This window comes from Stegostoma tigrinum, chromosome 34, assembly GCF_030684315.1.
Source record: "Stegostoma tigrinum isolate sSteTig4 chromosome 34, sSteTig4.hap1, whole genome shotgun sequence".
NCBI lineage: Eukaryota > Metazoa > Chordata > Chondrichthyes > Orectolobiformes > Stegostomatidae > Stegostoma > Stegostoma tigrinum.
Genome location: NC_081387.1, coordinates 29,833,317 through 29,898,232, shown reverse-complemented (window position 1 = coordinate 29,898,232; position 64,916 = coordinate 29,833,317).

Below are 64,916 nucleotides of genomic sequence, written 5' to 3'. Positions count from 1 at the left end.
CTCGCCCTCTGTTTCTCGCCCTCTGTTTCAGCCCCTCTGTTACAGCCCCTCTGTTTCTCGGCCACTGTTTCAGCCCCTCTGTATCTCGCCCACTGTTTCAGCCCCTCTGTTACAGCCCCTCTGTTTCTCGGCCTCTGTTTCAGCCCCTCTGTTTCAGCCCCTCTGTTTCTCGCCCTCTGTTTCAGCCCCTCTGTTTCAGCCCCTCTGTTTCACCCCCTCTGTTTCAGCCCCTCTGTTTCAGCTCCACTCTTTCTCGCCCTCTGTTTCAGCCCCTCTGTTTCACCCCCTCTGTTTCAGCCCCTCCGTTTCAGCCCCTCTGTTTCAGCCCATCTGTTTCAGCCCCTGTGTTTCTCGCCCTCTGTTTCAGCCCCTCTCTTTCAGCCCCTCTGTTTCAGCCCCTCTGTTTCAGCCCCTCTGTTTCAGCCCCTCTGTTTCTCGCCCTCTGTTTCAGCCCCTCTGTTACATCCCCTCTGTTTCAGCCCCTCTGTTTCAGCACCTCTTTTTAAGCCCCTCTGTTTCACCCCCTCTGTTTCAGCCCCTCTGTTTCTCGCCCACTGTTTTAGCCCCTCTGATTCTCGCCCTCTGTTTCAGCCCCTCTGTTTCAGGCCCTCTGTTTCAGCCCCTCTGTTTCTCGTCCTCTGTTTCAGCCCCTCTGTTTCAGCCTCTCTGTTTCTCGCCCTCTGTTTCAGCCCCTCTGTTTCTTCCCCTCTGTTTCAGCCCCTCTGTTTCAGCCCCTCTGTTTCTAGTCCTCTGTTTCAGCCCCTCTGTTTCAGCCTCTCTGTTTGTCTCCCTCAGTTTCAGCCCCACTGTTTCAGCCCCTCTGTTTCTCGCCCTCTGTTTCAGCCCCTCTTTTTCATCCCCTCTGTTTCAGCCCCTCTGTTTCAGCCCCTCTGTTTCTCGCCCACTGTTTCAGCCACTCTGTTTCTCGCCACCTGTTTCAGCCCCTCTGTTTCAGCCCCTCTGTTTCAGCCCCTCTATTTCTCGTCCTCTGTTTCAGCCCCTCTGTTTCAGCCTCTCTGTTTCTCGCCCTCTGTTTCAGCCCCTCTGTTTCAGCCCCTCTGTTTCTCGGCCTCTGTTGCAGCCCCTCTGTTTCAGCCCCTCTGTTTCAGCCTCTCTGTTTCAGCCCCTCTGTTTCAGCCCCTCTGTTTCAGCCCCTATGTTTCAGCCCCTCTGTTTCAGCCCCTCTGCTTCATCGCCTCTGTTTCTCGCCCTCTGTTTCTCGCATTCTGTTTCTCGCCGTCTGTTTCTCGCCCTCTGTTTCTCGTCCTCTGTTTCACGCCCTCTGTTTCAGCCCCTCTGTTTCTCGCCCTCTGTTTCAGCCCCTCTGTTTCAGCCCCTCTGTTTCAGCCCCTCTGTTTCTCGCCGACTGTTTCTCGCCCTCTGTTTCTCGCCCTCTGTTCCAGCCCGTCTGTTTCAGCCCCTCTGTTTCAGCCCCTATGTTTCAGCTCCTTTGTTTCTCGCCCTCTGTTTCAGCCCCTCTGTTTCAGCCCCTCTGTTTCAGCCCCTCTGTTTCAGCCCCTCTTTTTCAGCCCCTCTGTTTCAGCCCCTCTGTTTCTCGCCCACTGTTTCTCGCAATCTGTTTCAGCCCCTCTGTTTCTCGCCCTCTGTTTCAGCCCGTCTGTTTCAGCCCCTCTGTTTCAGCCCCTCTGTTTCATCGCCTCTGTTTTAGCCCCTCTGTTTCTCTCCCTCTGTTTCTCGCACTCTGTTTCTCGCCCTCTGTTTCTCGCCCTCTGTTTCTCACCCTCTGTTTCTCGCATTCTGTTTCAGCCCCTCTGTTTCAGCCCCTCTGTTTCAGCCTCTCTGTTTCTCGCCCTCTGTTTCAGCCCCTCTGATTCAGCCCCTCTGTTTCTCGCGCTCTGTTTCAGCCCCTCTGTTTCAGCCCCTCTGTTTCTCGCCCTCTGTTTCTCGCCCTCTGTTTCAACCCCTCTGTTTCAGCCCCTCTCTTTCAGCGCCTCTGTTTCAGCCCCTCTGTTTCAGCCCCTCTGTTTCAGCCCCTCTGTTTCTAGCCCTCTGTTTCTCGCCCTCTGTTTCTCGCTATCTGTTTCTCGCCCTCTGTTTCTCGCCCTCTGTTTCTCGCCCTCTGTTTCAGCCCCTCTGTTTCACCCCCTCTGTTTCAGCCCCTCTGTTTCTCGCCCTCTGTTTCTCGCCCTCTTTTTCAGCCCCTCTGTTTCAGCCCCTCTGTTTCTCGCCCACTGTTTCTCGCAATCTGTTTCAGCCCCTCTGTTTCGCGCCCTCTGTTTCAGCCCCTCTGTTTCAGCCCCTCTGTGTCAGCACCTCTGTTTCATCCCCTCTGTTTCAGCCCCTCTGTTTCTCTCCCTCTGTTTCTCGCCCTCTGTTTCTCGCCCTCTGTTTCTCGCCCTCTGTTTCTCACCCTCTGTTTCTCGCCTTCTGTTTCAGCCCCTCTGTTTCAGCCCCTCTGTTTCAGCCTCTCTGTTTCTCGCCCTCTGTTTCAGCCCCTCTGATTCAGCCTCTCTGTTTCTCGCGCTCTGTTTCAGCCCCTCTGTTTCAGCCCCTCTGTTTCTCGCCCTCTGTTTCTCGCCCTCTGTTTCAGCCCCTCTTTTTCAGCCCCTCTCTTTCAGCGCCTCTGTTTCAGCCCCTCCGTTTCCGCTCCTTTGTTTCAGCCGCCCCGGTGTTTCTCGCCCTCTGTTTCTCGCCCTTTGTTTCTCGCCCTCTGTTTCTCGCTCTCTGTTTCTCGCCCTCTGTTTCTCGCCCTCTGTTTCTCGCCCTCTGTTTCAGCCCCTCTGTTTCACCCCCTCTGTTACAGCCCCTCTGTTTCTCGCCCTCTGTTTCTCGCCCTCTTTTTCAGCCCCTCTGTTTCAGCCCCTCTGTTTCAGCCCCTCTGTTTCAGCCCCTCTGTTTCAGCCCCTCTGTTTCTCGCCCTCTGTTTCAGCCCCTCTCTTTCAGCCCCTCTGTTTCAGCCCCTCTGTTTCAGCCCCTCTGTTTCTCGCCCTCTGTTTCAGCCCCTCTGATTCAGCCCCTCTGTTTCAGCCCCTCTGTTTCAGCCCCTCTGTTTCTCTCCCACTGTTTCAGCCCCTCTGTTTCTCGCCACCTGTTTCGTCCCCTCTGTTTCAGCCCCTCTGTTTCAGCCCCTCTGTTTCAGCCCCTCTGTTTCTCGTCCTCTGTTTCAGCCCCTCTGTTTCAGCCTCTCTGTTTCTCGCCCTCTGTTTCAGCCCCTCTGTTTCAGCCCCTCTGTTTCAGCCCCTCTGTTTCAGCCCCTCTGTTTCTCGCCCTCTGTTCCAGCCCCTCTGTTTCAGCCCCACTGCTTCAGCCCCTCTTTTTCAGCCCCTCTGTTTCAGCCCCTCTGTTTCAGCCCCTCTGTTTCAGCCCTTCTGTTTCTCGCCCTCTGTTTCTCGCCCTCTGTTTCTCACCCTCTGTTTCTCGCTCTCTGTTTCTCGCCCTCTGTTTCTCGCCCTCTGTTTCTCGCCCTCTGTTTCAGCCCCTCTGTTTCTCGCCCACTGTTTCTCGCCCTCTGTTTCAGCCCCTCTGTTTCAGCCCCTCTGTTTCAGCCGCTCTGTTTCTCGCCCTCTGTTTCAGCCCCTCTGTTTCAGCCGCTCTGTTTCATCCCCTCTCTTTGTCGTACTCTGTTTCAGCCCCTCTGTTTCAGCCCCTCTGTTTCAGCCCCTCTGTTTCTCGCCCTCTGTTTCTCGCCCTCTGTTTCTCGCTCTCTGTTTCTCGCCCTCTGTTACTCGCCCTCTGTTTCTCGCCCTCTGTTTCAGCCCCTCTGTTTCACCCCCTCTGTTTCAGCCCCTCTGTTTCTCGCCCTCTGTTTCTCGCACTCTGTTTCTCGTCCTCTGTTTCAGCCCCTCTGTTTCAGCCCCACTGTTTCAGACCCTCTGTTTCAGCGTCTCTGTTTCTCGCCCTCTGTTTCAGCCCCTCTGTTTCAGCCCCACTGTTTCAGCCCTTCTGTTTCACCCCCTCTGTTTCTCGCCCCCTGTTTAACGCCCTCTGTTTCAGCCCCTCTGTTTCTCGCCCTCTGTTTCAGCCCCTCTGTTTCAGCCCCTCTGTTTCAGCTCCTCTGTTTCAGCCACTCTGTTTCTCGCCCTCTTTTCTTCGCCCTCTGTTTCTCGCCCTCTGTTTCTCGCCCTCTGTTTCAGCCCCTCTGTTTCAGCCCCTCTGTTTCAGCCCCTCTGTTTCAGCCCCTCTGTTTAAGCCGCTCTGTTTCTCGCCCTCTGTTTCAGCCCCTCTGTTTCAGCCGCTCTGTTTCAGCCCCTCTGTTTCTCGTCCTCTGTTTCAGCCCCTCTGTTTCAGCCCCTCTGTTTCAGCCCCTCTGTTTCTCGCCCTCTGTTTCTCGCCCTCTGTTTCTCGCTCTCTGTTTCTCGCCCTCTGTTTCTCGCCCTCTGTTTCTCGCCCTCTGTTTCAGCCCCTCTGTTTCACCCCCTCTGTTTCAGCCCCACTGTTTCTCGCCCTCTGTTTCTCGCACTCTGTTTCTCGTCCTCTGTTTCAGCCCCTCTGTTTCAGCCCCACTGTTTCAGCCCCTCTGTTTCAGCGTCTCTGTTTCTCGCCCTCTGTTTCAGTCCCTCTGTTTCAGCCCCACTGTTTCAGCCCTTCTATTTCAGCCCCTCTGTTTCTCGCCCTCTGTTTAACGCCCTCTGTTTCAGCCCCTCTGTTTCAGCCCCTCTGTTTCTCGCCCTCTGATTCTCTCCCTCTGTTTCAGCCCCACTGCTTCAGCCCCTCTTTTTCAGCCCCTCTGTTTCAGCCCCTTTGTTTCAGCCCCTCTGTTTCAGCCCCTCTGTTTCTCGCCCTCTGTTTCTCGCCCTCTGTTTCTCGCCCTCTGTTTCTCGCCCTCTGTTTCTCGCCCTCTGTTTCTCGCCCTCTGTTTCAGCCCCTCTGTTTCTCGCCCTCTGTTTCACGCCCTCTGTTTCAGCCCCTCTGTTTCAGCCCCTCTGTTTCAGCCGCTCTGTTTCTCGCCCTCTGTTTCAGCCCCTCTGTTTCAGCCGCTCTGTTTCAGCCCCTCTGTTTCTCGAACTCTGTTTCCGCCCCTCTGTTTCAGCCCCTCTGTTTCTCGCCCTCTGTTTCACGCCCTCTGTTTCTCGCTCTCTGTTTCTCGCCCTCTGTTTCTCGCCCTCTGTTTCTCGCCCTCTGTTTCAGCCCCTCTGTTTCACCCCCTCTGTTTCAGCCCCTCTGTTTCTCGCCCTCTCTTTCTCGCACTCTGTTTCTCGTCCTCTGTTTCAGCCCCTCTGTTTCAGCCCCACTGTTTCAGCCCCTCTGTTTCAGCCTCTCTGTTTCTCGCCCTCTGTTTCAGCCCCTCTGTTTCAGCCCCACTGTTTCAGCCCTTTTGTTTCAGCCCCTCTGTTTCTCGCCCTCTGTTTAACGCCCTCTGTTTCAGCCCCTGTGTTTCTCGCCCTCTGTTTCAGCCCCTCTGTTTCAGCCCCTCTGTTTCAGCCCCTCTGTTTCAGCCACTCTGTTTCTCGCCCTCTTTTTCTCGCCCTCTGTTTCTCGCCCTCTGTTTCTCGCCCTCTGTTTCAGCCCCTCTGTTTCAGCCCCTCTGTTACAGCCCCTCTGTTTCTCGCCCTCTGTTTCAGCCCCTCTGTTTCAGACCCTCTGTTTCAGCCCTTCTGTTTCAGCCCCTCTGTTTCTCGCCCTCTGTTTCTCGCCCTCTGTTTCAGCCCCTCTGTTACAGCCCCTCTGTTTCTCGGCCTATGTTTCAGCCCCTCTGTTTCTCGCCCTCTGTTTCAGCCCCTCTGTTTCAGCCCCTCTGTTTCAGCCCCTCTGTTTCAGCCCCTCTGTTTCAGCCACTCTGTTTCTCGCCCTCTGTTTCTCGCCCCCTTTTTCTCGCCCTCTGTTTCTCGCCCTCTGTTTCAGCCCCTCTGTTTCAGCACGTCTGTTTAAGCCCCTCTGTTTCAGCCCCTCTGTTTCTCGCCCTCTGTTTCAGCCCCTCTGTTTCAGCCCCTCTGTTTCACCCCCTCTGTTTCAGCCCCTCTCTTTCAGCGCCTCTGATTCAGCCCCTCTGTTTCAGCCCCTCTGTTTCAGCCCCTCTGTTTCTAGCCCTCTGTTTCTTGCCCTCTGTTTCTCGCTCTCTGTTTCTCGCCCTCTGTTTCTCGCCCTCTGTTTCTCGCCCTCTGTTTCAGCCCCTCTGTTTCACCCCCTCTGTTTCAGCCCCTCTGTTTCTCGCCCTCTGTTTCTCGCCCTCTTTTTCAGCCCCTCTGTTTCAGCCCCTCTGTTTCTCGCCCACTGTTTCTCGCAATCTGTTTCAGCCCCTCTGTTTCTCGCCCTCTGTTTCAGCCCCTCTGTTTCAGCCCCTCTGTTTCAGCCCCTGTGTTTCATCCCCTCTGTTTCAGCCCCTCTGTTTCTCGCCCTCTGTTTCTCGCCCTCTGTTTCTCGCCCTCTGTTTCTCGCCCTCTGTTTCTCACCCTCTGTTTCTCGCCTTCTGTTTCAGCCCCTCTGTTTCAGCCCCTCTGTTTCAGCCTCTCTGTTTCTCGCCCTCTGTTTCAGCCCCTCTGATTCAGCCTCTCTGTTTTTCGCGCTCTGTTTCAGCCCCTCTGTTTCAGCCCCTCTGTTTCTCGCCCTCTGATTCTCGCCCTCTGTTTCAGCCCCTCTTTTTCAGCCCCTCTGTATCAGCCCCTCTGTTTCAGCCCCTCTGTTTCAGCCCCTCTGTTTCAGCCCCTCTGTTTCTCGCCCTCTGTTTCAGCCCCTCTCTTTCAGCCCCTCTGTTTCAGCCCCTCTGTTTCAGCCCCTCTGTTTCTCGCCCTCTGTTTCAGCCCCTCTGATTCAGCCCCTCTGTTTCAGCCCCTCTGTTTCAGCCCCTCTGTTTCTCGCCCACTGTTTCAGCCCCTCTGTTTCTCGCCACCTGTTTCGTCCCCTCTGTTTCAGCCCCTCTGTTTCAGCCCCTCTGTTTCAGCCCCTCTGTTTCTCGTCCTCTGTTTCAGCCCCTCTGTTTCAGCCTCTCTGTTTCTCGCCCTCTGTTTCAGCCCCTCTGTTTCAGCCCCTCTGTTTCAGCCCCTCTGTTTCAGCCCCTCTGTTTCTCGCCCTCTGATTCTCGCCCTCTGTTTCAGCCCCACTGCTTCAGCCCCTCTTTTTCAGCCCCTCTGTTTCAGCCCCTCTGTTTCAGCCCCTCTGTTTCAGCCCTTCTGTTTCTCGCCCTCTGTTTCTCGCCCTCTGTTTCTCACCCTCTGTTTCTCGCTCTCTGTTTCTCGCCCTCTGTTTCTCGCCCTCTGTTTCTCGCCCTCTGTTTCAGCCCCTCTGTTTCTCGCCCACTGTTTCTCGCCCTCTGTTTCAGCCCCTCTGTTTCAGCCCCTCTGTTTCAGAAGCTCTGTTTCTCGCCCTCTGTTTCAGCCCCTCTGTTTCAGCCGCTCTGTTTCATCCCCTCTCTTTGTCGTACTCTGTTTCAGCCCCTCTGTTTCAGCCCCTCTGTTTCAGCCCCTCTGTTTCTCGCCCTCTGTTTCTCGCCCTCTGTTTCTCGCTCTCTGTTTCTCGCCCTCTGTTACTCGCCCTCTGTTTCTCGCCCTCTGTTTCAGCCCCTCTGTTTCACCCCCTCTGTTTCAGCCCCTCTGTTTCTCGCCCTCTGTTTCTCGCACTCTGTTTCTCGTCCTCTGTTTCAGCCCCTCTGTTTCAGCCCCACTGTTTCAGACCCTCTGTTTCAGCGTCTCTGTTTCTCGCCCTCTGTTTCAGCCCCTCTGTTTCAGCCCCACTGTTTCAGCCCTTCTGTTTCACCCCCTCTGTTTCTCGCCCCCTGTTTAACGCCCTCTGTTTCAGCCCCTCTGTTTCTCGCCCTCTGTTTCAGCCCCTCTGTTTCAGCCCCTCTGTTTCAGCTCCTCTGTTTCAGCCACTCTGTTTCTCGCCCTCTTTTCTTCGCCCTCTGTTTCTCGCCCTCTGTTTCTCGCCCTCTGTTTCAGCCCCTCTGTTTCAGCCCCTCTGTTTCAGCCCCTCTGTTTCAGCCCCTCTGTTTAAGCCGCTCTGTTTCTCGCCCTCTGTTTCAGCCCCTCTGTTTCAGCCGCTCTGTTTCAGCCCCTCTGTTTCTCGTCCTCTGTTTCAGCCCCTCTGTTTCAGCCCTTCTGTTTCAGCCCCTCTGTTTCTCGCCCTCTGTTTCTCGCCCTCTGTTTCTCGCTCTCTGTTTCTCGCCCTCTGTTTCTCGCCCTCTGTTTCTCGCCCTCTGTTTCAGCCCCTCTGTTTCACCCCCTCTGTTTCAGCCCCTCTGTTTCTCGCCCTCTGTTTCTCGCACTCTGTTTCTCGTCCTCTGTTTCAGCCCCTCTGTTTCAGCCCCACTGTTTCAGCCCCTCTGTTTCAGCGTCTCTGTTTCTCGCCCTCTGTTTCAGTCCCTCTGTTTCAGCCCCACTGTTTCAGCCCTTCTGTTTCAGCCCCTCTGTTTCTCGCCCTCTGTTTAACGCCCTCTGTTTCAGCCCCTCTGTTTCAGCCCCTCTGTTTCTCGCCCTCTGATTCTCGCCCTCTGTTTCAGCCCCACTGCTTCAGCCCCTCTTTTTCAGCCCCTCTGTTTCAGCCCCTTTGTTTCAGCCCCTCTGTTTCAGCCCCTCTGTTTCTCGCCCTCTGTTTCTCGCCCTCTGTTTCTCGCCCTCTGTTTCTCGCCCTCTGTTTCAGCCCCTCTGTTTCTCGCCCTCTGTTTCACGCCCTCTGTTTCAGCCCCTCTGTTTCAGCCCCTCTGTTTCAGCCGCTCTGTTTCTCGCCCTCTGTTTCAGCCCCTCTGTTTCAGCCGCTCTGTTTCAGCCCCTCTGTTTCTCGAACTCTGTTTCCGCCCCTCTGTTTCAGCCCCTCTGTTTCTCGCCATCTGTTTCTCGCCCTCTGTTTCTCGCTCTCTGTTTCTCGCCCTCTGTTTCTCGCCCTCTGTTTCTCGCCCTCTGTTTCAGCCCCTCTGTTTCACTCCCTCTGTTTCAGCCCCTCTGTTTCTCGCCCTCTCTTTCTCGCACTCTGTTTCTCGTCCTCTGTTTCAGCCCCTCTGTTTCAGCCCCACTGTTTCAGCCCCTCTGTTTCAGCCTCTCTGTTTCTCGCCCTCTGTTTCAGCCCCTCTGTTTCAGCCCCACTGTTTCAGCCCTTCTGTTTCAGCCCCTCTGTTTCTCGCCCTCTGTTTAACGCCCTCTGTTTCAGCCCCTGTGTTTCTCGCCCTCTGTTTCAGCCCCTCTGTTTCAGCCCCTCTGTTTCAGCCCCTCTGTTTCAGCCACTCTGTTTCTCGCCCTCTTTTTCTCGCCCTCTGTTTCTCGCCCTCTGTTTCTCGCCCTCTGTTTCAGCCCCTCTGTTTCAGCCCCTCTGTTACAGCCCCTCTGTTTCTCGCCCTCTGTTTCAGCCCCTCTGTTTCAGACCCTCTGTTTCAGCCCTTCTGTTTCAGCCCCTCTGTTTCTCGCCCTCTGTTTCTCGCCCTCTGTTTCAGCCCCTCTGTTACAGCCCCTCTGTTTCTCGGCCTATGTTTCAGCCCCTCTGTTTCTCGCCCTCTGTTTCAGCCCCTCTGTTTCAGCCCCTCTGTTTCAGCCCCTCTGTTTCAGCCCCTCTGTTTCAGCCACTCTGTTTCTCGCCCTCTGTTTCTCGCCCCCTTTTTCTCGCCCTCTGTTTCTCGCCCTCTGTTTCAGCCCCTCTGTTTCAGCCCGTCTGTTTAAGCCCCTCTGTTTCAGCCCCTCTGTTTCTCGCCCTCTGTTTCAGCCCCTCTGTTTCAGCCCCTCTGTTTCACCCCCTCTGTTTCAGCCCTCTCTTTCAGCGCCTCTGTTTCAGCCCCTCTGTTTCAGCCCCTCTGTTTCAGCCCCTCTGTTTCTAGCCCTCTGTTTCTCGCCCTCTGTTTCTCGCTCTCTGTTTCTCGCCCTCTGTTTCTCGCCCTCTGTTTCTCGCCCTCTGTTTCTCGCCCTCTGTTTCAGCCCCTCTGATTCAGCCCCTCTGTTTCAGCCCCTCTGTTTCAGCCCCTCTGTTTCTCGCCCACTGTTTCAGCCCCTCTGTTTCTCGCCACCTGTTTCGTCCCCTCTGTTTCAGCCCCTCTGTTTCAGCCCCTCTGTTTCAGCCCCTCTGTTTCTCGTCCTCTGTTTCAGCCCCTCTGTTTCAGCCTCTCTGTTTCTCGCCCTCTGTTTCAGCCCCTCTGTTTCAGCCCCTCTGTTTCAGCCCCTCTGTTTCAGCCCCTCTGTTTCTCGCCCTCTGATTCTCGCCCTCTGTTTCAGCCCCACTGCTTCAGCCCCTCTTTTTCAGCCCCTCTGTTTCAGCCCCTCTGTTTCAGCCCCTCTGTTTCAGCCCTTCTGTTTCTCGCCCTCTGTTTCTCGCCCTCTGTTTCTCACCCTCTGTTTCTCGCTCTCTGTTTCTCGCCCTCTGTTTCTCGCCCTCTGTTTCTCGCCCTCTGTTTCAGCCCCTCTGTTTCTCGCCCACTGTTTCTCGCCCTCTGTTTCAGCCCCTCTGTTTCAGCCCCTCTGTTTCAGCCGCTCTGTTTCTCGCCCTCTGTTTCAGCCCCTCTGTTTCAGCCGCTCTGTTTCATCCCCTCTCTTTGTCGTACTCTGTTTCAGCCCCTCTGTTTCAGCCCCTCTGTTTCAGCCCCTCTGTTTCTCGCCCTCTGTTTCTCGCCCTCTGTTTCTCGCTCTCTGTTTCTCGCCCTCTGTTACTCGCCCTCTGTTTCTCGCCCTCTGTTTCAGCCCCTCTGTTTCACCCCCTCTGTTTCAGCCCCTCTGTTTCTCGCCCTCTGTTTCTCGCACTCTGTTTCTCGTCCTCTGTTTCAGCCCCTCTGTTTCAGCCCCACTGTTTCAGACCCTCTGTTTCAGCGTCTCTGTTTCTCGCCCTCTGTTTCAGCCCCTCTGTTTCAGCCCCACTGTTTCAGCCCTTCTGTTTCACCCCCTCTGTTTCTCGCCCCCTGTTTAACGCCCTCTGTTTCAGCCCCTCTGTTTCTCGCCCTCTGTTTCAGCCCCTCTGTTTCAGCCCCTCTGTTTCAGCTCCTCTGTTTCAGCCACTCTGTTTCTCGCCCTCTTTTCTTCGCCCTCTGTTTCTCGCCCTCTGTTTCTCGCCCTCTGTTTCAGCCCCTCTGTTTCAGCCCCTCTGTTTCAGCCCCTCTGTTTCAGCCCCTCTGTTTAAGCCGCTCTGTTTCTCGCCCTCTGTTTCAGCCCCTCTGTTTCAGCCGCTCTGTTTCAGCCCCTCTGTTTCTCGTCCTCTGTTTCAGCCCCTCTGTTTCATCCCCTCTGTTTCAGCCCCTCTGTTTCTCGCCCTCTGTTTCTCGCCCTCTGTTTCTCGCTCTCTGTTTCTCGCCCTCTGTTTCTCGCCCTCTGTTTCTCGCCCTCTGTTTCAGCCCCTCTGTTTCACCCCCTCTGTTTCAGCCCCTCTGTTTCTCGCCCTCTGTTTCTCGCACTCTGTTTCTCGTCCTCTGTTTCAGCCCCTCTGTTTCAGCCCCACTGTTTCAGCCCCTCTGTTTCAGCGTCTCTGTTTCTCGCCCTCTGTTTCAGTCCCTCTGTTTCAGCCCCACTGTTTCAGCCCTTCTGTTTCAGCCCCTCTGTTTCTCGCCCTCTGTTTAACGCCCTCTGTTTCAGCCCCTCTGTTTCAGCCCCTCTGTTTCTCGCCCTCTGATTCTCGCCCTCTGTTTCAGCCCCACTGCTTCAGCCCCTCTTTTTCAGCCCCTCTGTTTCAGCCCCTTTGTTTCAGCCCCTCTGTTTCAGCCCCTCTGTTTCTCGCCCTCTGTTTCTCGCCCTCTGTTTCTCGCCCTCTGTTTCTCGCCCTCTGTTTCAGCCCCTCTGTTTCTCGCCCTCTGTTTCACGCCCTCTGTTTCAGCCCCTCTGTTTCAGCCCCTCTGTTTCAGCCGCTCTGTTTCTCGCCCTCTGTTTCAGCCCCTCTGTTTCAGCCGCTCTGTTTCAGCCCCTCTGTTTCTCGAACTCTGTTTCCGCCCCTCTGTTTCAGCCCCTCTGTTTCTCGCCCTCTGTTTCTCGCCCTCTGTTTCTCGCTCTCTGTTTCTCGCCCTCTGTTTCTCGCCCTCTGTTTCTCGCCCTCTGTTTCAGCCCCTCTGTTTCACCCCCTCTGTTTCAGCCCCTCTGTTTCTCGCCCTCTCTTTCTCGCACTCTCTTTCTCGTCCTCTGTTTCAGCCCCTCTGTTTCAGCCCCACTGTTTCAGCCCCTCTGTTTCAGCCTCTCTGTTTCTCGCCCTCTGTTTCAGCCCCTCTGTTTCAGCCCCACTGTTTCAGCCCTTCTGTTTCAGCCCCTCTGTTTCTCGCCCTCTGTTTAACGCCCTCTGTTTCAGCCCCTGTGTTTCTCGCCCTCTGTTTCAGCCCCTCTGTTTCAGCCCCTCTGTTTCAGCCCCTCTGTTTCAGCCACTCTGTTTCTCGCCCTCTTTTTCTCGCCCTCTGTTTCTCGCCCTCTGTTTCTCGCCCTCTGTTTCAGCCCCTCTGTTTCAGCCCCTCTGTTACAGCCCCTCTGTTTCTCGCCCTCTGTTTCAGCCCCTCTGTTTCAGACCCTCTGTTTCAGCCCTTCTGTTTCAGCCCCTCTGTTTCTCGCCCTCTGTTTCTCGCCCTCTGTTTCAGCCCCTCTGTTACAGCCCCTCTGTTTCTCGGCCTATGTTTCAGCCCCTCTGTTTCTCGCCCTCTGTTTCAGCCCCTCTGTTTCAGCCCCTCTGTTTCAGCCCCTCTGTTTCAGCCCCTCTGTTTCAGCCACTCTGTTTCTCGCCCTCTGTTTCTCGCCCCCTTTTTCTCGCCCTCTGTTTCTCGCCCTCTGTTTCAGCCCCTCTGTTTCAGCCCGTCTGTTTAAGCCCCTCTGTTTCAGCCCCTCTGTTTCTCGCCCTCTGTTTCAGCCCCTCTGTTTCAGCCCCTCTGTTTCACCCCCTCTGTTTCAGCCCTCTCTTTCAGCGCCTCTGTTTCAGCCCCTCTGTTTCAGCCCCTCTGTTTCAGCCCCTCTGTTTCTAGCCCTCTGTTTCTCGCCCTCTGTTTCTCGCTCTCTGTTTCTCGCCCTCTGTTTCTCGCCCTCTGTTTCTCGCCCTCTGTTTCAGCCCCTCTGTTTCACCCCCTCTGTTTCAGCCCCTCTGTTTCTCGCCCTCTGTTTCTCGCCCTCTTTTTCAGCCCCTCTGTTTCAGCCCCTCTGTTTCTCGCCCACTGTTTCTCGCAATCTGTTTCAGCCCCTCTGTTTCTCGCCCTCTGTTTCAGCCCCTCTGTTTCAGCCCCTCTGTTTCAGCCCCTCTGTTTCATCCCCTCTGTTTCAGCCCCTCTGTTTCTCGCCCTCTGTTTCTCGCCCTCTGTTTCTCGCCCTCTGTTTCTCGCCCTCTGTTTCTCACCCTCTGTTTCTCGCCTTCTGTTTCAGCCCCTCTGTTTCAGCCCCTCTGTTTCAGCCTCTCTGTTTCTCGCCCTCTGTTTCAGCCCCTCTGATTCAGCCTCTCTGTTTTTCGCGCTCTGTTTCAGCCCCTCTGTTTCAGCCCCTCTGTTTCTCGCCCTCTGATTCTCGCCCTCTGTTTCAGCCCCTCTTTTTCAGCCCCTCTCTTTCAGCGCATCTGTTTCAGCCCCTCCGTTTCCGCTCCTCTGTTTCAGCCCCTCTGTTTCTCGCCCTCTGTTTCTCGCCCTTTGTTTCTCGCCCTCTGTTTCTCGCTCTCTGTTTCTCGCCCTCTGTTTCTCGCCCTCTGTTTCTCGCCCTCTGTTTCAGCCCCTCTGTTTCAGCCCCTCTGTTTCAGCCCCTCTGTTTCTCGCCCTCTGTTTCTCGCCCTCTTTTTCAGCCCCTCTGTTTCAGCCCCTCTGTTTCAGCCCCTCTGTTTCAGCCCCTCTGTTTCTCGCCCTCTGTTTCAGCCCCTCTCTTTCAGCCCCTCTGTTTCAGCCCCTCTGTTTCAGCCCCTCTGTTTCTCGCCCTCTGTTTCAGCCCCTCTTTTTCAGCCCCTCTGTTTCAGCCCCTCTGTTTCAGCCCCTCTGTTTCTCGCCCACTGTTTCAGCCCCTCTGTTTCTGGCCACCAGTTTCGTCCCCTCTGTTTCAGCCCCTCTGTTTCAGCCCCTCTGTTTCAGCCCCTCTGTTTCTCGTCCTCTGTTTCAGCCCCTCTGTTTCAGCCTCTCTGTTTCTCGCCCTCTGTTTCAGCCCCTCTGTTTCAGCCCCTCTGTTTCAGCCCCTCTGTTTCAGCCCCTCTGTTTCTCGCCCTCTGATTCTCGCCCTCTGTTTCAGCCCCTTTGCTTCAGCCCCTCTTTTTCAGCCCCTCTGTTTCAGCCCCTCTGTTTCAGCCCCTCTGTTTCAGCCCTTCTGTTTCTCGCCCTCTGTTTCTCGCCCTCTGTTTCTCACCCTCTGTTTCTCGCTCTCTGTTTCTCGCCCTCTGTTTCTCGCCCTCTGTTTCTCGCCCTCTGTTTCAGCCCCTCTGTTTCTCGCCCTCTGTTTCTCGCCCTCTGTTTCAGCCCCTCTGTTTCAGCCCCTCTGTTTCAGCCGCTCTGTTTCTCGCCCTCTGTTTCAGCCCCTCTGTTTCAGCCGCTCTGTTTCATCCCCTCTCTTTCTCGTCCTCTGTTTCAGCCCCTCTGTTTCAGCCACTCTGTTTCAGCTCCTCTGTTTCTCGCCCTCTGTTTCTCGCCCTCTGTTTCTCGCTCTCTGTTTCTCGCCCTCTGTTACTCGCCCTCTGTTTCTCGCCCTCTGTTTCAGCCCCTCTGTTTCACCCTCTCTGTTTCAGCCCCTCTGTTTCTCGCCCTCTGTTTCTCGCACTCTGTTTCTCGTCCTCTGTTTCAGCCCCTCTGTTTCAGCCCCACTGTTTCAGACCCTCTGTTTCAGCGTCTCTGTTTCTCGCCCTCTGTTTCAGCCCCTCTGTTTCAGCCCCACTGTTTCAGCCCTTCTGTTTCAGCCCCTCTGTTTCTCGCCCTCTGTTTAACGCCCTCTGTTTCAGCCCCTCTGTTTCTCGCCCTCTGTTTCAGCCCCTCTGTTTCAGCCCCTCTGTTTCAGCCCCTCTGTTTCAGCCACTCTGTTTCTCGCCCTCTTTTCTTCGCCCTCTGTTTCTCGCCCTCTGTTTCTCGCCCTCTGTTTCAGCCCCTCTGTTTCAGCCCCTCTGTTTCAGCCCCTCTGTTTCAGCCCCTCTGTTTCAGCCGCTCTGTTTCTCGCCCTCTGTTTCAGCCCCTCTGTTTCAGCCGCTCTGTTTCAGCCCCTCTGTTTCTCGTCCTCTGTTTCAGCCCCTCTGTTTCAGCCCCTCTGTTTCAGCCCCTCTGTTTCTCGCCCTCTGTTTCTCGCCCTCTGTTTCTCGCTCTGTTTCTCGCCCTCTGTTTCTCGCCCTCTGTTTCTCGCCCTCTGTTTCAGCCCTTCTGTTTCACCCCCTCTGTTTCAGCCCCTCTGTTTCTCGCCCTCTGTTTCTCGCACTCTGTTTCTCGTCCTCTGTTTCAGCCCCTCTGTTTCAGCCCCACTGTTTCAGCCCCTCTGTTTCATCGTCTCTGTTTCTCGCCCTCTGTTTCAGCCCCTCTGTTTCAGCCCCACTGTTTCAGCCCTTCTGTTTCAGCCCCTCTGTTTCTCGCCCTCTGTTTAACGCCCTCTGTTTCAGCCCCTCTGTTTCAGCCCCTCTGTTTCTCGCCCTCTGATTCTCGCCCTCTGTTTCAGCCCCACTGCTTCAGCCCCTCTTTTTCAGCCCCTCTGTTTCAGCCCCTCTGTTTCAGCCCCTCTGTTTCAGCCCCTCTGTTTCTCGCCCTCTGTTTCTCGCCCTCTTTTTCAGCCCCTCTGTTTCAGCCCCTCTGTTTCAGCCCCTCTGTTTCAGCCCCTCTGTTTCTCGCCCTCTGTTTCAGCCCCTCTCTTTCAGCCCCTCTGTTTCAGCCCCTCTGTTTCAGCCCCTCTGTATCTCGCCCTCTGTTTCAGCCCCTCTTTTTCAGCCCCTCTGTTTCAGCCCCTCTGTTTCAGCCCCTCTGTTTCTCGCCCACTGTTTCAGCCCCTCTGTTTCTCGCCACCAGTTTCGTCCCCTCTGTTTCAGCCCCTCTGTTTCAGCCCCTCTGTTTCAGCCCCTCTGTTTCTCGTCCTCTGTTTCAGCCCCTCTGTTTCAGCCTCTCTGTTTCTCGCCCTCTGTTTCAGCCCCTCTGTTTCAGCCCCTCTGTTTCAGCCCCTCTGTTTCAGCCCCTCTGTTTCTCGCCCTCTGATTCTCGCCCTCTGTTTCAGCCCCTTTGCTTCAGCCCCTCTTTTTCAGCCCCTCTGTTTCAGCCCCTCTGTTTCAGCCCCTCTGTTTCAGCCCTTCTGTTTCTCGCCCTCTGTTTCTCGCCCTCTGTTTCTCACCCTCTGTTTCTCGCTCTCTGTTTCTCGCCCTCTGTTTCTCGCCCTCTGTTTCTCGCCCTCTGTTTCAGCCCCTCTGTTTCTCGCCCTGTTTCTCGCCCTCTGTTTCAGCCCCTCTGTTTCAGCCCCTCTGTTTCAGCCGCTCTGTTTCTCGCCCTCTGTTTCAGCCCCTCTGTTTCAGCCGCTCTGTTTCATCCCCTCTCTTTCTCGTCCTCTGTTTCAGCCCCTCTGTTTCAGCCACTCTGTTTCAGCTCCTCTGTTTCTCGCCCTCTGTTTCTCGCCCTCTGTTTCTCGCTCTCTGTTTCTCGCCCTCTGTTACTCGCCCTCTGTTTCTCGCCCTCTGTTTCAGCCCCTCTGTTTCACCCTCTCTGTTTCAGCCCCTCTGTTTCTCGCCCTCTGTTTCTCGCACTCTGTTTCTCGTCCTCTGTTTCAGCCCCTCTGTTTCAGCCCCACTGTTTCAGACCCTCTGTTTCAGCGTCTCTGTTTCTCGCCCTCTGTTTCAGCCCCTCTGTTTCAGCCCCACTGTTTCAGCCCTTCTGTTTCAGCCCCTCTGTTTCTCGCCCTCTGTTTAACGCCCTCTGTTTCAGCCCCTCTGTTACTCGCCCTCTGTTTCAGCCCCTCTGTTTCAGCCCCTCTGTTTCAGCCCCTCTGTTTCAGCCACTCTGTTTCTCGCCCTCTTTTCTTCGCCCTCTGTTTCTCGCCCTCTGTTTCTCGCCCTCTGTTTCAGCCCCTCTGTTTCAGCCCCTCTGTTTCAGCCCCTCTGTTTCAGCCCCTCTGTTTCAGCCGCTCTGTTTCTCGCCCTCTGTTTCAGCCCCTCTGTTTCAGCCGCTCTGTTTCAGCCCCTCTGTTTCTCGTCCTCTGTTTCAGCCCCTCTGTTTCAGCCCCTCTGTTTCAGCCCCTCTGTTTCTCGCCCTCTGTTTCTCGCCCTCTGTTTCTCGCTCTGTTTCTCGCCCTCTGTTTCTCGCCCTCTGTTTCTCGCCCTCTGTTTCAGCCCTTCTGTTTCACCCCCTCTGTTTCAGCCCCTCTGTTTCTCGCCCTCTGTTTCTCGCACTCTGTTTCTCGTCCTCTGTTTCAGCCCCTCTGTTTCAGCCCCACTGTTTCAGCCCCTCTGTTTCATCGTCTCTGTTTCTCGCCCTCTGTTTCAGCCCCTCTGTTTCAGCCCCACTGTTTCAGCCCTTCTGTTTCAGCCCCTCTGTTTCTCGCCCTCTGTTTAACGCCCTCTGTTTCAGCCCCTCTGTTTCAGCCCCTCTGTTTCTCGCCCTCTGATTCTCGCCCTCTGTTTCAGCCCCACTGCTTCAGCCCCTCTTTTTCAGCCCCTCTGTTTCAGCCCCTCTGTTTCAGCCCCTCTGTTTCAGCCCCTCTGTTTCTCGCCCTCTGTTTCTCGCCCTCTGTTTCTCGCCCTCTGTTTCTCGCCCTCAGTTTCTCGCCCTCTGTTTCAGCCCCTCTGTTTCTCGCCCTCTGTTTCACGCCCTCTGTTTCAGCCCCTCTGTTTCAGCCCCTCTGTTTCAGCCGCTCTGTTTCTCGCCCTCTGTTTCAGCCCCTCTGTTTCAGCCGCTCTGTTTCAGCCCCTCTGTTTCTCGTACTCTGTTTCCGCCCCTCTGTTTCAGCCCCTCTGTTTCTCGCCCTCTGTTTCTCGCCCTATGTTTCTCGCTCTCTGTTTCTCGCCCTCTGTTTCTCGCCCTCTGTTTCTCGCCCTCTGTTTCAGCCCCTCTGTTTCACCCCCTCTGTTTCAGCCCCTCTGTTTCTCGCCCTCTCTTTCTCGCACTCTGTTTCTCGTCCTCTGTTTCAGCCCCTCTGTTTCAGCCCCACTGTTTCAGCCCCTCTGTTTCAGCCCCGCTGTTTCTCGCACTCTGTTTCTCGCCCTCTGTTTCTCGCCCTCTGTTTCAGCCACTCTGATTCAGCCCCTCTGTTTCAGCTCCTCTGTTTCAGCCCCTCTGTTTCAGCCCCACTGTTTAAGCCCCTCTGTTTCTCGTACTCTGTTTCAGCCCCTCTCTTTCAGCCCCTCTGTTTCTCGGCCTCTGTTTCAGCCTCTCTGTTTCTCGCCCTCTGTTTCAGCCCCTCTGTTTCAGCCCCACTGTTTCAGCCCTTCTGTTTCAGCCCCTCTGTTTCTCGCCCTCTGTTTAACGCCCTCTGTTTCAGCCCCTGTGTTTCTCGCCCTCTGTTTCAGCCCCTCTGTTTCAGCCCCTCTGTTTCAGCCCCTCTGTTTCAGCCACTCTGTTTCTCGCCCTCTTTTTCTCGCCCTCTGTTTCTCGCCCTCTGTTTCTCGCCCTCTGTTTCAGCCCCTCTGTTTCAGCCACTCTGTTACAGCCCCTCTGTTTCTCGCCCTCTGTTTCAGCCCCTCTGTTTCAGACCCTCTGTTTCAGCCCTTCTGTTTCAGCCCCTCTGTTTCTCGCCCTCTGTTTCTCGCCCTCTGTTTCAGCCCCTCTGTTACAGCCCCTCTGTTTCTCGGCCTATGTTTCAGCCCCTCTGTTTCTCGCCCTCTGTTTCAGCCCCTCTGTTTCAGCCCCTCTGTTTCAGCCCCTCTGTTTCAGCCACTCTGTTTCTCGCCCTCTGTTTCTCGCTCCCTTTTTCTCGCCCTCTGTTTCTCGCCCTCTGTTTCAGCCCCTCTGTTTCAGCCCGTCTGTTTAAGCCCCTCTGTTTCAGCCCCTCTGTTTCTCGCCCTCTGTTTCAGCCCCTCTGTTTCAGCCCCTCTGTTTCACCCCCTCTGTTTCAGCCCCTCTGTTTCAGCCCCTCTGTTTCAGCCTCTCTGTTTCAGCCCCTCTGTTTCAGCCCACTGTTTCAGCCCATCTGTTGCTCGCCCTCTGTTTCTCACCCTCTGTTTCTCGCCCTCTGTTTCAGCCCCTCTGTTTCAGCCCCTGTGTTTCAGCCCATCTGTTTCAGCCCCTCTGTTTCTCGCCCTCTGTTTCAGCCCCTCTGTTTCAGCCCCTCTGTTTCAGCCCCTCTGTTTCAGCCCCTCTGTTTCTCGCCCGCTGTTTCAGCCCCTCTGTTTTAGCCCCTCTGTTTCAGCCCCTCTGTTTCTCGCACGCTGTTTCTCGCCCTCTGTTTCTCGCCCTCTGTTTCAGCCCCTCTGATTCAGCCCCTCTGTTTCAGCCCCTCTGTTTCAGCCCCTCTGTTTCAGCCCCACTGTTTAAGCCCCTCTGTTTCTCGCCCTCTGTTTCAGCCCCTCTGTTTCAGCCTCTCTGTTTCTCGCCCTCTGTTTCAGCCGCTCTGTTTCAGCCCCTCTGTTTCAGCCCTTCTGTTTCAGCCCCTCTGTTTCAGCCCCTCTGTTTCTCGCCCTCTGATTCTCGCCCTCTCTTTCAGCCCCTCTGTTTCAGCCCCTCTCTTTCAGCCCCTCTGTTTCAGCCCCTCTATTTCTCGTCCTCTGTTTCACGCCCTCTGTTTCAGCCCCTCTGTTTCAGCCCCTCTGTTTCAGCCCTTCTGTTTCAGCCCCTCTGTTTCTCGCCCTCTGTTTAACGCTCTCTGTTTCAGCCCCTCTGTTTCTCGCCCTCTGTTTCAGCCCCTCTGTTTCAGCCACTCTGTTTCTCGCCCTCTTTTTCTCGCCCTCTGTTTCTCGCCCTCTGTTTCTCGCCCTCTGTTACAGCACCTCTGTTTCAGCCCCTCTGTTTCAGCCCCTCTGTTTCAGCCCCTTTGTTTCTCGCCCTCTGTTTCAGCCCCTCTGTTTCAGCCCCTCTGATTCAGCCCTTCTGTTTCAGCCCCTCTGTTTCTGCCCATCTGTCTCTCGCCCTCTGTTTCAGCCCCTCTGTTTCAGCCCCTCTGTTTCAGCCCCTCTGTTTCACCCCCTCTGTTTCTCGCCCTCTCTTTCTCGCCCTCTGTTTCAGCCCCTCTGTTACAGCCCCTCTGTTTCTCGGCCACTGTTTCAGCCCCTCTGTATCTCGCCCACTGTTTCAGCCCCTCTGTTACAGCCCCTCTGTTTCTCGGCCTCTGTTTCAGCCCCTCTGTTTCAGCCCCTCTGTTTCTCGCCCTCTGTTTCAGCCCCTCTGTTTCAGCCCCTCTGTTTCACCCCCTCTGTTTCAGCCCCTCTGTTTCAGCCCCACTCTTTCTCGCCCTCTGTTTCAGCCCCTCTGTTTCCGCCCCACTGTTTCAGCTCCTCTGTTTCTCGCCCTCTGTTTCTCACCCTCTGTTTCTCGACCTCTGTTTCAGCCCCTCCGTTTCAGCCCCTCTGTTTCAGCCCATCTGTTTCAGCCCCTGTGTTTCTCGCCCTCTGTTTCAGCCCCTCTCTTTCAGCCCCTCTGTTTCAGCCCCTCTGTTTCAGCGCCTCTGTTTCAGCCCCTCTGTTTCTCGCCCTCTGTTTCAGCCCCTCTGTTACATCCCCTCTGTTTCAGCCCCTCTGTTTCAGCACCTCTTTTTAAGCCCCTCTGTTTCACCCCCTCTGTTTCAGCCCCTCTGTTTCTCGCCCACTGTTTCAGCCCCTCTGTTTCTCGCCCTCTGTTTCAGCCCCTCTGTTTCAGCCTCTCTGTTTCTCGCCCTCTGTTTCAGCCCCTCTGTTTCTTCCCCTCTGTTTCAGCCCCTCTGTTTCAGCCCCTCTGTTTCTAGTGCTCTGTTTCAGCACCTCTGTTTCATCCTCTCTGTTTGTCTCCCTCAGTTTCAGCCCCTCTGTTTCAGCCCCTCTGTTTCTCGCCCTCTGTTTCAGCCCCTCTTTTTCATCCCCTCTGTTTCAGCCCCTCTGTTTCAGCCCCTCTGTTTCTCACCCACTGTTTCAGCCACTCTGTTTCTCGCCACCTGTTTCAGCCCCTCTGTTTCAGCCCCTCTGTTTCAGCCCCTCTGTTTCTCGTCCTCTGTTTCAGCCCCTCTGTTTCAGCCTCTCTGTTTCTCGCCCTCAGTTTCAGCCCCTCTGTTTCAGCCCCTCTGTTTCAGCCCCTCTGTTTCTCGCCCTCTCTTTCTCGCCCTCTGTTTCAGCCCCTCTGCTTCAGCCCCTCTTTTTCAGACCCTCTGTTTCAGCCCCTCTGTTTCAGCCCCTCTGTTTCAGCCGCTCTGTTTCTCCCCCTCTGTTTCTCGCCCACTGTTTCTCGCCCTCTGTTTCTCGCCCTCTGTTTCTCGCCTCTCTTTCAGCCCCTCTGTGTCTCGCCCTCTGCTTCTCGCCCTCTGTTACGGGCCCTCTGTTTCAGCCCATCTGTTTCAGCCCTTCTGTTTCAGCCCCTCTGTTTCTCGCCCTCTGTTTCAGCCCCTCTGTTTCTCGGCCTCTGTTGCAGCCCCTCTGTTTCAGCCCCTCTGTTTCAGCCCCTCTGTTTCAGCCCCTCTGTTTCTCGCCCTCTGTTTCTCGCCCTCTGTTTCAGCCCCTCTGTTTCAGCCCCTCTGTTTCATCCCCTCTGTTTCAGCCCCTCTGCTTCATCCCCTCTGTTTCTCGCCCTCTGTTTCTCGCATTCTGTTTCTCGCCGTCTGTTTCTCGCCCTCTGTTTCTCGTCCTCTGTTTCACGCCCTCTGTTTCAGCCCCTCTGTTTCTCGCCCTCTGTTTCAGCCCCTCTGTTTCAGCCCCTCTGTTTCAGCTCCTCTATTTCTCGCCGACTGTTTCTCGCCCTCTGTTTCTCGCCCTCTGTTTCAGCCCCTCTGTTTCAGCCCCTCTGTTTCAGCCCCTATGTTTCAGCTCCTTTGTTTCTCGCCCTCTGTTTCAGCCCCTCTGTTTCAGCCCCTCTGTTTCAGCCCCTCTGTTTCAGCCCCTCTTTTTCAGCCCTCTGTTTCAGCCCCTCTGTTTCTCGCCCACTGTTTCTCGCATTCTGTTTCACCCCCTCTGTTTCTCGCCCTCTGTTTCAGCCCCTCTGTTTCAGCACCTCTGTTTCAGCCCCTCTGTTTCATCGCCTCTGTTTTAGCCCCTCTGTTTCTCGCCCTCTGTTTCTCGCACTCTGTTTCTCGGCCTCTGTTTCTCGCCCTCTGTTTCTCACCCTCTGTTTCTCGCATTCTGTTTCAGCCCCTCTGTTTCAGCCCCTCTGTTTCAGCCTCTCTGTTTCTCGCCCTCTGTTTCAGCCCCTCTGATTCAGCCCCTCTGTTTCTCGCCCTCTGTTTCAGCCCCTCTGTTTCAGCCCCTCTGTTTCAGCCCCTCTGTTTCAGCCCCTCTGTTTCTCGCCCTCTGTTTCTCACCCTCTGTTTCAGCCCCAATGTTTCAGCCCCTCTGTTTCAGCCCCTCTGTTTCAGCCCCTCTGTTTCAGCCCCTCTGTTTCTCGCCCTCTGTTTCTCGCCCTCTGTTTCTCGCTCTCTGTTTCTCGCCCTCTGTTTCTCGCCCTCTGTTTCTCGCCCTCTGTTTCAGCCCCTCTGTTTCACCCCCTCTGTTTCAGCCCCTCTGTTTCTCGCCCTCTGTTTCTCGCCCTCTTTTTCAGCCCCTCTGTTTCAGCCGCTCTGTTTCTCGCCCACTGTTTCTCGCAATCTGTTTCAGCCCCTCTGTTTCTCGCCCTCTGTTTCAGCCCCTCTGTTTCAGCCCCTCTGTTTCAGCCCCTCTGTTTCATCCCCTCTGTTTCAGCCCCTCTGTTTCTCGCCTTCTGTTTCTCGCCCTCTGTTTCTCGCCCTCTGTTTCTCGCCCTCTGTTTCTCACCCTCTGTTTCTCGCCTTCTGTTTCAGCCCCTCTGTTTCAGCCCCTCTGTTTCAGCCTCTCTGTTTCTCGCCCTCTGTTTCAGCCCCTCTGATTCAGCCTCACTGTTTCTCGCGCTCTGTTTCAGCCCCTCTGTTTCAGCCCCTCTGTTTCTCGCCCTCTGTTTCTCGCCCTCTGTTTCAGCCCCTCTTTTTCAGCCCCTCTCTTTCAGCGCCTCTGTTTCAGCCCCTCCGTTTCCGCTCCTCTGTTTCTGCCCCTCTGTTTCTCGCCCTCTGTTTCTCGCCCTCTGTTTCTCGCCCTCTGTTTCTCGCTCTCTGTTTCTCGCCCTCTGTTTCTCGCCCTCTGTTTCTCGCCCTCTGTTTCAGCCCCTCTGTTTCACCCCCTCTGTTTCAGCCCCTCTGTTTCTCGCCCTCTGTTTCTCGCCCTCTTTTTCAGCCCCTCTGTTTCAGCCCCTCTGTTTCAGCCCCTCTGTTTCAGCCCCTCTGTTTCATCCCCTCTGTTTCTCGCCCTCTGTTTCAGCCCCTCTCTTTCAGCCCCTCTGTTTCAGCCCCTCTGTTTCAGACCCTCTGTTTCAGCCCCTCTGTTTCTCGCCCTCTGTTTCAGCCCCTCTTTTTCAGCCCCTCTGTTTCAGCCCCTCTGTTTCAGCCCCTCTGTTTCTCGCCCACTGTTTCAGCCCCTCTGTTTCTCGCCACCTGTTTCATCCCCTCTGTTTCAGCCCCTCTGTTTCAGCCCCTCTGTTTCAGCCCCTCTGTTTCTCGTCCTCTGTTTCAGCCCCTCTGTTTCAGCCTCTCTGTTTCTCGCCCTCTGTTTCAGCCCGTCTGTTTCAGCCCCTCTGTTTCAGCCCCTATGTTTCAGCCCCTCTGTTTCTCGCCCTCTGATTCTCGCCCTCTGTTTCAGCCCCACTGCTTCAGCCCCTCTTTTTCAGCCCCTCTGTTTCCGCCCCTCTGTTTCAGCCCCTCTGTTTCTGCCCTTCTGTTTCTCGCCCTCTGTTTATCGCCCTCTGTTTCTCACCCTCTGTTTCTCGCTCTCTGTTTCTCGCCCTCTGTTTCTCGCCCTCTGTTTCTCGCACTCTGTTTCAGGCCCTCTGTTTCTCGCCCTCTGTTTCTCGCCCTCTGTTTCAGCCCCTCTGTTTCAGCCCCTCTGTTTCAGCCGCTCTGTTTCTCGCCCTCTGTTTCAGCCCCTCTGTTTCAGCCGCTATGTTTCAGCCCCTCTCTTTCTCGTCATCTGTTTCAGCCCCTCTGTTTCAGCCCCTCTGTTTCTCGCCCTCTGTTTCTCGCCCTCTGTTTCTCGCTCTCTGTTTCTCGCCCTCTGTTTCTCGCCCTCTGTTTCTCGCCCTCTGTTTCAGCCCCTCTGTTTCAGCCCCTCTGTTTCAGCCCCTCTGTTTCTCGCCCTCTGTTTCTCGCACTCTGTTTCTCGTCCTCTGTTTCAGCCCCTCTGTTTCAGCCCCACTGTTTCAGCCCCTCTGTTTCAGACCCTCTGTTTCAGCCCCACTGTTTCAGACCCTCTGTTTCAGCGTCTCTGTTTCTCGTCCTCTGTTTCAGCTCCTCTGTTTCAGCCGCACTGTTTCAGACCCTCTGTTTCAGCGTCTCTGTTTCTCGCCCTCTGTTTCAGCCCCTCTGTTTCAGCCCCACTGTTTCAGCCCTTCTGTTTCAGCCCCTCTGTTTCTCGCCCTCTGTTTAACGCCCTCTGTTTCAGCCCCTCTGTTTCTCGCCCTCTGTTTCAGCCCCTCTGTTTCAGCCCCTCTGTTTCAGCCCCTCTGTTTCAGCCACTCTGTTTCTCGCCCTCTTTTTCTCGCCCTCTGTTTCTCGCCCTCTGTTTCTCGCCCTCTGTTTCAGCCCCTCTGTTTCAGCCCCTCTGTTTCAGCCCCTCTGTTTCAGCCCCTCTGTTTCAGCCGCTCTGTTTCTCGCCCTCTGTTTCAGCCCCTCTGTCTCAGCCGCTCTGTTTCAGCCCCTCTGTTTCTCGTCCTCTGTTTCAGCCCCTCTGTTTCAGCCCCTCTGTTTCAGCCCCTGTGTTTCTCGCCCTCTGTTTCTCGCCCTCTGTTTCTCGCCCTCTGTTTCTCGCCCTCTGTTTCAGCCCCTCTGTTTCACACCCTCTGTTTCAGCCCCTCTGTTTCTCGCCGTCTGTTTCTCGCACTCTGTTTCTCGTCCTCTGTTTCAGCCCCTCTGTTTCAGCCCCACTGTTTCAGCCCCTCTGTTTCAGCGTCTCTGTTTCTCGCCCTCTGTTTCAGCCCCTCTGTTTCAGCCCCACTGTTTCAGCCCTTCTGTTTCAGCCCCTCTGTTTCTCGCCCTCTGTTTAACGCCCTCTGTTTCAGCCCCTCTGTTTCAGCCCCTCTGTTTCTCGCCCTCTGATTCTCGCCCTCTGTTTCAGCCCCACTGCTTCAGCCCCTCTTTTTCAGCCCCTCTGTTTCAGCCCCTCTGTTTCAGCCCCTCTGTTTCAGCCCCTCTGTTTCTCGCCCTCTGTTTCTCGCCCTCTGATTCTCGCCCTCTGTTTCTCGCCCTCTGTTTCTCGCCCTCTGTTTCTCGCCCTCTGTTTCAGACCCTCTGTTTCTCGCCCTCTGTTTCACGCCCTCTGTTTCAGCCCCTCTGTTTCAGACCCTCTGTTTCAGCCGCTCTGTTTCTCGCCACCTGTTTCAGCCCCTCTGTTTCAGCCGCTCTGTTTCAGCCCCTCTGTTTCTCGTACTCTGTTTCCGCCCCTCTGTTTCAGCCCCTCTGTTTCTCGCCCTCTGTTTCTCGCCCTCTGTTTCTCGCTCTCTGTTTCTCGCCCTCTGTTTCTCGCCCTCTGTTTCTCGCCCTCTGTTTCAGCCCCTCTGTTTCACCCCCTCTGTTTCAGCCCCTCTGTTTCTCACCCTCTCTTTCTCGCACTCTGTTTCTCGTCCTCTGTTTCAGCCCCTCTGTTTCAGCCCCACTGTTTCAGCCCCCCTGTTTCAGCCTCTCTCTTTCTCGCCCTCTGTTTCAGCCCCTCTGTTTCAGCCCCACTGTTTCAGCCCTTCTGTTTCAGCCCTTCTGTTTCAGCCCCTCTGTTTCTCGCCCTCTGTTTCAGCCCCTCTGTTTCAGCCCCTCTGTTTCAGCCCCTCTGTTTCAGCCACTCTGTTTCTCGCCCTCTTTTTCTCGCCCTCTGTTTCTCGCCCTCTGTTTCTCGCCCTCTGTTTCAGCCCCTCTGTTTCAGCCCCTCTGTTACAGCCCCTCTGTTTCTCGCCCTCTGTTTCAGCCCCTCTGTTTCAGACCCTCTGTTTCAGCCCCTCTGTTTCTGGCCCTCTGTTTCTCGCCCTCTGTTTCTCGCCCTCTGTTTCAGCCCCTCTGTTACAGCCCCTCTGTTTCTCGGCCTATGTTTCAGCCCCTCTGTTTCTCGCCCTCTGTTTCAGCCCCTCTGTTTCAGCCCCTCTGTTTCAGCCCCTCTGTTTCAGCCCCTCTGTTTCAGCCACTCTGTTTCTCGCCCTCTGTTTCTCGCCCCCTTTTTCTCGCCCTCTGTTTCTCGCCCTCTGTTTCAGCCCCTCTGTTTCAGCCCGTCTGTTTAAGCCCCTCTGTTTCAGCCCCTCTGTTTCTCGCCCTCTGTTTCAGCCCCTCTGTTTCAGCCCCTCTGTTTCACCCCCTCTGTTTCAGCCCCTCTGTTTCAGCCCCTCTGTTTCAGCCCCACTCTTTCTCGCCCTCTGTTTCTCGCCCTCTGTTTCAGCCCCTCTGTTTCAGCCCCTCTGTTTCAGCCCCTCTGTTTCAGCCCACTGCTTCAGCCCCTCTGTTGCTCGCCCTCTGTTTCTCACCCTCTGTTTCTCGCCCTCTGTTTCAGCCCCTCTGTTTCAGCCCCTGTGTTTCAGCCCATCTGTTTCAGCCCCTCTGTTTCTCGCCCTCTGTTTTAGCCCCTCTGTTTCAGCCCCTCTGTTTCAGCCCCTCTGTTTCAGCCCCTCTGTTTCTCGGCCTCTGTTTCAGCCCCTCTGTTTTAGCCCCTCTGTTTCAGCCCCTCTGTTTCTCGCACGCTGTTTCTCGCCCTCTGTTTCTCGCCCTCTGTTTCAGCCCCTCTGATTCAGCCCCTCTGTTTCAGCCCCTCTGTTTCAGCCCCTCTGTTTCAGCCCCACTGTTTAAGCCCCTCTGTTTCTCGCCCTCTGATTCAGCCCCTCTGTTTCTCGTCCTCTGTTTCAGCCCCTCTGTTTCAGGCTCTCTGTTTCTCGCCGTCTGTTTCAGCCGCTCTGTTTCAGCCCCTCTGTTTCAGCCCTTCTGTTTCAGCCCCTCTGTTTCAGCCCCTCTGTTTCTCGCCCTCTGTTTCTCGCCCTCTCTTTCAGCCCCTCTGTTTCAGACCCTCTCTTTCAGCCCCTCTGTTTCAGCCCCTCTGTTTCTCGTCCTCTGTTTCTCGCCCTCTGTTTCAGCCCCTCTGTTTCAGCCCCTCTGTTTCAGCCCTTCTGTTTCAGCCCCTCTGTTTCTCGCCCTCTGTTTAACGCTCTCTGTTTCAGCCCCTCTGTTTCTCGCCCTCTGTTTCAGCCCCTCTGTTTCAGCCACTCTGTTTCTCGCCCTCTTTTTCTCGCCCTCTGTTTCTCGCCCTCTGTTTCTCGCCCTCTGTTTCAGCACCTCTGTTTCAGCCCCTCTGTTTCAGCCCCTCTGTTTCAGCCCCTCTGTTTCTCGCCCTCTGTTTCAGCCCCTCTGTTTCAGCCCCTCTGATTCAGCCCTTCTGTTTCAGCCCCTCTGTTTCTGCCTCTCTGTTTCTCGCCCTCTGTTTCAGCCCCTCTGTTTCACCCCCTCTGTTTCTCGCCCTCTGTTTCTCGCCCTCTGTTTCAGCCCCTCTGTTACAGCCCCTCTGTTTCTCGGCCACTGTTTCAGCCCCTCTGTATCTCGCCCACTGTTTCAGCCCCTCTGTTACAGCCCCTCTGTTTCTCGGCCTCTGTTTCAGCCCCTCTGTTTCAGCCCCTCTGTTTCTCGCCCTCTGTTTCAGCCCCTCTGTTTCACCCCCTCTGTTTCACCCCCTCTGTTTCAGCCCCTCTGTTTCAGCCCCACTCTTTCGCGCCCTCTGTTTCAGCCCCTCTGTTTCAGCCCCACTGTTTCAGCTCCTCTGTTTCTCGCCCTCTGTTTCTCACCCTCTGTTTCTCGACCTCTGTTTCAGCCCCTCCGTTTCAGCCCCTCTGTTTCAGCCCATCTGTTTCAGCCCCTGTGTTTCTCGCCCTCTGTTTCAGCCCCTCTCTTTCAGCCCCTCTGTTTCAGCCCCTCTGTTTCAGCCCCTCTGTTTCAGCCCCTCTGTTTCTCGCCCTCTGTTTCAGCCCCTCTGTTACATCCCCTCTGTTTCAGCCCCTCTGTTTCAGCACCTCTTTTTACGCCCCTCTGTTTCACCCCCTCTGTTTCAGCCCCTCTGTTTCTCGCCCACTGTTTCAGCCCCTCTGTTTCTCGCCCTCTGTTTCAGCCCCTCTGTTTCAGGCCCTCTGTTTCAGCCCCTCTGTTTCTCGTCCTCTGTTTCAGCCCCTCTGTTTCAGCCTCTCTGTTTCTCGCCCTCTGTTTCAGCCCCTCTGTTTCATCCCCTCTGTTTCAGCCCCTCTGTTTCAGCCCCTCTGTTTCTAGTCCTCTGTTTCAGCCCCTCTGTTTCAGCCTCTCTGTTTGTCTCCCTCAGTTTCAGCCCCTCTGTTTCAGCCCCTCTGTTTCTCGCCCTCTGTTTCAGCCCCTCTTTTTCATCCCCTCTGTTTCAGCCCCTCTGTTTCAGCCCCTCTGTTTCTCACCCACTGTTTCAGCCACTCTGTTTCTCGCCACCTGTTTCAGCCCCTCTGTTTCAGCCCCCCTGTTTCAGCCCCTCTGTTTCTCGTCCTCTGTTTCAGCCCCTCTGTTTCAGCCTCTCTGTTTCTCGCCCTCTGTTTCAGCCCCTCTGTTTCAGCCCCTCTGTTTCAGCCCCTCTGTTTCAGCCCCTCTGTTTCTCGCCCTCTCTTTCTCGCCCTCTGTTTCAGCCCCTCTGCTTCAGCCCCTCTTTTTCAGACCCTCTGTTTCAGCCCCTCTGTTTCAGCCCCTCTGTTTCAGCCGCTCTGTTTCTCCCCCTCTGTTTCTCGCCCACTGTTTCTCGCCCTTGTTTCTCGCCCTCTGTTTCTCGCCTCTCTTTCAGCCCCTCTGTTTCTCGCCCTCTGCTTCTCGCCCTCTGTTATGGGCCCTCTGTTTCAGCCCATCTGTTTCAGCCCTTCTGTTTCAGCCCCTCTGTTTCTCGCCCTCTGTTTCAGCCCCTCTGTTTCTCGGCCTCTGTTGCAGCCCCTCTGTTTCAGCCCCTCTGTTTCAGCCCCTCTGTTTCAGCCCCTCTGTTTCTCGCCCTCTGTTTCTCGCCCTCTGTTTCAGCCCCTCTGTTTCAGCCCCTCTGTTTCATCCCCTCTGTTTCAGCCCCTCTGCTTCATCCCCTCTGTTTCTCGCCCTCTGTTTCTCGCATTCTGTTTCTCGCCGTCTGTTTCTCGCCCTCTGTTTCTCGTCCTCTGTTTCACGCCCTCTGTTTCAGCCCCTCTGTTTCTCGCCCTCTGTTTCAGCCATTCTGTTTCTGCCCCTCTGTTTCAGCTCCTCTGTTTCTCGCCGACTGTTTCTCGCCCTCTGTTTCTCGCCCTCTGTTTCAGCCCCTCTGTTTCAGCCCCTCTGTTTCAGCCCCTATGTTTCAGCTCCTTTGTTTCTCGCCCTCTGTTTCAGCCCCTCTGTTTCAGCCCCTCTGTTTCAGCACCTCTGTTTCAGCCCCTCTTTTTCAGCCCCTCTGTTTCAGCCCCTCTGTTTCTCGCCCACTGTTTCTCGCATTCTGTTTCAGCCCCTCTGTTTCTCGCCCTCTGTTTCAGCCCCTCTGTTTCAGCCCCTCTGTTTCATCGCCTCTGTTTTAGCCCCTCTGTTTCTCGCCCTCTGTTTCTCGCCCTCTGTTTCTCGCCCTCTGTTTCTCGCCCTCTGTTTCTCACCCTCTGTTTCTCGCATTCTGTTTCAGCCCCTCTGTTTCAGCCCCTCTGTTTCAGCCTCTCTGTTTCTCGCCCTCTGTTTCAGCCCCTCTGATTCAGCCCCTCTGTTTCTCGCGCTCTGTTTCAGCCCCTCTGTTTCAGCCCCTCTGTTTCTCGCCCTCTGTTTCTCGCCCTCTGTTTCAACCCCTCTGTTTCAGCCCATCGCTTTCAGCGCCTCTGTTTCAGCCCCTCTGTTTCAGCCCCTGTGTTTCAGCCCCTCTGTTTCTAGCCCTCTGTTTCTCGCCCTCTGTTTCTCGCTCTCTGTTTCTCGCCCTCTGTTTCTCGCCCTCTGTTTCTCGCCCTCTGTTTCAGCCCCTCTGTTTCACCCACTCTGTTTCAGCCCCTCTGTTTCTCGCCCTCTGTTTCTCGCCCTCTTTTTCAGCCCCTCTGTTTCAGCCCCTCTGTTTCTCGCCCACTGTTTCTCGCAATCTGTTTCAGCCCCTCTGTTTCTCGCCCTCTGTTTCAGCCCCTCTGTTTCAGCCCCTCTGTTAAAGCCCCTCTGTTTCATCCCCTCTGTTTCAGCCCCTCTGTTTCTCGCCCTCTGTTTCTCGCCCTCTGTTTCTCGCCCTCTGTTTCTCGCCCTCTGTTTCTCACCCTCTGTTTCTCGCCTTCTGTTTCAGCCCCTCTGTTTCAGCCCCTCTGTTTCAGCCTCTCTGTTTCTCGCCCTCTGTTTCAGCCCCTCTGATTCAGCCTCACTGTTTCTCGCGTTCTGCTTCAGCCCCTCTGTTTCAGCCCCTCTGTTTCTCGCCCTCTGTTTCTCGCCCTCTGTTTCAGCCCCTCTTTTTCAGCCCCTCTCTTTCAGCGCCTCTGTTTCAGCCCCTCCGTTTCCGCTCCTCTGTTTCTGCCCCTCTGTTTCTCGCCCTCTTTTTCTCGCCCTCTGTTTCTCGCCCTCTGTTTCTCGCTCTCTGTTTCTCGCCCTCTGTTTCTCGCCCTCTGTTTCTCGCCCTCTGTTTCAGCCCCTCTGTTTCACCCCCTCTGTTTCAGCCCCTCTGTTTCTCGCCCTCTGTTTCTCGCCCTCTTTTTCAGCCCCTCTGTTTCAGCCCCTCTGTTTCAGCCCCTCTGTTTCAGCCCCTCTGTTTCATCCCCTCTGTTTCTCGCCCTCTGTATCAGCCCCTCTCTTTCAGCCCCTCTGTTTCAGCCCCTCTGTTTCAGACCCTCTGTTTCAGCCCCTCTGTTTCTCGCCCTCTGTTTCAGCCCCTCTTTTGCAGCCCCTCTGTTTCAGCCCCTCTGTTTCAGCCCCTCTGTTTCTCGCCCACTGTTTCAGCCCCTCTGTTTCTCGCCACCTGTTTCATCCCCTCTGTTTCAGCCCCTCTGTTTCAGCCCCTCTGTTTCAGCCCCTCTGTTTCTCGTCCTCTGTTTCTCGCCCTCTGTTTCTCGCTCTCTGTTTCTCGCCCTCTGTTTCTCGCCCTCTGTTTCTCGCCCTCTGTTTCAGCCCCTCTGTTTCACCCCCTCTGTTTCAGCCCCTCTGTTTCTCGCCCTCTCTTTCTCGCACTCTGTTTCTCGTCCTCTGTTTCAGCCCCTCTGTTTCAGCCCCACTGTTTCAGCCCCCCTGTTTCAGCCTTTCTGTTTCTCGCCCTCTGTTTCAGCCCCTCTGTTTCAGCCCCACTGTTTCAGCCCTTCTGTTTCAGCCCCTCTGTTTCTCGCCCTCTGTTTAACGCCCTCTGTTTCAGCCCCTGTGTTTCTCGCCCTCTGTTTCAGCCCCTCTGTTTCAGCCCCTCTGTTTCAGCCCCTCTGTTTCAGCCACTCTGTTTCTCGCCCTCTTTTTCTCGCCCTCTGTTTCTCGCCCTCTGTTTCTCGCCCTCTGTTTCAGCCCCTCTGTTTCAGCCCCTCTGTTACAGCCCCTCTGTTTCTCGCCCTCTGTTTCAGCCCCTCTGTTTCAGACCCTCTCTTTCAGCCCCTCTGTTTCTGGCCCTCTGTTTCTCGCCCTCTGTTTCTCGCCCTCTGTTTCAGCCCCTCTGTTACAGCCCCTCTGTTTCTCGGCCTATGTTTCAGCCCCTCTGTTTCTCGCCCTCTGTTTCAGCCCCTCTGTTTAAGCCCCTCTGTTTCAGCCCCTCTGTTTCAGCCACTCTGTTTCAGCCACTCTGTTTCTCGCCCTCTGTTTCTCGCCCCCTTTTTCTCGCCCTCTGTTTCTCGCCCTCTGTTTCAGCCCCTCTGTTTCAGCCCGTCTGTTTAAGCCCCTCTGTTTCAGCCCCTCTGTTTCTCGCCCTCTGTTTCAGCCCCTCTGTTTCAGCCCCTCTGTTTCACCCCCTCTGTTTCAGCCCCTCTGTTTCAGCCCCTCTGTTTCAGCCCCACTCATTCTCGCCCTCTGTTTCTCGCCCTCTGTTTCAGCCCCTCTGTTTCAGCCCCTCTGTTTCAGCCCACTGCTTCAGCCCCTCTGTTGCTCGCCCTCTGTTTCTCACCCTCTGTTTCTCGCCCTCTGTTTCAGCCCCTCTGTTTCAGCCCCTGTGTTTCAGCCCAACTGTTTCAGCCCCTCTGTTTCTCGCCCTCTGTTTCAGCCCCTCTGTTTCAGCCCCTCTGTTTCAGCCCCTCTGTTTCAGCCCCTCTGTTTCTCGCCCTCTGTTTCAGCCCCTCTGTTTTAGCCCCTCTGTTTCAGCCCCTCTGTTTCTCGCACGCTGTTTCTCGCCCTCTGTTTCTCGCCCTCTGTTTCAGCCCCTCTGATTCAGCCCCTCTGTTTCAGCCCCTCTGTTTCAGCCCCTCTGTTTCAGCCCCACTGTTTAAGCCCCTCTGTTTCTCGCCCTCTGATTCAGCCCCTCTGTTTCTCGTCCTCTGTTTCAGCCCCTCTGTTTCAGCCTCTCTGTTTCTCGCCGTCTGTTTCAGCCGCTCTGTTTCAGCCCCTCTGTTTCAGCCCTTCTGTTTCAGCCCCTCTGTTTCAGCCCCTCTGTTTCTCGCCCTCTGTTTCTCGCCCTCTCTTTCAGCCCCTCTGTTTCAGCCCCTCTCTTTCAGCCCCTCTGTTTCAGCCCCTCTGTTTCTCGTCCTCTGTTTCTCGCCCTCTGTTTCAGCCCCTCTGTTTCAGCCCCTCTGTTTCAGCCCTTCTGTTTCAGCCCCTCTGTTTCTCGCCCTCTGTTTAACGCTCTCTGTTTCAGCCCCACTGTTTCTCGCCCTCTGTTTCAGCCCCTCTGTTTCAGCCACTCTGTTTCTCGCCCTCTTTTTCTCGCCCTCTGTTTCTCGCCCTCTGTTTCTCGCCCTCTGTTTCAGCACCTCTGTTTCAGCCCCTCTGTTTCAGCCCCTCTGTTTCAGCCCCTCTGTTTCTCGCCCTCTGTTTCAGCCCCTCTGTTTCAGCCCCTCTGATTCAGCCCTTCTGTTTCAGCCCCTCTGTTTCTGCCTCTCTGTTTCTCGCCCTCTGTTTCAGCCCCTCTGTTTCAGCCCCTCTGTTTCAGCCCCTCTGTTTCACCCCCTCTGTTTCTCACCCTCTGTTTCTCGCCCTCTGTTTCAGCCCCTCTGTTACAGCCCCTCTGTTTCTCGGCCACTGTTTCAGCCCCTCTGTATCTCGCCCACTGTTTCAGCCCCTCTGTTACAGCCCCTCTGTTTCTCGGCCTCTGTTTCAGCCCCTCTGTTTCAGCCCCTCTGTTTCTCGCCCTCTGTTTCAGCCCCTCTGTTTCACCCCCTCTGTTTCACCCCCTCTGTTTCAGCCCCTCTGTTTCAGCCCCACTCTTTCGCGCCCTCTGTTTCAGCCCCTCTGTTTCAGCCCCACTGTTTCAGCTCCTCTGTTTCTCGCCCTCTGTTTCTCACCCTCTGTTTCTCGACCTCTGTTTCAGCCCCTCCGTTTCAGCCCCTCTGTTTCAGCCCATCTGTTTCAGCCCCTGTGTTTCTCGCCCTCTGTTTCAGCCCCTCTCTTTCAGCCCCTCTGTTTCAGCCCCTCTGTTTCAGCCCCTCTGTTTCAGCCCCTCTGTTTCTCGCCCTCTGTTTCAGCCCCTCTGTTACATCCCCTCTGTTTCAGCCCCTCTGTTTCAGCACCTCTTTTTACGCCCCTCTGTTTCACCCCCTCTGTTTCAGCCCCTCTGTTTCTCGCCCACTGTTTCAGCCCCTCTGTTTCTCGCCCTCTGTTTCAGCCCCTCTGTTTCAGGCCCTCTGTTTCAGCCCCTCTGTTTCTCGTCCTCTGTTTCAGCCCCTCTGTTTCAGCCTCTCTGTTTCTCGCCCTCTGTTTCAGCCCCTCTGTTTCATCCCCTCTGTTTCAGCCCCTCTGTTTCAGCCCCTCTGTTTCTAGTCCTCTGTTTCAGCCCCTCTGTTTCAGCCTCTCTGTTTGTCTCCCTCAGTTTCAGCCCCTCTGTTTCAGCCCCTCTGTTTCTCGCCCTCTGTTTCAGCCCCTCTTTTTCATCCCCTCTGTTTCAGCCCCTCTGTTTCAGCCCCTCTGTTTCTCACCCACTGTTTCAGCCACTCTGTTTCTCGCCACCTGTTTCAGCCCCTCTGTTTCAGCCCCCCTGTTTCAGCCCCTCTGTTTCTCGTCCTCTGTTTCAGCCCCTCTGTTTCAGCCTCTCTGTTTCTCGCCCTCTGTTTCAGCCCCTCTGTTTCAGCCCATCTGTTTCAGCCCCTCTGTTTCAGCCCCTCTGTTTCTCGCCCTCTCTTTCTCGCCCTCTGTTTCAGCCCCTCTGCTTCAGCCCCTCTTTTTCAGACCCTCTGTTTCAGCCCCTCTGTTTCAGCCCCTCTGTTTCAGCCGCTCTGTTTCTCCCCCTCTGTTTCTCGCCCACTGTTTCTCGCCCTCTGTTTCTCGCCCTCTGTTTCTCGCCTCTCTTTCAGCCCCTCTGTTTCTCGCCCTCTGCTTCTCGCCCTCTGTTATGGGCACTCTGTTTCAGCCCATCTGTTTCAGCCCTTCTGTTTCAGCCCCTCTGTTTCTCGCCCTCTGTTTCAGCCCCTCTGTTTCTCGGCCTCTGTTGCAGCCCTTCTGTTTCAGCCCCTCTGTTTCAGCCCCTCTGTTTCAGCCCCTCTGTTTCTCGCCCTCTGTTTCTCGCCCTCTGTTTCAGCCCCTCTGTTTCAGCCCCTCTGTTTCATCCCCTCTGTTTCAGCCCCTCTGCTTCATCCCCTCTGTTTCTCGCCCTCTGTTTCTCGCATTCTGTTTCTCGCCGTCTGTTTCTCGCCCTCTGTTTCTCGTCCTCTGTTTCACGCCCTCTGTTTCAGCCCCTCTGTTTCTCGCCCTCTGTTTCAGCCATTCTGTTTCAGCCCCTCTGTTTCAGCTCCTCTGTTTCTCGCCGACTGTTTCTCGCCCTCTGTTTCTCGCCCTCTGTTTCAGCCCCTCTGTTTCAGCCCCTCTGTTTCAGCCCCTATGTTTCAGCTCCTTTGTTTCTCGCCCTCTGTTTCAGCCCCTCTGTTTCAGCCCCTCTGTTTCAGCCCCTGTGTTTCAGCCCCACTGTTTCAGCCCCTCTGTTGCTCGCCATCTGTTTCTCACCCTCTGTTTCTCGCCCTCTGTTTCAGCCCCTCTGTTTCAGCCCATCTGTTTCAGCCCCTCTGTTTCTCGCCCTCTGTTTAAGGCCCTCTGTTTCAGCCCCTCTGTTTCTCGCCCTCTGTTTCCGCCCCTCTGTTTCAGCCCCTCTGTTTCAGCCCCTCTGTTTCAGCCACTCTGTTTCTCGCCCTCTTTTTCTCGCCCTCTGTTTCTCGCCCTCTGTTTCTCGCCCTCTGTTTCAGCCCCTCTGTTTCAGCCCCTCTGTTTCAGCCACTCTGTTTCAGCCCCTCTGTTTCTCGCCCTCTGTTTCAGCATCTCTGTTACAGCCCCTCTGTTTCTCGCCCTCTGTTTCAGCCCCTCTGTTTCAGACCCTCTGTTTCAGCCCCTCTGTTTCAGCCCCTCTGTTTCTCGCCCTCTGTTTCTCGCCCTCTGTTTCAGCCCCTCTGTTACAGCCCCTCTTTTTCTCGGCCTATGTTTCAGCCCCTCTGTTTCTCGCCCTCTGTTTCAGCCCCTCTGTTTCAGCCCCTCTGTTTCAGCCCCTCTGTTTCAGCCCCTCTGTTTCAGCCACTCTGTTTCTCGCCCTCTGTTTCTCGCCCTCTTTTTCTCGCCCTCTGTTTCTCGCCCTCTGTTTCAGCCCCTCTGTTTCAGCCCGTCTGTTTCAGCCCCTCTGTTTCAGCCCCTCTGTTTCTCGCCCTCTGTTTCAGCCCCTCTGTTTCAGCCCCTCTGTTTCAGCCCCTCTGGTTCACCCCCTCTGTTTCAGCCCCTCTGTTTCAGCCCCTCTGTTTCAGCCCCACTCTTTCTCGCCCTCTGTTTCTCGCCCTCTGTTTCTCGCCCTCTGTTTCAGCCCCTCTGTTTCAGCCCCTCTGTTTCAGCCCCTGTGTTTCAGCCCCACTGTTTCAGCCCCTCTGTTGCTCGCCCTCAGTTTCACACCCTCTGTTTCTCGCCCTCTGTTTCAGCCCCTCTGTTTCAGCCCCTCTGTTTCAGCCCATCTGTTTCAGCCCCTCTGTTTCTCGCCCTCTGTTTCAGCCCCTCTGTTTCAGCCCCTCTGTTTCAGCCCCTCTGTTTCAGCCCCTCTGTTTCTCGCCCTCTGTTTCTCGCCCTCTGTTTCTCGCTCTCTGTTTCTCGCCCTCTGTTTCTCGCCCTCTGTTTCTCGCCCTCTGTTTCAGCCCCTCTGTTTCACCCCCTCTGTTTCAGCCCCTCTGTTTCTCGCCATCTGTTTCTCGCACTCTGTTTCTCGTCCTCTGTTTCAGCCCCTCTGTTTCAGCCCCACTGTTTCAGCCCCTCTGTTTCAGCGTCTCTGTTTCTCGCCCTCTGTTTCAGCCCCTCTGTTTCAGCCCCACTGTTTCAGCCCTTCTGTTTCAGCCCCTCTGTTTCTCGCCCTCTGTTTAACGCCCTCTGTTTCAGCCCCTCTGTTTCTCGCCCTCTGTTTCAGCCCCTCTGTTTCAGCCCCTCTGTTTCAGCCCCTCTGTTTCAGCCACTCTGTTTCTCGCCCTCTTTTTCTCGCCCTCTGTTTCTCGCCCTCTGTTTCTCGCCCTCTGTTTCAGCCCCTCTGTTTCAGCCCCTCTGTTTCAGCCCCTCTGTTTCAGCCCCTCTGTTTCAGCCGCTCTGTTTCTCGCCCTCTGTTTCAGCCCCTCTGTTTCAGCCGCTCTGTTTCAGCCCCTCTGTTTCTCGTCCTCTCTTTCAGCCCCTCTGTTTCAGCCCCTCTGTTTCAGCCCCTCTGTTTCAGCCGCTCTGTTTCAGCCCCTCTCTTTCTCGTCCTCTGTTTCAGCCCCTCTGTTTCAGCCCCTCTGTTTCAGCCCCTCTGTTTCTCGCCCTCTGTTTCTCGCCCTCTGTTTCTCGCTCTCTGTTTCTCGCCCTCTGTTTCTCGCCCTCTGTTTCTCGTCCTCTGTTTCAGCCCCTCTGTTTCACCCCCTCTGTTTCAGCCCCTCTGTTTCTCGCCCTCTGTTTCTCGCAATCTGTTTCTCGTCCTCTGTTTCAGCCCCTCTGTTTCAGCCCCACTGTTTCAGCCCCTCTGTTTCAGCGTCTCTGTTTCTCGACCTCTGTTTCAGCCCCTCTGTTTCAGCCCCACTGTTTCAGCCCTTCTGTTTCAGCCCCTCTGTTTCTCGCCCTCTGTTTAACGCCCTCTGTTTCAGCCCCTCTGTTTCTCGCCCTCTGTTTCAGCCCCTCTGTTTCAGCCCCTCTGTTTCAGCCCCTCTGTTTCAGCCCCTCTGTTTCAGCCCCTCTGTTTCAGCCACTCTGTTTCTCGCCCTCTTTTTCTCGCCCTCTGTTTCTCGCCCTCTGTTTCTCGCCCTCTGTTTCTCGCCCTCTGTTTCAGCCCCTCTGTTTCAGCCCCTCTGTTTCTGCCCCTCTGTTTCAGCCGCTCTGTTTCTCGCCCTCTGTTTCAGCCCCTCTGTTTCAGCCGCTCTGTTTCAGCTCCTCTGTTTCTCGTCCTCTGTTTCAGCCCCTCTGTTTCTGCCCCTCTGTTTCAGCCCCTCTGTTTCTCGCCCTCTGTTTCTCGCCCTCTGTTTCTCGCTCTCTATTTCTCGCCCTCTGTTTCTCGCCCTCTGTTTCTCGCCCTCTGTTTCAGCCCCTCTGTTTCACCCCCTCTGTTTCAGCCCCTCTGTTTCTCGCCCTCTGTTTCTCGCACTCTGTTTCTCGTCCTCTGTTTCAGCCCCACTGTTTCAGCCCCACTGTTTCAGCCCCTCTGTTTCAGCGTCTCTGTTTCTCGCCCTCTGTTTCAGCCCCTCTGTTTCAGCCCCACTGTTTCAGCCCTTCTGTTTCAGCCCCTCTGTTTCTCGCCCTCTGTTTAACGCCCTCTGTTTCAGCCCCTCTGTTTCTCGCCCTCTCTTTCAGCCCCTCTGTTTCAGCCCCTCTGTTTCAGCCACTCTGTTTCTCGCCCTCTTTTTCTCGCCCTCTGTTTCTCGCCCTCTGTTTCTCGCCCTCTGTTTCAGCCCCTCTGTTTCAGCTCCTCTGTTTCAGCCCCTCTGTTTCAGCCCCTCTGTTTCAGCCCTTATGTTTCTCGCCCTCTGTTTCTCGCCCTCTGTTTCTCACCCTCTGTTTCTCGCTCTCTGTTTCTCGCACTCTGTTTCTCGCCCTCTGTTTCTCGCCCTCTGTTTCAGCCCCTCTGTATCTCGCCCTCTGTTTCTCGCCCTCTGTTTCAGCCCCTCTGTTTCAGCCCCTCTGTTTCAGCCGCTCTGTTTCTCGCCCTCTGTTTCAGCCCCTCTGTTTCAGCCGCTCTGTTTCAGCCCCTCTGTTTCTCGTCCTCTGTTTCAGCCCCTCTGTTTCAGCCCCTCTGTTTCAGCCCCTCTGTTTCAGCCACTCTGTTTCTCGCCCTCTTTTTCTCGCCCTCTGTTTCTCGCCCTCTGTTTCTCGCCCTCTGTTTCAGCCCCTCTGTTTCAGCCCCTCTGTTTCAGCCCCTCTGTTTCAGCCCCTCTGTTTCTCGCCCTCTGTTTCAGCATCTCTGTTACAGCCCCTCTGTTTCTCGCCCTCTGTTTCAGCCCCTCTGTTTCAGACCCTCTGTTTCAGCCCCTCTGTTTCAGCCCCTCTGTTTCTCGCCCTCTGTTTCTCGCCCTCTGTTTCAGCCCCTCTGTTACAGCCCCTCTTTTTCTCGGCCTATGTTTCAGCCCCTCTGTTTCTCGCCCTCTGTTTCAGCCCCTCTGTTTCAGCCCCTCTGTTTCAGCCCCTCTGTTTCAGCCACTCTGTTTCTCGCCCTCTGTTTCTCGCCCTCTTTTTCTCGCCCTCTGTTTCTCGCCCTCTGTTTCAGCCCCTCTGTTTCAGCCCCTCTGTTTCAGCCCCTCTGGTTCACCCCCTCTGTTTCAGCCCCTCTGTTTCAGCCCCTCTGTTTCAGCCCCACTCTTTCTCGCCCTCTGTTTCTCGCCCTCTGTTTCTCGCCCTCTGTTTCAGCCCCTCTGTTTCAGCCCCTCTGTTTCAGCCCCTGAGTTTCAGCCCCACTGTTTCAGCCCCTCTGTTGCTCGCCCTCAGTTTCACACCCTCTGTTTCTCGCCCTCTGTTTCAGCCCCTCTGTTTCAGCCCCTCTGTTTCAGCCCATCTGTTTCAGCCCCTCTGTTTCTCGCCCTCTGTTTCAGCCCCTCTGTTTCAGCCCCTCTGTTTCAGCCCCTCTGTTTCAGCCCCTCTGTTTCTCGCCCTCTGTTTCTCGCCCTCTGTTTCTCGCTCTCTGTTTCTCGCCCTCTGTTTCTCGCCCTCTGTTTCTCGCCCTCTGTTTCAGCCCCTCTGTTTCACCCCCTCTGTTTCAGCCCCTCTGTTTCTCGCCCTCTGTTTCTCGCACTCTGTTTCTCGTCCTCTGTTTCAGCCCCTCTGTTTCAGCCCCACTGTTTCAGCCCCTCTGTTTCAGCGTCTCTGTTTCTCGCCCTCTGTTTCAGCCCCTCTGTTTCAGCCCCACTGTTTCAGCCCTTCTGTTTCAGCCCCTCTGTTTCTCGCCCTCTGTTTAACGCCCTCTGTTTCAGCCCCTCTGTTTCTCGCCCTCTGTTTCAGCCCCTCTGTTTCAGCCCCTCTGTTTCAGCCCCTCTGTTTCAGCCACTCTGTTTCTCGCCCTCTTTTTCTCGCCCTCTGTTTCTCGCCCTCTGTTTCTCGCCCTCTGTTTCAGCCCCTCTGTTTCAGCCCCTCTGTTTCAGCCCCTCTGTTTCAGCCCCTCTGTTTCAGCCCCTCTGTTTCAGCCGCTCTGTTTCTCGCCCTCTGTTTCAGCCCCTCTGTTTCAGCCGCACTGTTTCAGCCCCTCTGTTTCTCGTCCTCTGTTTCAGCCCCTCTGTTTCAGCCCCTCTGTTTCAGCCCCTCTGTTTCAGCCGCTCTGTTTCAGCCCCTCTCTTTCTCGTCCTCTGTTTCAGCCCCTCTGTTTCAGCCCCTCTGTTTCAGCCCCTCTGTTTCTCGCCCTCTGTTTCTCGCCCTCTGTTTCTCGCTCTCTGTTTCTCGCCCTCTGTTTCTCGCCCTCTGTTTCTCGTCCTCTGTTTCAGCCCCTCTGTTTCACCCCCTCTGTTTCAGCCCCTCTGTTTCTCGCCCTCTGTTTCTCGCACTCTGTTTCTCGTCCTCTGTTTCAGCCCCTCTGTTTCAGCCCCACTGTTTCAGCCCCTCTGTTTCAGCGTCTCTGTTTCTCGCCCTCTGTTTCAGCCCCTCTGTTTCAGCCCCACTGTTTCAGCCCTTCTGTTTCAGCCCCTCTGTTTCTCGCCCTCTGTTTAACGCCCTCTGTTTCAGCCCCTCTGTTTCTCGCCCTCTGTTTCAGCCCCTCTGTTTCAGCCCGTCTGTTTCAGCCCCTCTGTTTCAGCCACTCTGTTTCTCGCCCTCTTTTTCTCGCCCTCTGTTTCTCGCCCTCTGTTTCTCGCCCTCTGTTTCAGCCCCTCTGTTTCAGCCCCTCTGTTTCAGCCCCTCTGTTTCAGCCGCTCTGTTTCTCGCCCTCTGTTTCAGCCCCTCTGTTTCAGCCGCTCTGTCTCAGCTCCTCTGTTTCTCGTCCTCTGTTTCAGCCCCTCTGTTTCTGCCCCTCTGTTTCAGCCCCTCTGTTTCTCGCCCTCTGTTTCTCGCCCTCTGTTTCTCGCTCTCTGTTTCTCGCCCTCTGTTTCTCGCCCTCTGTTTCTCGCCCTCTGTTTCAGCCCCTCTGTTTCACCCCCTCTGTTTCAGCGCCTCTGTTTCTCGCCCTCTGTTTCTCGCACTCTGTTTCTCGTCCTCTGTTTCAGCCCCTCTGTTTCAGCCCCACTGTTTCAGCCCCTCTGTTTCAGCGTCTCTGTTTCTCGCCCTCTGTTTCAGCCCCTCTGTTTCAGCCCCACTGTTTCAGCCCTTCTGTTTCAGCCCCTCTGTTTCTCGCCCTCTGTTTAACGCCCTCTGTTTCAGCCCCTCTGTTTCTCGCCCTCTCTTTCAGCCCCTCTGTTTCAGCCCCTCTGTTTCAGCCCCTCTGTTTCAGCCACTCTGTTTCTCGCCCTCTTTTTCTCGCCCTCTGTTTCTCGCCCTCTGTTTCTCGCCCTCTGTTTCAGCCCCTCTGTTTCAGCACCTCTGTTTCAGCCCCTCTGTTTCAGCCCCTCTGTTTCAGCCCTTCTGTTTCTCGCCCTCTGTTTCTCGCCCTCTGTTTCTCACCCTCTGTTTCTCGCTCTCTGTTTCTCGCACTCTGTTTCTCGCCTTCTGTTTCTCGCCCTCTGTTTCAGCCCCTCCGTATCTCGCCCTCTGTTTCTCGCCCTCTGTTTCAGCCCCTCTGTTTCAGCCCCTCTGTTTCAGCCGCTCTGTTTCTCGCCCTCTGTTTCAGCCCCTCTGTTTCAGCCGCTCTGTTTCAGCCCCGCTGTTTCTCGTCCTCTGTTTCAGCCCCTCTGTTTCAGCCCCTCTGTTTCAGCCCCTCTGTTTCTCGCCCTCTGTTTCTCGCCCTCTGTTTATCGCTCTCTGTTTCTCGCCCTCTGTTTCTCGCCCTCTGTTTCTCGCCCTCTGTTTCAGCCCCTCTGTTTCAACCCCTCTGTTTCAGCCCCTCTGTTTCTCGCCCTCTGTTTCTCTCACTCTGTTTCTCGTCCTCTGTTTCAGCCCCTCTGTTTCAGCCCCACTGTTTCAGCCCCTCTGTTTCAGCGTCTCGTTTTCTCGCCCTCTGTTTCAGCCCCTCTGTTTCAGCCCCACTGTTTCAGCCCTTCTGTTTCAGCCCCTCTGTTTCTCGCCCTCTGTTTAACGCCCTCTGTTTCAGCCCCTCTGTTTCTCGCCCTCTGTTTCAGCCCCTCTGTTTCAGCCCCTCTGTTTCAGCCCCTCTGTTTCAGCCACTCTGTTTCTCGCCCTCTTTATCTCGCCCTCTGTTTCTCGCCCTCTGTTTCTCGCCCTCTGTTTCAGCCCCTCTGTTTCAGCCCCTCTGTTTCAGCCCCTCTGTTTCAGCCCCTCTGTTTCTCGCCCTCTGTTTCAGCATCTCTGTTGCAGCCCCTCTGTTTCTCGCCCTCTGTTTCAGCCCCTCTGTTTCAGACCCTCTGTTTCAGCCCCTCTGTTTCAGCCCCTCTGTTTCTCGCCCTCTGTTTCTCGCCCTCTGTTTCAGCCCCTCTGTTACAGCCCCTCTGTTTCTCGGCCTATGTTTCAGCCCCTCTGTTTCTCGCCCTCTGTCTCAGCCCCTCTGTTTCAGCCCCTCTGTTTCAGCCCCTCTGTTTCAGCCCCTCTGTTTCAGCCACTCTGTTTCTCGCCCTCTGTTTCTCGCCCTCTTTTTTTCGCCCTCTGTTTCTCGCCCTCTGTTTCAGCCCCTCTGTTTCAGCCCGTCTGTTTCAGCCCCTCTGTTTCAGCCCCTCTGTTTCAGCACCTCTGTTTCAGCCACTCTGTTTCAGCCCCTCTGTTTCTGCCCCTCTGGTTCACCCCCTCTGTTTCAGCCCCTCTGTTTCAGCCCCTCTGTTTCACCCCACTCTTTCTCGCCCTCTGTTTCTCGCCCTCTGTTTCTCGCCCTCTGTTTCAGCCCCTCTGTTTCAGCCCCTCTGTTTCAGCCCCTGTGTTTCAGCCCCACTGTTTCAGCCCCTCTGTTGCTCGCCTTCTGTTTCTCACCCTCTGTTTCTCGCCCTCTGTTTCAGCCCCTCTGTTTCAGCCCCTCTGTTTCAGCCCATCTGTTTCAGCCCCTCTGTTTCTCGCCCTCTGTTTAACGCCCTCTGTTTCAGCCCCTCTGTTTCTCGCCCTCTGTTTCAGCCCCTCTGTTTCAGCCCCTCTGTTTCAGCCCCTATGTTTCAGCCACTCTGTTTCTCGCCCTCTTTTTCTCGCCCTCTGTTTCTCGCCCTCTGTTTCTCGCCCTCTGTTTCAGCCCCTCTGTTTCAGCCCCTCTGTTTCAGCCCCTCTGTTTCAGACCCTCTGTTTCAGCCCCTCTGTTTCAGCCCCTCTGTTTCTCGCCCTCTGTTTCTCGCCCTCTGTTTCAGCCCCTCTGTTACAGCCCCTCTGTTTCTCGGCCTATGTTTCAGCCCCTCTGTTTCTCGCCCTCTGTCTCAGCCCCTCTGTTTCAGCCCCTCTGTTTCAGCCCCTCTGTTTCAGCCCCTCTGTTTCAGCCACTCTGTTTCTCGCCCTCTGTTTCAGCCCCTCTGTTTCAGCCCCTCTGTTTCTCGCCCTCTGTTTCTCGCCCTCTGTTTCTCGCTCTCTGTTTCTCGCCCTCTGTTTCTCGCCCTCTGTTTCTCGTCCTCTGTTTCAGCCCCTCTGTTTCACCCCCTCTGTTTCAGCCCCTCTGTTTCTCGCCCTCTGTTTCTCGCACTCTGTTTCTCGTCCTCTGTTTCAGCCCCTCTGTTTCAGCCCCACTGTTTCAGCCCCTCTGTTTCAGCGTCTCTGTTTCTCGCCCTCTGTTTCAGCCCCTCTGTTTCAGCCCCACTGTTTCAGCCCTTCTGTTTCAGCCCCTCTGTTTCTCGCCCTCTGTTTAACGCCCTCTGTTTCAGCCCCTCTGTTTCTCGCCCTCTGTTTCAGCCCCTCTGTTTCAGCCCGTCTGTTTCAGCCCCTCTGTTTCAGCCACTCTGTTTCTCGCCCTCTTTTTCTCGCCCTCTGTTTCTCGCCCTCTGTTTCTCGCCCTCTGTTTCAGCCCCTCTGTTTCAGCCCCTCTGTTTCAGCCCCTCTGTTTCAGCCCCTCTGTTTCAGCCGCTCTGTTTCTCGCCCTCTGTTTCAGCCCCTCTGTTTCAGCCGCTCTGTCTCAGCTCCTCTGTTTCTCGTCCTCTGTTTCAGCCCCTCTGTTTCTGCCCCTCTGTTTCAGCCCCTCTGTTTCTCGCCCTCTGTTTCTCGCCCTCTGTTTCTCGCTCTCTGTTTCTCGCCCTCTGTTTCTCGCCCTCTGTTTCTCGCCCTCTGTTTCAGCCCCTCTGTTTCACCCCCTCTGTTTCAGCGCCTCTGTTTCTCGCCCTCTGTTTCTCGCACTCTGTTTCTCGTCCTCTGTTTCAGCCCCTCTGTTTCAGCCCCACTGTTTCAGCCCCTCTGTTTCAGCGTCTCTGTTTCTCGCCCTCTGTTTCAGCCCCTCTGTTTCAGCCCCACTGTTTCAGCCCTTCTGTTTCAGCCCCTCTGTTTCTCGCCCTCTGTTTAACGCCCTCTGTTTCAGCCCCTCTGTTTCTCGCCCTCTCTTTCAGCCCCTCTGTTTCAGCCCCTCTGTTTCAGCCCCTCTGTTTCAGCCACTCTGTTTCTCGCCCTCTTTTTCTCGCCCTCTGTTTCTCGCCCTCTGTTTCTCGCCCTCTGTTTCAGCCCCTCTGTTTCAGCACCTCTGTTTCAGCCCCTCTGTTTCAGCCCCTCTGTTTCAGCCCTTCTGTTTCTCGCCCTCTGTTTCTCGCCCTCTGTTTCTCACCCTCTGTTTCTCGCTCTCTGTTTCTCGCACTCTGTTTCTCGCCTTCTGTTTCTCGCCCTCTGTTTCAGCCCCTCCGTATCTCGCCCTCTGTTTCTCGCCCTCTGTTTCAGCCCCTCTGTTTCAGCCCCTCTGTTTCAGCCGCTCTGTTTCTCGCCCTCTGTTTCAGCCCCTCTGTTTCAGCCGCTCTGTTTCAGCCCCTCTGTTTCTCGTCCTCTGTTTCAGCCCCTCTGTTTCAGCCCCTCTGTTTCAGCCCCTCTGTTTCTCGCCCTCTGTTTCTCGCCCTCTGTTTATCGCTCTCTGTTTCTCGCCCTCTGTTTCTCGCCCTCTGTTTCTCGCCCTCTGTTTCAGCCCCTCTGTTTCAACCCCTCTGTTTCAGCCCCTCTGTTTCTCGCCCTCTGTTTCTCTCACTCTGTTTCTCGTCCTCTGTTTCAGCCCCTCTGTTTCAGCCCCACTGTTTCAGCCCCTCTGTTTCAGCGTCTCGTTTTCTCGCCCTCTGTTTCAGCCCCTCTGTTTCAGCCCCACTGTTTCAGCCCTTCTGTTTCAGCCCCTCTGTTTCTCGCCCTCTGTTTAACGCCCTCTGTTTCAGCCCCTCTGTTTCTCGCCCTCTGTTTCAGCCCCTCTGTTTCAGCCCCTCTGTTTCAGCCCCTCTGTTTCAGCCACTCTGTTTCTCGCCCTCTTTATCTCGCCCTCTGTTTCTCGCCCTCTGTTTCTCGCCCTCTGTTTCAGCCCCTCTGTTTCAGCCCCTCTGTTTCAGCCCCTCTGTTTCAGCCCCTCTGTTTCTCGCCCTCTGTTTCAGCATCTCTGTTGCAGCCCCTCTGTTTCTCGCCCTCTGTTTCAGCCCCTCTGTTTCAGACCCTCTGTTTCAGCCCCTCTGTTTCAGCCCCTCTGTTTCTCGCCCTCTGTTTCTCGCCCTCTGTTTCAGCCCCTCTGTTACAGCCCCTCTGTTTCTCGGCCTATGTTTCAGCCCCTCTGTTTCTCGCCCTCTGTCTCAGCCCCTCTGTTTCAGCCCCTCTGTTTCAGCCCCTCTGTTTCAGCCCCTCTGTTTCAGCCACTCTGTTTCTCGCCCTCTGTTTCTCGCCCTCTTTTTCTCGCCCTCTGTTTCTCGCCCTCTGTTTCAGCCCCTCTGTTTCAGCCCGTCTGTTTCAGCCCCTCTGTTTCAGCCCCTCTGTTTCAGCACCTCTGTTTCAGCCACTCTGTTTCAGCCCCTCTGTTTCTGCCCCTCTGGTTCACCCCCTCTGTTTCAGCCCCTCTGTTTCAGCCCCTCTGTTTCACCCCACTCTTTCTCGCCCTCTGTTTCTCGCCCTCTGTTTCTCGCCCTCTGTTTCAGCCCCTCTGTTTCAGCCCCTCTGTTTCAGCCCCTGTGTTTCAGCCCCACTGTTTCAGCCCCTCTGTTGCTCGCCTTCTGTTTCTCACCCTCTGTTTCTCGCCCTCTGTTTCAGCCCCTCTGTTTCAGCCCCTCTGTTTCAGCCCATCTGTTTCAGCCCCTCTGTTTCTCGCCCTCTGTTTAACGCCCTCTGTTTCAGCCCCTCTGTTTCTCGCCCTCTGTTTCAGCCCCTCTGTTTCAGCCCCTCTGTTTCAGCCCCTATGTTTCAGCCACTCTGTTTCTCGCCCTCTTTTTCTCGCCCTCTGTTTCTCGCCCTCTGTTTCTCGCCCTCTGTTTCAGCCCCTCTGTTTCAGCCCCTCTGTTTCAGCCCCTCTGTTTCAGACCCTCTGTTTCAGCCCCTCTGTTTCAGCCCCTCTGTTTCTCGCCCTCTGTTTCTCGCCCTCTGTTTCAGCCCCTCTGTTACAGCCCCTCTGTTTCTCGGCCTATGTTTCAGCCCCTCTGTTTCTCGCCCTCTGTCTCAGCCCCTCTGTTTCAGCCCCTCTGTTTCAGCCCCTCTGTTTCAGCCCCTCTGTTTCAGCCACTCTGTTTCTCGCCCTCTGTTTCAGCCCCTCTGTTTCAGACCCTCTGTTTCAGCCCCTCTGTTTCAGCCCCTCTGTTTCTCGCCCTCTGTTTCTCGCCCTCTGTTTCAGCCCCTCTGTTACAGCCCCTCTGTTTCTCGGCCTATGTTTCAGCCCCTCTGTTTCTCGCCCTCTGTCTCAGCCCCTCTGTTTCAGCCCCTCTGTTTCAGCCCCTCTGTTTCAGCCCCTCTGTTTCAGCCACTCTGTTTCTCGCCCTCTGTTTCTCGCCCTCTTTTTCTCGCCCTCTGTTTCTCGCCCTCTGTTTCAGCCCCTCTGTTTCAGCCCGTCTGTTTCAGCCCCTCTGTTTCAGCCCCTCTGTTTCAGCACCTCTGTTTCAGCCACTCTGTTTCAGCCCCTCTGTTTCTGCCCCTCTGGTTCACCCCCTCTGTTTCAGCCCCTCTGTTTCAGCCCCTCTGTTTCACCCCACTCTTTCTCGCCCTCTGTTTCTCGCCCTCTGTTTCTCGCCCTCTGTTTCAGCCCCTCTGTTTCAGCCCCTCTGTTTCAGCCCCTGTGTTTCAGCCCCACTGTTTCAGCCCCTCTGTTGCTCGCCTTCTGTTTCTCACCCTCTGTTTCTCGCCCTCTGTTTCAGCCCCTCTGTTTCAGCCCCTCTGTTTCAGCCCATCTGTTTCAGCCCCTCTGTTTCTCGCCCTCTGTTTAACGCCCTCTGTTTCAGCCCCTCTGTTTCTCGCCCTCTGTTTCAGCCCCTCTGTTTCAGCCCCTCTGTTTCAGCCCCTCTGTTTCAGCCACTCTGTTTCTCGCCCTCTTTTTCTCGCCCTCTGTTTCTCGCCCTCTGTTTCTCGCCCTCTGTTTCAGCCCCTCTGTTTCAGCCCCTCTGTTTCAGCCCCTCTGTTTCAGCCCCTCTGTTTCTCGCCCTCTGTTTCAGCATCTCTGTTACAGCCCCTCTGTTTCTCGCCCTCTGTTTCAGCCCCTCTGTTTCAGACCCTCTGTTTCAGCCCCTCTGTTTCAGCCCCTCTGTTTCTCGCCCTCTGTTTCTCGCCCTCTGTTTCAGCCCCTCTGTTACAGCCCCTCTTTTTCTCGGCCTATGTTTCAGCCCCTCTGTTTCTCGCCCTCTGTTTCAGCCCCTCTGTTTCAGCCCCTCTGTTTCAGCCCCTCTGTTTCAGCCCCTCTGTTTCAGCCCCTCTGTTTCAGCCCCTCTGTTTCTCGCCCTCTGTTTCAGCATCTCTGTTACAGCCCCTCTGTTTCTCGCCCTCTGTTTCAGCCCCTCTGTTTCAGACCCTCTGTTTCAGCCCCTCTGTTTCAGCCCCTCTGTTTCTCGCCCTCTGTTTCTCGCCCTCTGTTTCAGCCCCTCTGTTACAGCCCCTCTGTTTCTCGGCCTATGTTTCAGCCCCTCTGTTTCTCGCCCTCTGTTTCAGCCCCTCTGTTTCAGCCCCTCTGTTTCAGCCCCTCTGTTTCAGCCCCTCTGTTTCAGCCACTCTGTTTCTCGCCCTCTGTTTCTCGCCCTCTTTTTCTCGCCCTCTGTTTCTCGCCCTCTGTTTCAGCCCCTCTGTTTCAGCCCGTCTGTTTCAGCCCCTCTGTTTCAGCCCCTCTGTTTCAGCACCTCTGTTTCAGCCCCTCTGTTTCAGCCCCTCTGTTTCTGCCCCTCTGGTTCACCCCCTCTGTTTCAGCCCCTCTGTTTCAGCCCCTCTGTTTCACCCCACTCTTTCTCGCCCTCTGTTTCTCGCCCTCTGTTTCTCGCCCTCTGTTTCAGCCCCTCTGTTTCAGCCCCTCTGTTTCAGCCCCTGTGTTTCAGCCCCACTGTTTCAGCCCCTCTGTTGCTCGCCCTCTGTTTCTCACCCTCTGTTTCTCGCCCTCTGTTTCATCCCCTCTGTTTCAGCCCCTCTGTTTCAGCCCATCTGTTTCAGCCCCTCTGTTTCTCGCCCTCTGTTTAACGCCCTCTGTTTCAGCCCCTCTGTTTCTCGCCCTCTGTTTCAGCCCCTCTGTTTCAGCCCCTCTGTTTCAGCCCCTCTGTTTCAGCCACTCTGTTTCTCGCCCTCTTTTTCTCGCCCTCTGTTTCTCGCCCTCTGTTTCTCGCCCTCTGTTTCAGCCCCTCTGTTTCAGCCCCTCTGTTTCAGCCCCTCTGTTTCAGCCCCTCTGTTTCTCGCCCTCTGTTTCAGCATCTCTGTTACAGCCCCTCTGTTTCTCGCCCTCTGTTTCAGCCCCTCTGTTTCAGACCCTCTGTTTCAGACCCTCTGTTTCAGCCCCTCTGTTTCTCGCCCTCTGTTTCAGCCCCTCTGTTACAGCCCATCTTTTTCTCGGCCTATGTTTCAGCCCCTCTGTTTCTCGCCCTCTGTTTCAGCCCCTCTGTTTCAGCCCCTCTGTTTCAGCCCCTCTGTTTCAGCCCCTCTGTTTCAGCCACTCTGTTTCTCGCCCTCTGTTTCTCGCCCTCTTTTTCTCGCCCTCTGTTTCTCGCCCTCTGTTTCAGCCCCTCTGTTTCAGCCCGTCTGTTTCAGCCCCTCTGTTTCAGCCCCTCTGTTTCTCGCCCTCTGTTTCAGCCCCTCTGTTTCAGCCCCTCTGTTTCAGCCCCTCTGGTTCACCCCCTCTGTTTCAGCACCTCTGTTTCAGCCCCTCTGTTTCAACCCCACTCTTTCTCGCCCTCTGTTTCTCGCCCTCTGTTTCTCGCCCTCTGTTTCAGCCCCTCTGTTTCAGCCCCTCTGTTTCAGCCCCTGTGTTTCAGCCCCACTGTTTCAGCCCCTCTGTTGCTCGCCCTCAGTTTCTCACCCTCTGTTTCTCGCCCTCTGTTTCAGCCCCTCTGTTTCAGCCCCTCTGTTTCAGCCCATCTGTTTCAGCCCCTCTGTTTCTCGCCCTCTGTTTCAGCCCCTCTGTTTCAGCCCCTCTGTTTCAGCCCCTCTGTTTCAGCCCCTCTGTTTCTCGCCCTCTGTTTCTCGCCCTCTGTTTCACGCTCTCTGTTTCTCGCCCTCTGTTTCTCGCTTTCTTTTTCTCGCCCTCTGTTTCAGCCCCTCTGTTTCACCCCCTCTGTTTCAGCCCCTCTGTTTCTCGCCCTCTGTTTCTCGCACTCTGTTTCTCGTCCTCTGTTTCAGCCCCTCTGTTTCAGCCCCACTGTTTCAGCCCCTCTGTTTCAGCGTCTCTGTTTCTCGCCCTCTGTTTCAGCCCCTCTGTTTCAGCACCTCTGTTTCAGCCCCTCTGTTTCAGCCCCTCTGTTTCTGCCCCTCTGGTTCACCCCCTCTGTTTCAGCCCCTCTGTTTCAGCCCCTCTGTTTCACCCCACTCTTTCTCGCCCTCTGTTTCTCGCCCTCTGTTTCTCGCCCTCTGTTTCAGCCCCTCTGTTTCAGCCCCTCTGTTTCAGCCCCTGTGTTTCAGCCCCACTGTTTCAGCCCCTCTGTTGCTCGCCCTCTGTTTCTCACCCTCTGTTTCTCGCCCTCTGTTTCATCCCCTCTGTTTCAGCCCCTCTGTTTCAGCCCATCTGTTTCAGCCCCTCTGTTTCTCGCCCTCTGTTTAACGCCCTCTGTTTCAGCCCCTCTGTTTCTCGCCCTCTGTTTCAGCCCCTCTGTTTCAGCCCCTCTGTTTCAGCCCCTCTGTTTCAGCCACTCTGTTTCTCGCCCTCTTTTTCTCGCCCTCTGTTTCTCGCCCTCTGTTTCTCGCCCTCTGTTTCAGCCCCTCTGTTTCAGCCCCTCTGTTTCAGCCCCTCTGTTTCAGCCCCTCTGTTTCTCGCCCTCTGTTTCAGCATCTCTGTTACAGCCCCTCTGTTTCTCGCCCTCTGTTTCAGCCCCTCTGTTTCAGACCCTCTGTTTCAGACCCTCTGTTTCAGCCCCTCTGTTTCTCGCCCTCTGTTTCAGCCCCTCTGTTACAGCCCATCTTTTTCTCGGCCTATGTTTCAGCCCCTCTGTTTCTCGCCCTCTGTTTCAGCCCCTCTGTTTCAGCCCCTCTGTTTCAGCCCCTCTGTTTCAGCCCCTCTGTTTCAGCCACTCTGTTTCTCGCCCTCTGTTTCTCGCCCTCTTTTTCTCGCCCTCTGTTTCTCGCCCTCTGTTTCAGCCCCTCTGTTTCAGCCCGTCTGTTTCAGCCCCTCTGTTTCAGCCCCTCTGTTTCTCGCCCTCTGTTTCAGCCCCTCTGTTTCAGCCCCTCTGTTTCAGCCCCTCTGGTTCACCCCCTCTGTTTCAGCACCTCTGTTTCAGCCCCTCTGTTTCAACCCCACTCTTTCTCGCCCTCTGTTTCTCGCCCTCTGTTTCTCGCCCTCTGTTTCAGCCCCTCTGTTTCAGCCCCTCTGTTTCAGCCCCTGTGTTTCAGCCCCACTGTTTCAGCCCCTCTGTTGCTCGCCCTCAGTTTCTCACCCTCTGTTTCTCGCCCTCTGTTTCAGCCCCTCTGTTTCAGCCCCTCTGTTTCAGCCCATCTGTTTCAGCCCCTCTGTTTCTCGCCCTCTGTTTCAGCCCCTCTGTTTCAGCCCCTCTGTTTCAGCCCCTCTGTTTCAGCCCCTCTGTTTCTCGCCCTCTGTTTCTCGCCCTCTGTTTCACGCTCTCTGTTTCTCGCCCTCTGTTTCTCGCTTTCTTTTTCTCGCCCTCTGTTTCAGCCCCTCTGTTTCACCCCCTCTGTTTCAGCCCCTCTGTTTCTCGCCCTCTGTTTCTCGCACTCTGTTTCTCGTCCTCTGTTTCAGCCCCTCTGTTTCAGCCCCACTGTTTCAGCCCCTCTGTTTCAGCGTCTCTGTTTCTCGCCCTCTGTTTCAGCCCCTCTGTTTCAGCCCCACTGTTTCAGCCCTTCTGTTTCAGCCCCTCTGTTTCTCGCCCTCTGTTTAACGCCCTCTGTTTCAGCCCCTCTGTTTCTCGCCCTCTGTTTCAGCCCCTCTGTTTCAGCCCCTCTGTTTCAGTCCCTCTGTTTCAGCCACTCTGTTTCTCGCCCTCTTTTTCTCGCACTCTGTTTCTCGCCCTCTGTTTCTCGCCCTCTGTTTCAGCCCCTCTGTTTCAGCCCCTATGTTTCAGCCCCTCTGTTTCAGCCCCTCTGTTTCAGCCGCTCTGTTTCAGCCCCTCTGTTTCTCGTCCTCTGTTTCAGCCCCTCTGTTTCAGCCCCTCTGTTTCAGCCCCTCTGTTTCTCGCCCTCTGTTTCTCGCCCTCTGTTTCTCGCCCTCTGTTTCTCGCCCTCTGTTTCTCGCCCTCTGTTTCAGCCCCTCTGTTTCACCCCCTCTGTTTCAGCCCCTCTGTTTCTCGCCCTCTGTTTCTCGCACTCTGTTTCTCGTCCTCTGTTTCAGCCCCTCTGTTTCAGCCCCACTGTTTCAGCCCCTCTGTTTCAGCGTCTCTGTTTCTCGCCCTCTGTTTCAGCCCCTCTGTTTCAGCCCCACTGTTTCAGCCCTTCTGTTTCAGCCCCTCTGTTTCTCGCCCTCTGTTTAACGCCCTCTGTTTCAGCCCCTCTGTTTCTCGCCCTCTGTTTCAGCCCCTCTGTTTCAGCCCCTCTGTTTCAGCGTCTCTGTTTCTCGCCCTCTGTTTCAGCCCCTCTGTTTCAGCCCCACTGTTTCAGCCCTTCTGTTTCAGCCCCTCTGTTTCTCGCCCTCTGTTTAAAGCCCTCTGTTTCAGCCCCTCTGTTTCTCGCCCTCTGTTTCAGCCCCTCTGTTTCAGCCCCTCTGTTTCAGTCCCTCTGTTTCAGCCACTGTGTTTCTCGCCCTCTTTTTCTCGCACTCTGTTTCTCGCCCTCTGTTTCTCGCCCTCTGTTTCAGCCCCTCTGTTTCAGCCCCTCTGTTTCAGCCCCTCTGTTTCAGCCCCTCTGTTTCAGCCGCTCTGTTTCAGCCCCTCTGTTTCTCGTCCTCTGTTTCAGCCCCTCTGTTTCAGCCCCTCTGTTTCAGCCCCTCTGTTTCTCGCCCTCTGTTTCTCGCCCTCTGTTTCTCGCCCTCTGTTTCTCGCCCTCTGTTTCTCGCCCTCTGTTTCAGCCCCTCTGTTTCACCCCCTCTGTTTCAGCCCCTCTGTTTCTCGCCCTCTGTTTCTCGCACTCTGTTTCTCGTCCTCTGTTTCAGCCCCTCTGTTTCAGCCCCACTGTTTCAGCCCCTCTGTTTCAGCGTCTCTGTTTCTCGCCCTCTGTTTCAGCCCCTCTGTTTCAGCCCCACTGTTTCAGCCCTTCTGTTTCAGCCCCTCTGTTTCTCGCCCTCTGTTTAACGCCCTCTGTTTCAGCCCCTCTGTTTCTCGCCCTCTGTTTCAGCCCGTCTGTTTCAGCCCCTCTGTTTCAGCCCCTCTGTTTCAGCCACTCTGTTTCTCGCCCTCTTTTTCTCGCCCTCTGTTTCTCGCCCTCTGTTTCTCGCCCTCTGTTTCAGCCCCTCTGTTTCAGCCCCTCTGTTTCAGCCCCTCTGTTTCAGCCCCTCTGTTTCTCGCCCTCTGTTTCAGCACCTCTGTTACAGCCCCTCTGTTTCTCGCCCTCTGTTTCAGCCCCTCTGTTTCAGACCCAATGTTTCAGCCCCTCTGTTTCAGCCCCTCTGTTTCTCGCCCTCTGTTTCTCGCCCTCTGTTTCAGCCCCTCTGTTACAGCCCCTCTGTTTCTCGGCCTATGTTTCAGCCCCTCTGTTTCAGCCCCTCTGTTTCTCGCCCTCTGTTTCAGCCCCTCTGTTTCAGCCCCTCTGTTTCAGCCCCTCTGGTTCACCCCCTCTGTTTCAGCACCTCTGTTTCAGCCCCTCTGTTTCAACCCCACTCTTTCTCGCCCTCTGTTTCTCGCCCTCTGTTTCTCGCCCTCTGTTTCAGCCCCTCTGTTTCAGCCCCTCTGTTTCAGCCCCTGTGTTTCAGCCCCACTGTTTCAGCCCCTCTGTTGCTCGCCCTCAGTTTCTCACCCTCTGTTTCTCGCCCTCTGTTTCAGCCCCTCTGTTTCAGCCCCTCTGTTTCAGCCCATCTGTTTCAGCCCCTCTGTTTCTCGCCCTCTGTTTCAGCCCCTCTGTTTCAGCCCCTCTGTTTCAGCCCCTCTGTTTCAGCCCCTCTGTTTCTCGCCCTCTGTTTCTCGCCCTCTGTTTCACGCTCTCTGTTTCTCGCCCTCTGTTTCTCGCTTTCTTTTTCTCGCCCTCTGTTTCAGCCCCTCTGTTTCACCCCCTCTGTTTCAGCCCCTCTGTTTCTCGCCCTCTGTTTCTCGCACTCTGTTTCTCGTCCTCTGTTTCAGCCCCTCTGTTTCAGCCCCACTGTTTCAGCCCCTCTGTTTCAGCGTCTCTGTTTCTCGCCCTCTGTTTCAGCCCCTCTGTTTCAGCCCCACTGTTTCAGCCCTTCTGTTTCAGCCCCTCTGTTTCTCGCCCTCTGTTTAACGCCCTCTGTTTCAGCCCCTCTGTTTCTCGCCCTCTGTTTCAGCCCCTCTGTTTCAGCCCCTCTGTTTCAGTCCCTCTGTTTCAGCCACTCTGTTTCTCGCCCTCTTTTTCTCGCACTCTGTTTCTCGCCCTCTGTTTCTCGCCCTCTGTTTCAGCCCCTCTGTTTCAGCCCCTCTGTTTCAGCCCCTCTGTTTCAGCCCCTCTGTTTCAGCCGCTCTGTTTCAGCCCCTCTGTTTCTCGTCCTCTGTTTCAGCCCCTCTGTTTCAGCCCCTCTGTTTCAGCCCCTCTGTTTCTCGCCCTCTGTTTCTCGCCCTCTGTTTCTCGCCCTCTGTTTCTCGCCCTCTGTTTCTCGCCCTCTGTTTCAGCCCCTCTGTTTCACCCCCTCTGTTTCAGCCCCTCTGTTTCTCGCCCTCTGTTTCTCGCACTCTGATTCTCGTCCTCTGTTTCAGCCCCTCTGTTTCAGCCCCACTGTTTCAGCCCCTCTGTTTCAGCGTCTCTGTTTCTCGCCCTCTGTTTCAGCCCCTCTGTTTCAGCCCCACTGTTTCAGCCCTTCTGTTTCAGCCCCTCTGTTTCTCGCCCTCTGTTTAACGCCCTCTGTTTCAGCCCCTCTGTTTCTCGCCCTCTGTTTCAGCCCCTCTGTTTCAGCCCCTCTGTGTCAGCCCCTCTGTTTCAGCGTCTCTGTTTCTCGCCCTCTGTTTCAGCCCCTCTGTTTCAGCCCCACTGTTTCAGCCCTTCTGTTTCAGCCCCTCTGTTTCTCGCCCTCTGTTTAACGCCCTCTGTTTCAGCCCCTCTGTTTCTCGCCCTCTGTTTCAGCCCCTCTGTTTCAGCCCCTCTGTTTCAGTCCCTCTGTTTCAGCCACTCTGTTTCTCGCCCTCTTTTTCTCGCACTCTGTTTCTCGCCCTCTGTTTCTCGCCCTCTGTTTCAGCCCCTCTGTTTCAGCCCCTCTGTTTCAGCCCGTCTGTTTCAGCCCCTCTGTTTCAGCCGCTCTGTTTCAGCCCCTCTGTTTCTCGTCCTCTGTTTCAGCCCCTCTGTTTCAGCCCCTCTGTTTCAGCCCCTCTGTTTCTCGCCACTTGTTTCTCGCCCTCTGTTTCTCGCCCTCTGTTTCTCGCCCTCTGTTTCTCGCCCTCTGTTTCAGCCCCTCTGTTTCACCCCCTCTGTTTCAGCCCCTCTGTTTCTCGCCCTCTGTTTCTCGCACTCTGTTTCTCGTCCTCTGTTTCAGCCCCTCTGTTTCAGCCCCACTGTTTCAGCCCCTCTGTTTCAGCGTCTCTGTTTCTCGCCCTCTGTTTCAGCCCCTCTGTTTCAGCCCCACTGTTTCAGCCCTTCTGTTTCAGCCCCTCTGTTTCTCGCCCTCTGTTTAACGCCCTCTGTTTCAGCCCCTCTGTTTCTCGCCCTCTGTTTCAGCCCCTCTGTTTCAGCCCCTCTGTTTCAGCCCCTCTGTTTCAGCCACTCTGTTTCTCGCCCTCTTTTTCTCGCCCTCTGTTTCTCGCCCTCTGTTTCTCGCCCTCTGTTTCAGCCCCTCTGTTTCAGCCCCTCTGTTTCAGCCCCTCTGTTTCAGCCCCTCTGTTTCTCGCCCTCTGTTTCAGCACCTCTGTTACAGCCCCTCTGTTTCTCGCCCTCTGTTTCAGCCCCTCTGTTTCAGACCCAATGTTTCAGCCCCTCTGTTTCAGCCCCTCTGTTTCTCGCCCTCTGTTTCTCGCCCTCTGTTTCAGCCCCTCTGTTACAGCCCCTCTGTTTCTCGGCCTATGTTTCAGCCCCTCTGTTTCTCGCCCTTTGTTTCAGCCCCTCTTTTTCAGCCCCTCTGTTTCAGCCCCTCTGTTTCAGCCACTCTGTTTCTCGCCCTCTGTTTCTCGCCCTCTTTTTCTCGCACTCTGATTCTCGCCCTCTGTTTCAGCCCCTCTGTTTCAGCCCGTCTGTTTCAGCCCCTCTGATTCAGCCCCTCTGTTTCTCGCCCTCTGTTTCAGCCCCTCTGTTTCAGCCCCTCTGTTTCAGCCCCTCTGTTTCACCCCCTCTGTTTCAGCCCCTCTGTTTCAGCCCCTCTGTTTCAGCCCCACTCTTTCTCGCCCTCTGTTTCTCGCCCTCTGTTTCTCGCCCTCTGTTTCAGCCCCTCTGTTTTTGCCCCTCTGTTTCAGCCAATGTGTTTCAGCCCCACTGTTTCAGCCCCTCTGTTGCTCGCCCTCTGTTTCTCACCCTCTGTTTCTCGCCCTCTGTTTCAGCCCCTCTGTTTCAGCCCCTCTGTTTCAGCCCATCTGTTTCAGCCCCTCTGTTTCTCGCCCTCTGTTTCATCCCCTCTGTTTCAGCCCCTCTGTTTCAGCCCCTCTGTTTCAGCCCCTCTGTTTCTCGCCCTCTGTTTCAGCCCCTCTGTTTCAGCCAATCTGTTTCAGCCCCTCTGTTTCTCGCACGCTGTTTCTCGCCCACTGTTTCTCGCCCTCTGTTTCAGCCCCTCTGATTCAGCCCCTCTGTTTCAGCCCCTCTGTTTCAGCCCCTCTGTTTCAGCCCCACTGTTTAAGCCCCTCTGTTTCTCGCCCTCTGTTTCAGCCCCGCTGTTTCTCGCCCTCTGTTTCAGCCCCTCTGTTTCAGCCCCTCTGTTTCTCCTCCTCTGTTTCAGCCCCTCTGTTTCAGCCTCTCTGTTTCTCGCCCTCTGTTTCAGCCCCTCTGTTTCAGCCCCTCTGTTTCAGCCCCTCTGTTTCAGCCCCTCTGTTTCTCGCCCTCTGATTCTCGTCCTCTGTTTCAGCCCCACTGCTTCAGCCCCTCTTTTTCAGCCCCTCTGTTTCAGCCCCTCTGTTTCAGCCCCTCTGTTTCAGCCCCTCTGTTTCTCGCACGCTGTTTCACGGCCTCTGTTTCTCGCCCTCTGTTTCAGCCCCTCTAATTCAGCCCCTCTGTTTCAGCCCCTCTGTTTCAGCCCCTCTGTTTCAGCCCCACTGTTTAAGCCCCTCTGTTTCTCGCCCTCTGTTTCAGCCCCTCTGTTTCTCGCCCTCTGTTTCAGCCCCTCTGTTTCAGCCCCTCTGTTTCTCTTCCTCTGTTTCAGCCCCTCTGTTTCAGCCTCTCTGTTTCTCGCCCTCTGTTTCAGCCCCTCTGTTTCAGCCCCTCTGTTTCAGCCCCTCTGTTTCAGCCCCTCTGTTTCTCGCCCTCTGATTCTCGCCCTCTGTTTCAGCCCCACTGCTTCAGCCCCTCTTTTTCAGCCCCTCTGTTTCAGCCCATCTGTTTCAGCCCCTCTGTTTCAGCCCCTCTGTTTCACCCCCTCTGTTTCAGCCCCTCTGTTTCAGCCCCTCTGTTTCAGCCCCACTCTTTCTCGCCCTCTGTTTCTCGCCCTCTGTTTCTCGCCCTCTGTTTCAGCCCCTCTGTTTCAGCCCCTCTGTTTCAGCCAATGTGTTTCAGCCCCACTGTTTCAGCCCCTCTGTTGCTCTCCCTCTGTTTCTCACCCTCTGTTTCTCGCCCTCTGTTTCAGCCCCTCTGTTTCAGCCCCTCTGTTTCAGCCCATCTGTTTCAGCCCCTCTGTTTCTCGCCCTCTGTTTCATCCCCTCTGTTTCAGCCCCTCTGTTTCAGCCCCTCTGTTTCAGCCCCTCTGTTTCTCGCCCTCTGTTTCAGCCCCTCTGTTTCAGCCAATCTGTTTCAGCCCCTCTGTTTCTCGCACGCTGTTTCTCGCCCTCTGTTTCAGCCCCTCTGATTCAGCCCCTCTGTTTCAGCCCCTCTGTTTCAGCCCCTCTGTTTCAGCCCCACTGTTTAAGCCCCTCTGTTTCTCGCCCTCTGTTTCGGCCCCTCTGTTTCTCGCCCTCTGTTTCAGCCCCTCTGTTTCAGCCCCTCTGTTTCTCCTCCTCTGTTTCAGCCCCTCTGTTTCAGCCTCTCTGTTTCTCGCCCTCTGTTTCAGCCCCTCTGTTTCAGCCCCTCTGTTTCAGCCCCTCTGTTTCAGCCCCTCTGTTTCTCGCCCTCTGATTCTCGCCCTCTGTTTCAGCCCCACTGCTTCAGCCCCTCTTTTTCAGCCCCTCTGTTTCAGCCCCTCTGTTTCAGCCCCTCTGTTTCAGCCCCTCTGTTTCTCGCCCTCTGTTTCTCGCCCTCTGGTTCTCACCCTCTGTTTCTCGCTCTCTGTTTCTCGCCCTCTGTTTCTCGCCCTCTGTTTCTCGCCCTCTGTTTCAGCCCCTCTGTTTCTCGCCCTCTGTTTCTCGCCCTCTGTTTCAGCCCCTCTGTTTCAGCCCCTCTGTTTCAGCCGCTCTGTTTCTCGCCCTCTGTTTCAGCCCCTCTGTTTCAGCCGCTCTGTTTCAGCCCCTCTCTTTCTCGTCCTCTGTTTCAGCCCCTCTGTTTCAGCCCCTCTGTTTCAGCCCCTCTGTTTCTCGCCCTCTGTTTCTCGCCCTCTGTTTCAGCCCCTCTGTTTCACCCCCTCTGTTTCAGCCCCTCTGTTTCTCGCCCTCTGTTTCTCGCACTCTGTTTCTCGTCCTCTGTTTCAGCCCCTCTGTTTCAGCCCCACTGTTTCAGCACCTCTGTTTCAGCGTCTCTGTTTCTCGCCCTCTGTTTCAGCCCCTCTGTTTCAGCCCCACTGTTTCAGCCCTTCTGTTTCAGCCCCTCTGTTTCTCGCCCTCTGTTTATCGCCCTCTGTTTCAGCCCCTCTGTTTCTCGCCCTCTGTTTCAGCCCCTCTGTTTCAGCCCCTCTGTTTCAGCCCCTCTGTTTCAGCCACTCTGTTTCTCGCCCTCTTTTTCTCGCCCTCTGTTTCTCGCCCTCTGTTTCTCGCCCTCTGTTTCAGCCCCTCTGTTTCAGCCCCTCTGTTTCAGCCCCTCTGTTTCAGCCCCTCTGTTTCTCGCCCTCTGATTCAGCATCTCTGTTACAGCCCCTCTGTTTCTCGCCCTCTGTTTCAGCCCCTCTGTTTCAGACCCTCTGTTTCAGCCCCTCTGTTTCAGCCCCTCTGTTTCTCGCCCTCTGTTTCTCGCCCTCTGTTTCAGCCCCTCTGTTACAGCCCCTCTGTTTCTCGGCCTATGTTTCAGCCCCTCTGTTTCTCGCCCTCTGTTTCAGCCCCTCTGTTTCAGCCCCTCTGTTTCAGCCCCTCTGTTTCAGCCCCTCTGTTTCAGCCACTCTGTTTGTCGCCCTCTGTTTCTCGCCCTCTTTTTCTCGCCCTCTGTTTCTCGCCCTCTGTTTCAGCCCCTCTGTTTCAGCCCGTCTGTTTCAGCCCCTCTGTTTCAGCCCCTCTGTTTCACCACCTCTGTTTCAGCCCCTCTGTTTCAGCCCCTCTGTTTCAGCCCCTCTGGTTCACCCCCTCTGTTTCAGCCCCTCTGTTTCAGCCCCTCTGTTTCAGCCCCACTCTTTCTCGCCCTCTGTTTCTCGCCCTCTGTTTCTCGCCCTCTGTTTCAGCCCCTCTGTTTCAGCCCCTCTGTTTCAGCCCCTGTGTTTCAGCCCCACTGTTTCAGCCCCTCTGTTGCTCGCCCTCTGTTTCTCACCCTCTGTTTCTCGCCCTCTGTTTCAGCCCCTCTGTTTCAGCCCCTCTGTTTCAGCCCATCTGTTTCAGCCCCTCTGTTTCTCGCCCTCTGTTTAACGCCCTCTGTTTCAGCCCCTCTGTTTCTCGCCCTCTGTTTCAGCCCCTCTGTTTCTCGCCCTCTGTTTCAGCCCCTCTGTTTCAGCCCCTCTGTTTCAGCCCCTCTGTTTCACGCCCTCTGTTTCTCGCCCTCTGTTTCTCGCCCTCTGTTTCAGCCCCTCTGTTTCAGCCCCTCTGTTTCAGCCCCTCTGTTTCAGCCCCTCTGTTTCTCGCCCTCTGTTTCAGCATCTCTGTTACAGCCCCTCTGTTTCTCGCCCTCTGTTTCAGCCCCTCTGTTTCAGACCCTCTGTTTCAGCCCCTCTGTTTCAGCCCCTCTGTTTCTCGCCCTCTGTTTCTCGCCCTCTGTTTCAGCCCCTCTGTTACAGCCCCTCTTTTTCTCGGCCTATGTTTCAGCCCCTCTGTTTCTCGCCCTCTGTTTCAGCCCCTCTGTTTCAGCCCCTCTGTTTCAGCCCCTCTGTTTCAGCCCCTCTGTTTCAGCCACTCTGTTTCTCGCCCTCTGTTTCTCGCCCTCTTTTTCTCGCCCTCTGTTTCTCGCCCTCTGTTTCAGCCCCTCTGTTTCAGCCCGTCTGTTTCAGCCCCTCTGTTTCAGCCCCTCTGTTTCTCGCCCTCTGTTTCAGCCCCTCTGTTTCAGCCCCTCTGTTTCAGCCCCTCTGGTTCACCCCCTCTGTTTCAGCCCCTCTGTTTCAGCCCCTCTGTTTCAGCCCCACTCTTTCTCGCCCTCTGTTTCTCGCACTCTGTTTCTCGCCCTCTGTTTCAGCCCCTCTGTTTCACCCCTATGTTTCAGCCCCTGTGTTTCAGCCCCTCTGTTTCAGCCTCTCTGTTTCTCGCCCTCTGTTTCAGCCCCTCTGTTTCATCCCCTCTGTTTCAGCCCCTCTGTTTCAGCCCCTCTGTTTCTCGCCCTCTGATTCTCGCCCTCTGTTTCAGCCCCACTGCTTCAGCCCCTCTTTTTCAGCCCCTCTGTTTCAGCCCATCTGTTTCAGCCCCTCTGTTTCAGCCCCTCTGTTTCACCCCCTCTGTTTCAGCCCCTCTGTTTCAGCCCCTCTGTTTCAGCCCCACTCTTTCTCGCCCTCTGTTTCTCGCCCTCTGTTTCTCGCCCTCTGTTTCAGCCCCTCTGTTTCAGCCCCTCTGTTTCAGCCAATGTGTTTCAGCCCCACTGTTTCAGCCCCTCTGTTGCTCTCCCTCTGTTTCTCACCCTCTGTTTCTCGCCCTCTGTTTCAGCCCCTCTGTTTCAGCCCCTCTGTTTCAGCCCATCTGTTTCAGCCCCTCTGTTTCTCGCCCTCTGTTTCATCCCCTCTGTTTCAGCCCCTCTGTTTCAGCCCCTCTGTTTCAGCCCCTCTGTTTCTCGCCCTCTGTTTCAGCCCCTCTGTTTCAGCCAATCTGTTTCAGCCCCTCTGTTTCTCGCACGCTGTTTCTCGCCCTCTGTTTCAGCCCCTCTGATTCAGCCCCTCTGTTTCAGCCCCTCTGTTTCAGCCCCTCTGTTTCAGCCCCACTGTTTAAGCCCCTCTGTTTCTCGCCCTCTGTTTCAGCCCCTCTGTTTCTCGCCCTCTGTTTCAGCCCCTCTGTTTCAGCCCCTCTGTTTCTCCTCCTCTGTTTCAGCCCCTCTGTTTCAGCCTCTCTGTTTCTCGCCCTCTGTTTCAGCACCTCTGTTTCAGCCCCTCTGTTTCAGCCCCTCTGTTTCAGCCCCTCTGTTTCTCGCCCTCTGATTCTCGCCCTCTGTTTCAGCCCCACTGCTTCAGCCCCTCTTTTTCAGCCCCTCTGTTTCAGCCCCTCTGTTTCAGCCCCTCTGTTTCAGCCCCTCTGTTTCTCGCCCTCTGTTTCTCGCCCTCTGGTTCTCACCCTCTGTTTCTCGCTCTCTGTTTCTCGCCCTCTGTTTCTCGCCCTCTGTTTCTCGCCCTCTGTTTCAGCCCCTCTGTTTCTCGCCCTCTGTTTCTCGCCCTCTGTTTCAGCCCCTCTGTTTCAGTCCCTCTGTTTCAGCCGCTCTGTTTCTCGCCCTCTGTTTCAGCCCCTCTGTTTCAGCCGCTCTGTTTCAGCCCCTCTCTTTCTCGTCCTCTGTTTCAGCCCCTCTGTTTCAGCCCCTCTGTTTCAGCCCCTCTGTTTCTCGCCCTCTGTTTCTCGCCCTCTGTTTCAGCCCCTCTGTTTCACCCCCTCTGTTTCAGCCCCTCTGTTTCTCGCCCTCTGTTTCTCGCACTCTGTTTCTCGTCCTCTGTTTCAGCCCCTCTGTTTCAGCCCCACTGTTTCAGCCCCTCTGTTTCAGCGTCTCTGTTTCTCGCCCTCTGTTTCAGCCCCTCTGTTTCAGCCCCACTGTTTCAGCCCTTCTGTTTCAGCCCCTCTGTTTCTCGCCCTCTGTTTAACGCCCTCTGTTTCAGCCCCTCTGTTTCTCGCCCTCTGTTTCAGCCCCTCGGTTTCAGCCCCTCTGTTTCAGCCCCTCTGTTTCAGCCACTCTGTTTCTCGCCCTCTTTTTCTCGCCCTCTGTTTCTCGCCCTCTTTTTCTCGCCCTCTGTTTCAGCCCCTCTGTTTCAGCCCCTCTGTTTCAGCCCCTCTGTTTCTCGCCCTCTGTTTCAGCATCTCTGTTACAGCCCCTCTGTTTCTCGCCCTCTGTTTCAGCCCCTCTGTTTCAGACCCTCTGTTTCAGCCCCTCTGTTTCTGCCCCTCTGTTTCTCGCCCTCTGTTTCTCGCCCTCTGTTTCAGCCCCTCTGTTACAGCCCCTCTGTTTCTCGGCCTATGTTTCAGCCCCTCTGTTTCTCGCCCTCAGTTTCAGCCCCTCTGTTTCAGCCCCTCTGTTTCAGCCCCTCTGTTTCAGCCCCTCTGTTTCAGCCACTCTGTTTCTCGCCCTCTGTTTCTCGCCCTCTTTTTCTCGCCCTCTGTTTCTCGCCCTCTGTTTCAGCCCCTCTGTTTCAGCCCGTCTGTTTCAGCCCCTCTGTTTCAGCCGCTCTGTTTCAGCACCTCTGTTTCAGCCCCTCTGTTTCAGCCCCTCTGTTTCAGCCCCTCTGGTTCACCCCCTCTGTTTCAGCCCCTCTGTTTCAGCCCCTCTGTTTCAGCCCCACTCTTTCTCGCCCTCTGTTTCTCGCCCTCTGTTTCTCGCCCTCTGTTTCAGCCCCTCTGTTTCAGCCCCTCTGTTTCAGCCCCGGTGTTTCAGCCCCACTGTTTCAGCCCACTCTGTTGCTCGCCCTCTGTTTCTCACCCTCTGTTTCTCTCCCTCTGATTCAGCCCCGCTGTTTCAGCCCCTCTGTTTCAGCCCATCTGTTTCAGCCCCTCTGTTTCTCGCCCTCTGTTTAACGCCCTCTGTTTCAGCCCCTCTGTTTCTCGCCCTCTGTTTCAGCCCCTCTGTTTCAGCCCCTCTGTTTCAGCCCCTCTGTTTCAGCCACTCTGTTTCTCGCCCTCTTTTTCTCGCCCTCTGTTTCTCGCCCTCTGTTTCTCGCCCTCTGTTTCAGCCCCTCTGTTTCAGCCCCTCTGTTTCAGCCCCTCTGTTTCAGCCCCTCTGTTTCTCGCCCTCTGTTTCAGCATCTCTGTTACAGCCCCTCTGTTTCTCGCCCTCTGTTTCAGCCCCTCTGTTTCAGACCCTCTGTTTCAGCCCCTCTGTTTCAGCCCCTCTGTTTCTCGCCCTCTGTTTCTCGCCCTCTGTTTCAGCCCCTCTGTTACAGCCCCTCTTTTTCTCGGCCTATGTTTCAGCCCCTCTGTTTCTCGCCCTCTGTTTCAGCCCCTCTGTTTCAGCCCCTCTGTTTCAGCCCCTCTGTTTCAGCCCCTCTGTTTCAGCCACTCTGTTTCTCGCCCTCTGTTTCTCGCCCTCTTTTTCTCGCCCTCTGTTTCTCGCCCTCTGTTTCAGCCCCTCTGTTTCAGCCCGTCTGTTTCAGCCCCTCTGTTTCAGCCCCTCTGTTTATCGCCCTCTGTTTCAGCCCCTCTGCTTCAGCCCCTCTGTTTCAGCCCCTCTGGTTCACCCCCTCTGTTTCAGCCCCTCTGTTTCAGCCTCTCTGTTTCAGCCCCACTCTTTCTCGCCCTCTGTTTCTCGCCCTCTGTTTCTCGCCCTCTGTTTCAGCGCCTCTGTTTCAGCCCCTATGTTTCAGCCCCTGTGTTTCAGCCCCACTGTTTCACCCCCTCTGTTGCTCGCCCTCAGTTTCTCACCCTCTGTTTCTCGCCCTCTGTTTCAGCCCCTCTGTTTCAGCCCCTCTGTTTCAGCCCATCTGTTTCAGCCCCTCTGTTTCTCGTCCTCTGTTTCAGCCCCTCTGTTTCACCCCCACTGTTTCAGCCCCTCTGTTTCAGCGTCTCTGTTTCTCGCCCTCTGTTTCAGGCCCTCTGTTTCAGCCCCACTGTTTCAGCCCTTCTGTTTCAGCCCCTCTGTTTCTCGCCCTCTGTTTAACGCCCTCTGTTTCAGCCCCTCTGTTTCTCGCCCTCTGTTTCAGCCCCTCTGTTTCAGCCCCTCTGTTTCAGCCCCTCTGTTTCAGCCACTCTGTTTCTCGCCCTCTTTTTCTCGCCCTCTGTTTCTCGCCCTCTGTTTCTCGCCCTCTGTTTCAGCCCCTCTGTTTCAGCCCCTCTGTTTCAGCCCCTCTGTTTCAGCCCCTCTGTTTCTCGCCCTCTGTTTCAGCATCTCTGTTACAGCCCCTCTGTTTCTCGCCCTCTGTTTCAGCCCCTCTGTTTCAGACCCTCTGTTTCAGCCCCTCTGTTTCAGCCCCTCTGTTTCTCGCCCTCTGTTTCTCGCCCTCTGTTTCAGCCCCTCTGTTACAGCCCCTCTGTTTCTCGGCCTATGTTTCAGCCCCTCTGTTTCTCGCCCTCTGTTTCAGCCCCTCTGTTTCAGCACCTCTGTTTCAGTCCCTCTGTTTCAGCCACTCTGTTTCTCGCCCTCTGTTTCTCGCCCTCTTTTTCTCGCCCTCTGTTTCTCGCCCTCTGTTTCAGCCCCTCTGTTTCAGCCCGTCTGTTTCAGCCCCTCTGTTTCAGCCCATCTGTTTCAGCACCTCTGTTTCAGCCCCTCTGTTTCAGCCCCTCTGTTTCAGCCCCTCTGGTTCACCCCCTCTGTTTCAGCCCCTCTGTTTCAGCCCCTCTGTTTCAGCCCCACTCTTTCTCGCCCTCTGTTTCTCGCCCTCTGTTTCTCGCCCTCTGTTTCAGCCCCTCTGTTTCAGCCCCTCTGTTTCAGCCCCTGTGTTTCAGCCCCACTGTTTCAGCCTCTCTGTTGCTCGCCCTCTGTTTCTCACCCTCTGTTTCTCGCCCTCTGTTTCAGCCCCTCTGTTTCAGCCGCTCTGTTTCTCGCCCTCTGTTTCAGCCCCTCTGTTTCAGCCGCTCTGTTTCAGCCCCTCTCTTTCTCGTCCTCTGTTTCAGCCCCTCTGTTTCAGCCCCTCTGTTTCAGCCCCTCTGTTTCTCGCCCTCTGTTTCTCGCCCTCTGTTTCAGCCCCTCTGTTTCACCCCCTCTGTTTCAGCCCCTCTGTTTCTCGCCCTCTGTTTCTCGCACTCTGTTTCTCGTCCTCTGTTTCAGCCCCTCTGTTTCAGCCCCACTGTTTCAGCACCTCTGTTTCAGCGTCTCTGTTTCTCGCCCTCTGTTTCAGCCCCTCTGTTTCAGCCCCACTGTTTCAGCCTTTCTGTTTCAGCCCCTCTGTTTCTCGCCCTCTGTTTAACGCCCTCTGTTTCAGCCCCTCTGTTTCTCGCCCTCTGTTTCAGCCCCTCTCTTTCAGCCCCTCTGTTTCAGCCCCTCTGTTTCAGCCACTCTGTTTCTCGCCCTCTTTTTCTCGCCCTCTGTTTCTCGCCCTCTGTTTCTCGCCCTCTGTTTCAGCCCCTCTGTTTCAGCCCCTCTGTTTCAGCCCCTCTGTTTCAGCCCCTCTGTTTCTCGCCCTCTGATTCAGCATCTCTGTTACAGCCCCTCTGTTTCTCGCCCTCTGTTTCAGCCCCTCTGTTTCAGACCCTCTGTTTCAGCCCCTCTGTTTCAGCCCCTCTGTTTCTCGCCCTCTGTTTCTCGCCCTCTGTTTCAGCCCCTCTGTTACAGCCCCTCTGTTTCTCGGCCTATGTTTCAGCCCCTCTGTTTCTCGCCCTCTGTTTCAGCCCCTCTGTTTCAGCCCCTCTGTTTCAGCCCCTCTGTTTCAGCCCCTCTGTTTCAGCCACTCTGTTTGTCGCCCTCTGTTTCTCGCCCTCTTTTTCTCGCCCTCTGTTTCTCGCCCTCTGTTTCAGCCCCTCTGTTTCA